Source organism: Hydra viridissima, unplaced genomic scaffold (genome assembly GCF_058129835.1).
Source record: "Hydra viridissima isolate aposymbiotic clone 2 unplaced genomic scaffold, HvirCarnegie_v1 scaffold_2, whole genome shotgun sequence".
Lineage (NCBI taxonomy): Eukaryota > Metazoa > Cnidaria > Hydrozoa > Anthoathecata > Hydridae > Hydra > Hydra viridissima.
In genome coordinates this window covers 18,582,501-18,641,065 of record NW_028324301.1, presented here as the reverse complement: position 1 = coordinate 18,641,065, position 58,565 = coordinate 18,582,501, and the positions used below count along the sequence as shown (strand labels likewise).

At 30.5% G+C, this 58,565-nt stretch overlaps 4 protein-coding genes and 1 long non-coding RNA gene across 8 annotated transcripts in view; 2 read left to right on the top strand and 3 right to left on the bottom strand.

The window, feature by feature from the left end:
• The first annotated feature begins 3,043 nt into the window (after positions 1–3,043).
• Positions 3,044–5,258, top strand: LOC149892310 (uncharacterized). The gene has a single exon (XM_090080363.1). It carries the CDS (start codon positions 3,524–3,526, stop codon positions 4,958–4,960), a length of 1,437 nt encoding a protein of 478 aa, XP_089936489.1. The 5' UTR covers positions 3,044–3,523; the 3' UTR covers positions 4,961–5,258.
• A 2,941-nt stretch (positions 5,259–8,199) lies between these two features.
• Positions 8,200–11,175, top strand: LOC145196175 (uncharacterized). Its single transcript, XM_090079650.1, has 3 exons — positions 8,200–8,391; positions 8,693–10,895; positions 10,980–11,175. Exons 2-3 carry the CDS (start codon positions 9,192–9,194, stop codon positions 11,100–11,102), a joined length of 1,827 nt encoding a protein of 608 aa, XP_089935776.1. The 5' UTR covers positions 8,200–8,391; positions 8,693–9,191; the 3' UTR covers positions 11,103–11,175.
• Positions 11,176–18,842: 7,667 nt separating this feature from the next.
• LOC149892309 (uncharacterized) lies at positions 18,843–20,688 on the bottom strand. 3 transcript variants are annotated; one of them, XR_016450336.1, is made up of 4 exons: positions 20,571–20,588; positions 19,880–20,063; positions 19,455–19,644; positions 18,843–19,115 (listed from the first exon to the last, which is right to left on the bottom strand). It is a non-coding gene; the product is annotated as an uncharacterized LOC149892309 (long non-coding RNA). The 3 variants fall into 3 exon arrangements; XR_016450335.1 differs by having other exon boundaries at positions 18,845–19,115; positions 20,576–20,688; XR_016450334.1 differs by lacking the exon at positions 20,571–20,588 and having other exon boundaries at positions 18,855–19,115; positions 19,880–20,426.
• Positions 20,689–42,421: 21,733 nt separating this feature from the next.
• LOC145191630 (uncharacterized) lies at positions 42,422–45,556 on the bottom strand. Its single transcript, XM_090079992.1, has 2 exons — positions 44,104–45,556; positions 42,422–43,058 (listed from the first exon to the last, which is right to left on the bottom strand). The coding sequence occupies exons 1-2, from the start codon at positions 45,241–45,243 to the stop codon at positions 42,672–42,674; spliced, it is 1,527 nt and encodes a 508-aa protein (XP_089936118.1). The 5' UTR covers positions 45,244–45,556; the 3' UTR covers positions 42,422–42,671.
• A 6,923-nt stretch (positions 45,557–52,479) lies between these two features.
• The window catches only part of LOC145190227 (protein BTG1-like), a 6,882-nt gene continuing 796 nt past the window's right edge, over positions 52,480–58,565 (bottom strand). For both annotated transcript variants that reach the window (XM_090079494.1, XM_090079493.1), the window contains 2 exons: positions 54,603–55,293; positions 52,480–53,544 (listed from right to left, as the gene is read on the bottom strand). In XM_090079494.1, coding sequence (XP_089935620.1) covers positions 52,908–53,429 — 522 coding nt within the window. In that variant the 5' untranslated portion in view covers positions 53,430–53,544; positions 54,603–55,293 and the 3' untranslated portion in view covers positions 52,480–52,907. The remainder of the gene's footprint in view (positions 53,545–54,602; positions 55,294–58,565) is intronic.

Genomic DNA, 58,565 nt, shown 5'->3' with positions numbered 1-58,565 from the left:
CATAAAATTAATCTGCTAAAAAGAGTTCAACATGATGATGCAGAAGCTAGCTGTTCTAATATCAATACCACAACTTCCGTTGATATTTTCCGTCGCTGGGATTCTTATTAATTGAAGGCTTAAGTCTTTTTACCAAACATTCTTTAAGATATATGTCTTGATTTATTGCTGGAGCATTAACAGATTGCACAAATACCTCATAAAGCCCCCTTTTAGATACCGCTATCCATACATGTGTATGCTTTGGATACTTCTCTATACCTTTGTATCTCACTTCATCTGGATACTTATCTATATTATGTGTGTAAAATCCATCATTACCGAGTATTCTATCACAATAGAATGTGAAATACTTTTCATCGTCTATAACAATCATATTATCTGACCCAAAAAGATCATTTACCAGTTTTCAACTTTTCGACTTTTGAGCTAAATGTTCATTGTATTTAGGTTTTTTCAACATGTTTTGTAAAGAACATCTACTTGAGCTGGTTGACGATGTTGACCTGCATCTCTTGATATTATTGTAACTAGTAGCTCTTGCGTGACCTTCTTGCATAAAATGATTTATCACAATAATTTTTACCATCTATAGTACGTGGATTTTTTACAAAAAAAAGATTTTGTTTTTTCTTAAAATGTTCCTTTCTTGAAAGTTAAGACACATTTTCATTTGAATTTTTTTAGATAATATTGCTAAGTCATTGATGCATAATTCAAATAATTACAAATAGTTCAACGTGATTTCAAAGCATGGCAAAAAAAACAATTTTTATCTCAACCCACCCGTTCCACCCATTATTCGAATGTTTTTCAAAATAGAATTAATACTAAAATCAAAAAAGTTTAAAGGAGTGAGATCCTCACTTTCTTTCCACACGCTAGACAACTTTTTCTTGAAAAATTTGAAGCCGCTTTCTAAATCCACTAAATCAAAGCAGCGAAATCTGTAACTAAATTGAAAAAACAGACAAAGCATGCTTCCTGTCTGTGTAAAATGTCTGAAAACAAAACTGAATGTGTTATGTGTGGAGAAAACTTTGATGAAGCCTTTGAAGAATTCAGTCTTTATCAAAATATTCTCCATACTTACAAATATTGAGCACACGTTTTCAATTAACAAGTGTCTAATCTATAGTTCTTAACGATGGAGGTTTGAAAAAAATCATTTTAATCCCTATCAAAATGGGTGCCAAATAATAATTGTATCCCCAAATAATGATAATTGCATCCCCAAATAGTATGCCAAACTCATATAACAGAGAACAGAGTGGGGATTTTTTTTTTTTTAAAAAAAAAGCAAAGATTAAAAATTCTCAATAAGAACAATGATAAGTTTTGGAACAATTTACGTTACATTTGACAAAGATTAAACATATGAAGTGACAAAGATTAAACGCATAGCTAATTTTATAGTCTCACAGCTCTGATCTGAAGGTAATCCTATAGTCCTAAGAGATTAGGCATACAGAAATTGTGTTGGGAAGAACCCTACCACAAGTTGTAGTAAATGAGATATCTGTGAAACTTAAATCATGGATAGAATAAGTGTCTATTGGTTAAAAAAAAATTGAATCAAAATTTAAATAATGATGTATAAAGTTTTTGTCCGGGGCTAATTAGATTAAACAAATTTTAAAGATTAGATAAATAATTATTTGCTTATTTAAATGCAAACTAAATTAATATTCCTAATTTGATTTAATCAAATTAAATTTTTCACGAAGTCTATGATCATAGGGGTTTTATTTCTGCTGTTTTATGGGATAAAAAAACACTTTCAAAGAAAAAGGGTAGTTACCCCACCCTTACTCCCTGTTTGGATTCCTTATTGATATAAAAAAGTAGTTGAATTTTCAATCAGTATATACTTTCAAGAGTAGTATAACTTTGTATCTGTTTGTTGTAAAGATATAAGGAATAACACTACAAATTAAGTAAGTACAAATTAATTAAGTAACACTGCTAAGAGTAAAAGCAATAATATTAGGCAACTATGATCTAAAGTTAGAAATGCAAAATTTGTGTTAATAAAAAAAGACTTTTTTATTTTTTTAAAATTCTAACATATTAAAAATATAAAAAAGCATAACAGAAAAAAAATTTTTCATATTATTTCGTTTACTTTACTCCACTGCACAGTCTGCTGCATCTTCTTAATTCTAAAAATTATTCTTTCGAATCTTTTAACAAACTTTGCGCTTTGAGCAAAGTTACTTGACAAGATAGAACGTATATTTTTAAGTCCCATCATATTTTCTTTATCTCTTTTCCAATCATCTTGAGGTAATAATCAAAATTTTCGATCATTTTTATTAATTAAATTTTAACAGAATTTAATTAATATTAATTAAAATTTCGATCATTTTTAATATTCAAAATTTTTGATCATTTTTACACATTTAACAGTTAAGTAAAAAAATAACAACTTTTCAAGTTTTGTATTGTAGTAAAAATAACAAAACGGATGAAAAACTCTTATTATATTTACAACAATTCTAAAGGCATTTTCAATCATCTGTTTTTCTCTAATTAACGCTTTTACAATTCTACATACTTGCTATCAATGGCACAAGTGCATTAGGAAAATTGCATTTAAATTCCAAAATCGTTTATTTTTTTCCTTAAACATTACTTTTGCTTATAAAACCTTTAAGGTCAAACACGTTTTCTATATAATTCCTCCAATTGCGAACGGAATTCCTCTGAAACTTTCTGCTTACATTAAATGGACCAAAAAGACTAAAAAGTTCTGTTAAAGTTTTCTAAAGAAATTATGATAAAATGCAGCAGTCATTTTGTTTTTGCTCAATTTTAGTTCAAATACTTTAAGTAGGTTTTTCAACTATTAATAATATGGAGGGGCGGATTAATGTTTACGGTGAATTCTAATTAGGCCTTGGGTCCACTGATCTCTATAATAACTGGATAGCGCATCTCAAATATCAAAATTCACGCCAAAATCGCCATATTGGAAAGCCCCAGAACAATGAAATCTGATATGTGTGATAAAGCGATAAAGCGATAAGCCGAAAAACAGAACTTAAAGCTTACGGGATTAAAATTTTTGGGGCTTTCCAATATGGCGATTTTGGCGTCAAAAAATAAGAAGTTTTGCTCGGAGTTGGGTCTGATAGTTAAAATCGTGTACCGTAAAGCGCATTGTAATTATTCCGTTTAAAAACAAAGTTTCCTAACCTTAGAATGTTTATGAAATTTTGAGTTCAAGTCTGACTTCAAGATACCAAAATATAAGTTTTAGAAGAATGAATAATATTTCACTTATATTCGAACTTTGTTTCAGCATTTTTTTACACTAACCGAAAACTCATTCCACACAAGTTTAAAACCTAGATCGTAATAGTCCTTCAGGGTCCCTTAATTGCTGTTTAATGTTTTTTCGGTCTTATGCAGAGGTTTAAATTTTATAGTAATTTGGGGCACCTTACTATTGGTATATAAAAAATTTTAGTCATATTACCTCGCCGCCTTTAAGTTAAAAGCGTCTAAAGTTATAGAAATTATGAGGCGCAATAGCATATATGATAGACCAGTATCATGTCTCTCAGAATCTCGAATGCTGTCAATGTCTGAAGTCATGCATGAAAAACTTAATTTGCACAAAGTCCATCCTTATGGTGTTTATTTTCACTCACTCACAATCACATCTAATGAAGAACTAAGCCAAGGGAGGGTTAAAAAAGCTTTTTATAATTTAACAAAGCTTCACAAACTTCTTAGATGTTGTTTATTCAAAGATTTAAATGGAGATTTGTGGTTCAAAGAAGTGTTTCATGATGCTGATGACTGGATAATATTTATGACATATGAGTTGCAGAATGAAAATGATTGGCTTCATGTAACTACTTCAAATCTTAATATCTTTTTTGATTCAGAGAAAGGTCCATTGTGGCGTGTATTATGGATGAGATGCCCAAATATTATTGTTAGCAGCCATTTTCAATATCAGTATGTTCTTGTTTTTGTAGCTATGCATTTATTATGTGATGCAAGATCAGTGTTTGATGTTTTAACAAATCAATTAATGCCACTTTTAGAAAACGATGACTGTTTACTTAAACCAATCTCATTTCCCAAATCATATGAAATGGTGTATGACAATAAAACTGATTTACAACTATGTCTATCTAGATGTACTATTCCCTTTTACATAAAATGGGTTTTAAATACTGCTCATTGGTTATATCACAGTTCATTTTCTAGAACAAAACTTGAGAGATTCAAGCAAGTAGACATAAAAAGAAATCCTAGCTCTCTTTCTTATAGTTTACACCAAGTTAACTCTGCTATAAGCACAGAGTTTGTTAACCTATGCAAACTGCACAAATGTTCAGTTCATTCTGCACTAATTATCTTTATAGCTCTAGCTGGTATAGAGTTAGCAAAAAATTCTGGTTTACCATCAGATACATTTAAAACTGTAAATTTTCCAATTGATATGAGGAAATTTAATAAAGAACTTAACACAAGTCCAATGCCTCTGGGGCAGTTTGTTGCGATGGGTAGAGTAACACCAGAAATCAGTCAGTCTTTTTCTAATAACAAGGATAAGTTTTATTGTCAAGCACAAATTGTAAGCAACATTATTAAAAAGCAAAACAAGCCAACAAGTTCTGGAATATATGGTTTGGTCATTGCTCACATGTTAAAAGAAAAAAGGGATTTGAGTTTATTAACTCGTTATTTTTTCAGTTACCCTCAAATATTCTTTAGTAATATAGGAAGCTGTGGCCATCACAAAAATATTGGTCAAATTCAAGTGGAATCTCAGTATTTCGGTGTTAATACAAAAGACAGTATTTTTATAACTCTAATGACATTTAATGATGCAATGAGATTTTGCATTTGTTATGATAATAGTTGGTTTTATTCAAAACATGTAGAACAGTTTGGTAAAGAAATATTAGATTTAATTAAAGACTTTGTGAGTAACACTTAAACATAATTAGATGTTTTTAAATATGATTGTTTAACTTTTATTAATATTATTTAATTTTGTATTGATACTGTTATTATTTGTGTTGCTTACATTTAGACATTTAGCATATAAATTTATATTTGTAAGAAAGAAAGATTTCATGAATAACACATCATTTTTTTTTTGTTACTGTAATATAATTACTAGTTGCAGTTTTTATTATTCTTAACTTTTTGAAATAGTAGTATTGTTATAATTCAATTCAATTGTAAGTTATTTAGGAGTAAACTTTTTATATAGCAGACATGTGTAAAAACTACATTTACATTTTTTATTGTTTCATATTATTCTTTCCTAAAAACAGAAAGCAAAAAAGAAAAAAAAAAAAAATTCTGTACTTCTGCTATAAAACAAAAAGATCTGCTCTTCAGAAAAACTTTTTACAGGAAAACACTATACAACAACAAACACACTGGATACGATTCGTATTTAACATTTACGACTTTTTTCTCGTATCTCATGAACAAAATTCACATTTTTTCACTTTGAAACTTTAGTTTCATTTTTATACAGCTGTGGCCAAAAATTAAAGACCCCTCATTTTTTAGTTGGTTTCTTAATCTTTAAATTAAAATGAAGAAGATTCTAATTGACATATTAAATTATTTTTTTAAATAAAAACATACGGATTAAAGTGGTATAATTTTTTTAATCTAATTCTAATTAAATAGCGTTAAACTTATCAAAAAACTGATGAGTACTTATAAATCTTCTTTAAATAAATTGGACAAAATTTAACGACCACTTTCAAATCTTTAATTTGCACTTATTAAAAATAATAATCCATTGGTTTTTTTAACTGTCTTAATTGCTTATTACGTTGGCTATAAATTAAAATGTTGAAACCTGAGTTTCGATATCAAATAAACATTTATTTTTTGAATTGCAATAAGGATATAAAAATATTGCAAAAATGCGTGCAAAGATCGAAGAAAAAGACAGATACTTGTATTAAAAGAAGAAGGCTATGGCATCAGACAAATAGCTCGGAAGGTCTCACTCTTGCATTATTAACATAATTCAATGATACAAAGAGACCCGGTCAATTAATGATCGTCATAGGACTGGACGCAATAAAATTTCAAATGACCGAGATGTTCGCTCGTTAGTGAGATTAATGAAAGAAAACAGACAAGCATCATCTACAGACTTGTCTACGAAATAAACACTGTCAAACGGTCTGAAAGCAAGCCCTAGAACTGTGCGAAGGGTCCTCCACAATTTAAATTATTTATGGCGTGCTGCTGCAAAAAAACCACGCTTAATTAAAAAACAAAAATTTGCCAGGAAAGAGTGGTGCAAACTACATAAAAATTGGTCAACAGATCAGTGGAGCCGTGTGGTCTTTAGTGATGAAATGAATGTTGAGGTAGACAACAGAAAAAGTCGCGTAATGTTACATAGACTTCCAAGCGAACGGTTCGATGAATCATGCATTTTGAAACGAACAAAACAAGGCAGTGGTTCAATAGGCATTTGGGCCTGTATGAGTGCCTGTGGAGTTGGCGTTTTTCATTTATTCGATGGTAGACTCAACAAAGAAAGGTAAATCGAAATTTTGGAAAACTCGCTTATTCCTAGCATTGATTTATGGCAGTTGCAAGATGGATTTATTTTCCAGCAAGATAATGCGTCGTGTCATAAAGCGCATGTTGTTAGCGATTGGTTCAGTTCTAATAAAATTCAAGTGCTTCCATGGCCTGCCAATAGTCCAGACTTGAATCCAACAGAGAATTTATGGTCGTGGCTTGATCAAAAGCTTGGTAAAGAACAACTTTACAATTTGGAAGATTTGAAATCTTCTACCTCTCATCATTTGAAAAATGTGCCTGATGAAGTAATCAAAACTTTAATGAATTCAATGCCAGAACGAGTACAAGAGTGCTTGAAAACAAATGGAGGAACAACACGTTTCTAAATTATTTTTTTATTGCTTTTTGTAATATTTTTGAAACTGGTCTTAAAATTTTGTCCAATTTTTTTTCCCATTTATATTTTTTACTAGTCAGTTTTTTAATTTTTTAACATTATTTTGTAAAAAAATTATAAATTCTTTTATAATAAATATAAAATACAATAAAAATTCTTTCTAAAAATGTTTTTCTTTTTTGATACCTTTTTCCAAAATAAAATTTTACTAAGGTTAAAAATAAATTTTGAAAAAAAAAGAGTGGTCTTTAATTTTTGGCCACCGCTGTATAAGTGCCTTCGGTAATACGTTGCAAATAGCATCAGCTCATCGTTAAATTTCTTACAGAAAGTTGTGTTTTTATCGACTAAATCGACTAGTCGAAAAATCATATAGTCGATTAAATCGACTATGAGTTTTCTACTAATCGACTAAAAGTCGATTTAGTCGGTTAATCATCCTAACATCTTTAGTTCTACTTTTTCACTTGATTTAATTTTATCAATCTTTAATATTGTTATGATGCTGACCAATTAGTAAAGAAATATCTTTATAAGTAGTTTATCTTGTAAATAAAAATTATTTATAAAGATTGAACCATGCCGCAGTAGGCTAGGGGTGAGCAACCCCCCCCCCTCCAAAAAAAAAACAAAACAAAACAAAAAAACAAACAAACCATCTTCTAAATTGGAGTAATTTCTTTTTTTAAATGAAATTTAGAGACCCCTCTAAAACTGATTTAATTTTCTCCCTACTATGATTTTTAAGCTCAATATACCAATTTTACCAAGAAAATGTCAATATGTTAATTTTCAAATACTGGATTAAAATGAAAAAATCTTATAGTAAAGAAAAATAAGGCCAGAATGACGATTTCAGAACATTTTAATACTATTAAGGGACATATTAGTCCATAGACACCATTTAATGAATAAGAAGAAGAAATATGAAAATTTTTTTTATAACTGCATTTTTTCAAAGCGTTTTTCAATAAAATCCATTAACATACCCAACCTTTTTTAACACTTAACTTAAAATAAGCAGAAAAACACTAGGGCGCACAAGGCTGCACAATAGGGCATCCCGTACTTTTCAAAAAACATATTTTTTCATTATAAAATCTTGGCCCCAAGTATTTTTTTGCCTGAACATATATATATTTTAGTTCAGTTTAAAAAAAGTTGATTTTAAAAAGTCTTCATTTGCAAAAATTGGTCTTTTGTTGACCAAAAATATAACTTAATACAAAAAGAGATTTTTTTGCGGAAACAACCAAAAGCCCGAGAAACTTCTTGATAAAATATCAAACACAAAGGAATGTTTCGGGAATATAAATTATTTTGAATATTTGTTTTAAAGCATTTTTCAATACTTTATTTTACTTTTCAGTCATATTGTCATATATTCGTGATATAAAATATATAAGCAATGAGTGGTATAAAAACAAGAAAAAAAGCAAGCACAGTAATGTCCGACTTAATAGGTAATAAAATTGTTGTGAATATAATATTTTCTATATATTATTAATATTATTTTAGTAATGTTACTAAAATAATATTTGTAATACAAAGATAATATTATATTCACGACAATTATATCATATAATGTTATTAATTTATTTTATTACTATTATCATTAGTATTGAATCATGAATACATTTCCTTCTATAAAGTTTTATCATCAACAACATTATGAACAGTAACCATTTTATCAACAATAATAATAAGAGTAATAATAATAATTAATTAAAAACTATATATAGTATGATAATATTTTATCTCCAGGAAAAGGAAGAGACTTTATTCCATCTGAGCTACCAACTCTTGGTGCTGTTCTTCGTAAAGCTATACTGCTTAAAGAGTTGTCAGAAAAGAAGATATATCCATTGGATGATTTGATTAGGGAGACAAGATTGGAAGTTGTTAATCAATGGAAAAAAGCAAATTCAGATTTTTCTTCTCCAGTAATATTTACAGATAAGTCCATTGACAGAAAGATCAAAAAAAGTTATTGTGATGTTCAGGATATTTGCCGAAAAAGATTAACCAAAAAGGAAAAAATTGACAACATAATGGATTCTATGTCACGACTGTTTGATATAACTAAATGTAAATGTGAAATTCTTTACTGTAATGAATCAAGTTGTCTGGGATGTAATGAATCAAGTTGTCTGAGAGAAAAGTTCATATTAACTGTAAATGTGAAAAATCAGCAAGGATTCCCTTGATAGAGTTAGAATTTATTCAATCACAAAGAAACAAAAAGGGGGACAAAGCTCAAGTTATGATAGGATCAAAAGATTATAAAGAGGTTAAAAGGAAGCGAAAAGCAATTGAGCGAAGCAGTAAAAAAGAACATAATCTGAAAAAGTTCAAAAAAAAGAAGATGGTAAATAGTTGCTATTTGAAAAAAACATATGATGAGTTTTTGGAAAATTTTACTGACGAAGAAGAGTGGTCAAACAGTGAGTTAGAGTGTTCTTATAACAAAGAAAGTTCTCATGTATTAGATAAAAGCGAGGATATTAAATTAAAGAAAAATTGTATGAAGATACAAAATACAGCTATTGCTGCAATTAGGTATGAAGTTTCAAACACTACTGCTGCTGCTATTGCTTCAGGATTTTTAAAAGATTTGGTGGAGGCAAAAATTGTCCCAGAATCAGCTATTTATTTGTTATTAGACAAAAACAAAGTGCATAGAGCCAAAGATAAAGTTATGTCAGAGTGTCAGAATATTGGAGAAAATAGATTTAGAAGTGAAGATATTTCTTGCATTCTTTTTGATGGAAGAAGTGACAAAACAAATGTATTGACATTTAATGATGAAACTAAAAAATTTTATCCTTCAGTTCAAAAGGAAGATCACTATACTTTAACTGATGAATATGGTAAATATCTTCATCATTTAACCAAAGAAGAAATACCCAAAAAATCAAAAATTAAACCTGCTGAACATATTGCAAATAAAATATTTCAGTGGTGTAATTTGCATGGGGTAAAAGATAGCTTAAAATTCATTGGTTGTGATAGCACGGCAACAAATACAGGTCATATTGGAGGTGTTATCCATTATTTAGAAACTAGATTAGAAAGAAAATTAGGATGGCTAATATGTTCTCTTCACACAAATGAACTTTGTGTTCGACATTTAATAGAAGAGCTTGATGGTAAGACAACCTCAAAGACAGGATTTTCTGGACCCATTGGGAAGTTGCTTACAAAGATTACTGAAATGGAAAGAAATTACAGTTTTAAGCCAATATCTATAGGTCCTGGTCTAATTGAACTTCCTGAAGAAATAGTAAAAGAGTTATCTTCAGATCAGAAATATGCCTATAAAATATGCCAGACAGTAATTAATGGAACTCTTACTGAAGATTTGGCTAACCAAAAGCCAGGTACTTTAGTCCATTCAAGGTGGCTCAATACAGGTTCTTCCTTGCTTTTATTGTGGGTAAGCAAGCATGGGTTAGAGGGGGATGACCTAAAAAATCTAGAGTTAATTGTTAAATTTCTTGTATCAGTTTACTTCCCTATGTGGTTCCAAATTAAAGTGAAACATAGTTGGATAGAAGGGCCACGACACATCTTGAACCAACTCACCCTAATAAAACTTCAAGATGAACTTGTACAAATGATTATTGAAAAGTGTGTGAGATCTTCTGCATGGAATTCTCATTCCGAAATTCTATTGCAAACATTACTCTGCAGCGAAAATAAAATTGAAAGAGAATTTGCTGTTAATAAAATTTTGGAAATTAGAAAAAATTTGGAAATGGGAAATCTAGCTACCAGAACATACAAGCTTCCTTATTTAAACTTGGATGCAACTATATTAACAGAGCTTATAACATGGGAAGAGGTTTATGAACCCATCTTAACCTGTAAAATGAACATAAGTGAGCTAGAAATGATTGTGGATTGTCCTATGGTAGTTCCGTATTTCCCTGTTCACACACAAGGAGTTGAGAGGGCAGTTAAAGAGGTAAAGGGTTTTTCCTTATACTTAATAATATGTTAATCAATAGAAACTTTCAAAAAATCTTCTTAAAATGTGTTTTTCTTTAAGGTAACTGCAGCTTCTGAAACAGTGTTTGGTTTTGAGAGGCGCGATGGATTTATTCGTGCTAGAGCAGAAAATAGAGCAATAATTCCTCGTTTTAACAGCAAGCAGGACCTCATTTTAGTTTAACTTATATTTTTTATCATTTTTAGTATCACTGATGTAATATATTAGAAAGATAGAGTTATGAGTTTCATTTCAACTTTAACTTGTGTTCATTTGTGTTTTTGCTTTTATGGTGTAAAACAAGCACTTAAGAAATTTTTTATAGGCAAAGGAGGGGGGGGGGCGTGTGCATTACTTCTAAATTTTAAAACTGTTCTCTATTTACTTTAATGAAAAAATGTTAAAACATAAAAAAAAAAATTTTCACCGTCTATATGGGATGTTCTTAGACATATGTGATTTTTGGTCCCCCTCCCCAGTTCAATCAAATTTTGAAAAATTAAGGCCTGTTTTTGCAAATGATGCATTTATTCTGGTAAAAAAAATTTTGTATTTTCTTAATGTGTGTACCTAATGGCAAAAAAATCCTTAGGGCCAACTTTTTTAACAAATGTTGAAAAGTACGGGATGCCCTACTGCACAAGGCTGCACATATAATCAACTTTAAATAATACTCCCATATATATATATATATATATATATATATATATATATATATATATATATATATATATATATATATATATATATATATATATATATATATTACAGGGCCGGCTCAACAGCGTGGCCACTTGGCCACAGGCGCCGCTTCAAAAGGGGGCGCTAAAAAAATATAAAATTCAAAAACAAAAAAAATTAAAAATAAATATAAATTCAAAACAAAATAGTTTTTAGATTAAGATTTCAATTTTATAAAAAATTTTTTTAAAGAAAATTTTCCATACAATAAATAAAATTGTGGGAACTCTAAAAAACCAGTTTATACAGTACTACTGGTATAATCCACATTTAACAAGTTTTTGCTCATGAAGCTAACTCAATTCAATGCATGTTACATTTTTTACTCTTTACAAATTTAAGTGAACAAAAAAATGTTTCAAAAGAGGATATAAAAAAACCCATCATGTTTGGAAAGAAAAAATTATCAGGAGCTCAAAACTTAAAAAGAAAACAAGAAAAAGTTGTTTCCCACTCATTGATTCCTCAAGTGAAGTAGACAATTTTAAGATTAACTTCTTCAACAGCATTTTAGATTACGCTATTGGATCTTTGCAGGATTGGTTCTAAATGCTTATGCAGCATAATAATCAGTTAAACTTTCTTTACAGTTTAAATGCCAAGGACATTACTGAAGATGAATTACTAAAAAGATGCATGGATTTTGAAAAACTATTATCTTGCAATTAGTTGAAAGATGTTTCTGGAACTGACTTGTTTGAAGAGGTGAAATATTTGCAAAATCATTATAAGGGAAACTACTCTCCAAGAAATATTTTAGACTTTATTTGTTCAAACAATTTAAATGCAGCTTTGGGAAACTTATTTGTCTCTCTCAGAATACTTTTAACTCTACCTGTGTCTGTTGCAACAGCATATATAATGATATGCCGGTTCTGACTCATGAACACTTTTCCATACTTAAGGATGCTAACGTTGATGAGTTAACTTTTCTTCAAAAAATATGTTATCTTGAGGGATGATGTACCCCTAAAGATCTTATCAAAAAATTTCTTACTTTTTTTCATGTTACCTAAACTTAATGCCTTTTTCAAACCTCAGCGATAGGTCGTGTTTTGTAGTGACCGATGGCAAGTGTGTGAATTCCGTCATCTAAGATAATTCTTTTGTCGTCGTTAGCGCTGAGTGCGACTTTGTTAATTTCTTCAGTGTAGACGTCATGAAGATGAGATCGGAAAACGTTCATGGTTGCAAGTTGTTCTGTCTTGTTCATTAAGCAGTCTACCACAAGGTGTTAATAATGCTTTGAAAGTCAACCCCTTCCTGTAATTTTTTCAAGACGTAAAGACACAAGTGACCACAATAAGAAGTGTCACCAAACTGAACCCTTTCACTGTTATAATAAACCGGGCTTTTCAAGTAGTCGACCAGCTCAACAAGAGGAGGCTGAGCATAAGATCGAAGCTGTATTTTTTGTCAGCGTCTTTATACCAGCACACCCAATGAAACCCTACAGTGCTCGAATCCCCAGTGTTGATAATACCACATTCTTTTCTTCTCGGTTTTTTCAGTAACTCGTCTCTTACAAGAACTCCTCGAAAGTTTTTCAATTTTAACTGTTTAGCAGCCTTTATCAATTGAATTTTAGTTAAAGCTTCATTAGGTAAAACAATTCCTTTTACGTCAATCCATTGAAGGTCAATCATTTTTTTAATTTCTTAAAAAGTTTATCCGAATTTTTTTAACAAGCGATTTTTCATAGAATAGCACCTAAAAAGGGTATGCTTGAGAAGGGTGAGTTTGGTCCGAGCAATAATCCAGATCCAATAGATTGATAGCCTTTTCCATTTTTAACAAAGAGTCCATCACCGTGAACATTTTTAGTCCATGGGGTAATAAACAATCCTTCTCCACCTAAAGTTTTTATCTTCATTCCTTTTCCATTTTTGCTCATGTAAAAAAGACCTCGCCCAGCAATTTTATCAACCATAGCAGAGCCGGCAGAGGCTCCAACACCTGAAAGCAAACCAGTGGCAAGAGCAGGAACAACCTTTGTGGCTAGAGTTCCTAATAACGGCAAAAGAGCTCCAATGAAGCCTCCTTCTATTTTCGAGTTGTATGCAATTTGTCTTTTGCTCAATTTAAGAATGACTCCTTTACCAGCTTCATACGCTTTTCTAATTTTGTTCAATTGCGCATTAGTGATAGCGAGAACATGTTTACCGTTCAAGTCTTGATGAGAAAGCTTAATGCTAGTATCGGTTTTATCATGCATAGCTTTTTTAATTTTATCAGATTGGCTCTGCGAGATATTAATTTTGATATTTTGATAATTGCTCATTTTTTATGTATTAAAAAATTATTTATTTCACTTCTCGAATGTGATAACGGATTGTAATATCCTCTCCACGAAAATCAACCAAATCTCCATTCTGATCAATGATGCGAGTAACCATTGTTGAAATTTCAAACAGTTTAACAGGAAGATAAATCAAATGCATTGGTCTCTCGATGATTTTATAGCCAGGACTAACATTTGGATAAAAGGAGTAAATGCAATTGAGTTGGGTTCCATTAATATAGGATGATCCGATAACGTTGTTAACGATTCTGATGGTGTTAATGCTTGAAATTCTAACAATATGATCCGACTCGTATTCGGAATTGGAATTTAATTTTCTTTTAGTAAACCCTAAAACTTAAGAGATGCTATTCTCCACATTAAAGTCAATCAAATAATTCAAGCCAAGTTTAATGGTTGATTTTAAAGTATTAAGATTGATTCCAATTTGAAGGTTGTTTGGAGAGTAATTAATTTTATTTGCAATAATATAACTTCCACGTTGAGCTGTTTTTATTGTGTTTAAAATAGACTTTTGCAAATACTCATTGATGTCTTTAATGTCATAGCTTCCTGATGGAAAGATAATGTTCTCCCAATTAGCTCCATTGTTCATGCTGTATTTGAAAGAATTGTTTTTACTGTTTACATTTGGAATGCTGTTGTAAGTCTCAAGACCGAGAAAAGCCATTTCATAACTTTTTCCTTCGTCAAAAACGATTTTATCCAAAAAATCAGTGGTGATAACACTTGATTTTCCATCTACATCGATGATTATACCTGACATTTTTTAAATAATAATTATTTTTTTTTAAATTGTTTTAGAAAAATAAAAAATCATCAAACCCGCTTCGGTACTTTCCATCGTTCTTTTTAGAAGAGAGATCGATGACGGCAAATCCGTGAGGTTCATTCCAGCAATGATTGCAAAAGGCTTTAAATTCTTCTATTTTCATATCGCAGGAAACGTGATCTTGATAAATGTGATTAACGCTTTTTTGGTCTTGTTTAAAGAGGCAAATAAAGTTAGCATTTTCTCTGATGGTATGTCTTGGAATCTCGAAATAGTTTTGAGCGAGGTAAAAGCAGTCGACGTTAGAGTGTCTTCCTCGGATATAGTATTTTTCGCACTTGTTTTGATTGGTTAATTGCAAATCGTCAAAGATCATCAAATTGTTTTTGGTCGAGTCTAAGGATTCAGGTTCAGGTACATCATCAGCCGTTTCAAAGAATTGACACTCCATATCATCATTGTCGGAATATTTTTTTGAAATTTCCTCAATAACATCTTCAGGGTTTAAATTCAATTTTTCCATTTCGTCTTGTACATCATCCGTTAACAAATCAACAATATCCTTTTTAGGAAGTTTATTTTCGAATGATCTTTTGAGTATTTTGTATTCAGGTTGAAATAGTGATTTGCCAAAGACTTGCAAGCGGCTCTAGCCAGCCAGGTCTTAAAAGTAAATTGAGTAGTAACGTTGTTTTTCCGCAACCAGACTTTCCAACGATGATTCCTCGTATACTTCTAGGTAAAAGCGCGCTGTTGTTTCTTTTGGTTTTCCCAATTTTACATGACAATTTCATCACTTCCATTTTTTATATTTAAAAAGTTTTTATATATGTTAAAAATGTATTGCGTTAAGTGTAGAAGAGAGACTGAAACCATTCACTTGAAAAACGAGATCACAAAAAACAACAGACCTATGTTGAAAGGAATATGCAACTCTTGTGGGATAAGCAAATGTAAGTTTGTTTCATCGCATGGATCACCTTCAGCAACAAAAGGATTTGGTGTGAGCGATTTGAAATGGACGGATCAGCTTGCAGAGGAGCTTCATAAACCGGTGATTCATCATTTTAAAAGAAGAAGGGTGATTGTGAATGACATTGATGAAATATGGGCTGCTGATTTGGTGGACATGCAATCGTTTTCAAAATTCAACAACGGTGTAGAATATTTGCTCATGGTGATCGACGTGTTTTCAAAGTATGGATGGATCGTTCCGTTAAAAAGCAAAACAGGTCTTGAAGTGGCTGAAGCGTTGAAAAAGATTTTCACAGAAAGAAAATGCATTAAATTGTGGGTGGATAAAGGAAAAGAATTTTACAACAGGCATGTGAGAGCTTTGGGTGTGCAATTGTATTCTACTGAAAACGAGGAAAAAAGTTGTGTTGTCGAGCGATGGAATATAACAATGAAAGAGAGAATGTTTAAATATTTTTCAGCCAACAATACCAATAAATACATTGACGTATTGGATGAGATGGTGAAAAATTACAACAACACAAAGCATTCTTCCATCAAAATGACACCAGTGGAAGCTAGAGATGAAAAGAATAAATATAGGGTATGGTGGAATCTGTATGGAAAGGATCAAACATTACCAGCAAAACCAAAATTTTCCATGGGTGATCAAGTGCGGATTGCAAAAAAGAAGTCTCATTTTGAAAAGGGGTATACACCTAGATGGACTGAGGAGGTTTTTACAGTGTCAAAAGTTCAGTATACGAATCCGCCTACGTATAAAATCTCTGACGCTAACGGTGAAGAAATTCAAGGCACCTTTTACGAGCAGGAGATGCAAAAGACGCATCAAGACATATTCAGAATTGAAAAAATCATTCGCAAAACCAAGAGCAAGTCGTTAGTCAAATGGTTGGGATATCCAGACTCGTTTAATTCATGGGTAGATAATAATGAATTGTTAAGTTTGCAAAAATGATCTAAAAATTTATTTTTAATATGTAAAATGCATGCTCCTCACAAGTTTTTTAGAAATGTTACCTCAGCAGAAGTCCACAGTTTGGATTTGCAATTAAAAATTTTGGAAGAGAGGGTTAGAGAGTTGGAGGAAAGAAGACCAAACAACATTATTGTGTCTACGAAAACGTTAGATCATCCACCTTATTTCAACGTTAACGAACAATATGAGATTTTTGCCCAGAAAGACATTAAATTTGCTGCTCTCTCACATACAATGATAGCTTTATCCATTGGGCTGAATTTGGAGAAAGGTGTTGCAGTGATAACATTAATGAATAAAATTACTGATCAATTGAATTATAGAAAAAACGAAGTTATTATTTCAGAGTCTGTAGATGATGTTATTATGGATGTGAATAGTAACAGCAAACAGGACGTGATTGTTAAAAAAGGAGAAAAACTTTGTAAGATTAATTACATTGATTTAAAATAGTTTTTTCTTAATAAAAAATGGAAATATTGAATGAAAAACTTTATCCAGTTCTTCCAACAGCTCCTGCAGATGAAGGAGGACATGTTTATAGGCTTCAGAAAATAAGCGAGATTCAGAAAGAGATAGAGAGTGAAAAAGCAAAGCGAGTTCATCTAAGCAAAAAGTATCATCGCGTGTTTAGAATCATTTCGAATGTGGACAATGTGATGCAAGGATTATGTATAGCATTGGGTGCGACTGGAATAGGGGTTTTGTCTACGATTATTGCGAGTCCAGTAGCGATTGCGTGTGAAGGTGTGGCTATTGGCATGGGGTTTTTATCGATTGTTGGAGGTCAAGTGAATAAAAAGATGGTATTAAAAGCGGAAAAGCATGAGAAGATCAAAGTGTTGGCTGAGTCGAAATTGGACACCATCAGCGAGCACATTTCCAAAGCGTTGATGGATGGAAAAATAAGCGATTCAGAGTTTCAATTGATTCTTGGGGAGCTTCAAAAATTTAAATCATTGATGGAGGAAATACGAAGCAAAACCAAAAAGGGAATAGATGAAGTTATTAAAGAAAACTTTATCCAAAAAGGACGAGAAGACGCGATTCAAACGTTCAATAACATGTTTAAGAAAGGATCAACGTAGTCGTAAAAACCAATTTATGTTTTTTTCTACGTATTTTAAAAAGATGTTTTTCTTTAAAATACAAGACCAGAATAAAAGGGATGAAATTGTGAAAAAAGTTAATGACAGACGAAAGAGGATTTATCAGAACAGCGTGAATGACAACATTTCAGATACGAATTTTCAAGCTGATGTGAGCAAGCTATTTAAACCTATCATCGAGAGCAATGAAAAGATGATCAAAAGCCTGTCAGTCGATCAAAAAAAGAAAAGGCCTTTCGAAGTGAACAAAGTTGGAGATAAAATGTATATTGGAAAAATGGAGGTTGAAATAGATGGAGATGATATCATTGTCAGTGGTGAAAGGTATGAAGGAACAAAAGGTCTTTGGGAACTGATGACTGAATTAACAATACCAAAGAGCTATACCAATGAAGATTTGCAAAATTATGAAAAAAATTTAATGGATACCCAGTAAACATCGAACAGTTGGTAAGTAGTTGGCCCGATCCTAATAACCAACTATTAGCTACAGTTGGGCCAACAGTCGGCTATTTAGTTGGTACCGTGAAAAAAACGTAACGCTTTTACCAACACTTAGCCAACTGTTTTTAAACAATTGTTTGCCATTAACGGCCCAACAGTAATAAAACAGTTGGCTAACAGTTGGTACCATTACCGGCCCAACTATATGATTTTTTTTCGCGATTTCTTAAATTCACTTTTGCGCTTAAATTGAAAGTGCAAAAGTTATAAATCATGTTTTGAATATTGCTTAATAACAAAGTATAACTTTGCTTTTTCATATTTAATTTTCTATCTAATAGTGATTGTTTGTATATCAGACTTTACCAAACAGTACTACTGTCGACACAAAATATTGTATTATTTATAGATAACTTAGTTGAATACAAAAAAAAGAACAAATTTTTTATCATTACACTTTTATTTCCAGACCATTAAAGAAAAATATTTACAAATAAAGAACTAAAAATATTCTATTATTGTAGTTAATATTATTAAAGGTTTGAAACTAATATTGGCAACTTTAATTAAAAACAATATTGTAAAACGCTAATATTTAAAAACGTGGCGATTTATTAGATAATTATTAATAATAATTAAGAAAAATTAGATTTATAAATAAAATCAAGAAAAATAAGCTTTTATAAATTTTCAAAAGAAAATAATAACTAAATATTCTTTTCATTGATTAACTGCAACTGATTTTTTATAACCTTGCTTTTCGCCTGTCTATTTATTCGCCCATCTCCTTGATCATTTGCGCCCTGAAACCATCTTGAAACCATCGGGTAAATATCTTTATCCTTGGAATTAAGATACTGAATTCTTACTGCTGCTAAAAGAATAAAATGAAAATAAATTTAAAAACTCAATTTATTTTTTGTTTAAATATAAATTATTTTTAAGTTATTTTTAAGCTCTTATACGTATACTTTGCAAATCAAGAATTACATTAACTGGTTAGCAGTTTTAAAAATATGTGCATATGATAATAAGTTCAAGTCACCAAGGGAGAATATAATATCTTACAAATTTACAACTAATGACAACACTGGTAATTGTCATAAGTACTAACATATTATATTCTTTCTTAGTGTTGTAAACATATTTTTATAAATATAAAAATACAGTTGACTTTAATAGACTAAAAATTTACATAACTAGTAATACTTACATAGTAAGCACTTTAACACAAAATGATAACATCGCAACTTAACCTTGCCCATTCCAGTAGCTATCATCTTACTTGAAGATCCGTTTAGATTACATAAAACGCTAAAATTTTTGGAAAACATGGCTCCCAACACACATCATATGTATTTTGGACGTTCAACTTTACCGCCAATAGAACGCAGATATTCGACCTAAAAACAAATAATGCTACATATTACAACTTTTTTATTTAAACTATTTTTTCAAAGGTAAATGAAAATGTAATGCGGTATAATATAACTAAGGTATTATTAAATTACCTTTGATAAATTACAATTATAAGACTTATAAAAAAACTTATCTTTGATCTTATAAAATAATAGTTACTAGTTTAAACGCAACCTGAAGACTGCTAGAAACATTATAATACAAAAAATAATTTCAAACTTTATAGAGAGCCATCTCAGATTTCATCTGTATCATAAGGTTAAGCCTCTCCAAATCTTCCTTACTTTCCATTGGAAGGCCAGGGGAACAACAATATCTTCATTATCCAAAAAACTTTGAACTTCTAAAAACTTATTTTTTTGCTCCAGTTCTGTTAATCTTAACTCCAAAGCTGCTAACTTCTCTATAAACATACATAAATAATTAAATAATATTTGATTGCATTTGAATCTTATTGGAAAACTGGTTTCAAAAACACAATCTAGTTTTTAAATTGAAGACATACATGGATAAAGGTGTTATGGAACTCAAATATTTGGAGTTAAAATTTTAAACATTCATGTTATTTATCCCTGTAGGTGAATTGATTGCTGTAAAAATGGTATTCTAGCACATTTTTGTGCTGTGTTATTAAGGCCATGGAAAAGAGCGTTATTTAAAACCTTTATCTGCATAAAAAAGTAGAAATGTGTATTTTTGTAACATGAAATATGTATTTTTTTAAAGCCTTCATCCATTTATGACTTATATTAAAACACAAATTAATTTTTTTTACAAAAAATATAAATAGTTTTCTTTTGTCAATACATGTCAGCATCATAATCAATGTATGTATGTGTAACACATATACAATGTATAACAAGTAGTAAAACAAAAAAAAAAACAAAAAAACAAATAGTTTATCCAAAACCTTACTTTCCTGATCCCCAAAATTTTGAACAGTTTTCTCATAGTTTTCAGAAGTCAAAGTCCCTTTTAATAAAATGCTATAATTATATGCATTATATGAATATATATATATATATATATATATATATATATATATATATATATATATATATATATATATATATATATATATATATATATATATATATATATATATATATAATAATAATAATAATAATATAATATAATATAATATAAATGTTATATATGCTTAATATGAAATGTATATGTCATATTGTATATACAATTGCATATACCATTTATTTATATACTGCATATATTATGTCAATATTGTATATGGCATATATTATATGCAATATATACAAAATACATAGGGATGTCTGCCAATATTTTTAGGTGGATTTCTCTGACTTTTCCCTGATACTTTCCTGATCTTCTACCTGTTTTCCTTGATTTAATTTAAAGTTACCCAAATTCAACTTCACAAAAATTGATCTAGATTCGTTTAGAAAAATGCTCTTCAACTGCAAAAATGTAAACAATAATACAACCCACACTAAATGTATCAAGTATTGATACATTTAATATGGGTTGTATAATTGTTTACATTTTTGCAAGTGAAGATTCAAGATTCGCTTGATGCAAGTGAAGTTCATAAAACTATCTGCCAAATAAACTTTTATATTACATGTACTATGTACAACTTATTTACGTTATGTAAGTTTGATGAAGAGCCATTTTCCCTGATTTCTCCCTGATTTTTTTAAAATTCAACCTAATTTCCTGGATTATCCTAGATTTTTTGCAGATATCTGATTTCCCTGACTTTTCCCTGAATTCCCCTGATCTGGCAGACACTCTGTATATGTATATATATATATATATATATATATATATATATATATATATATATATATATATATATATATATATATATATATATATATATATAAATATACATACAAACATACATACATATACATACAGAAATACACACATAAACATACTACTATACACGCACATATACATTTTAGCTGTATTTAAACTTTTGATAATAGTTAAAATAGAGCTAAAATGTCTTATACAAATGCAACAATGGTGTCATCATAAAAATAAATTAAAAACTCAACCAATGTCAAAAATTATATCTGAATGTGTCACTAATGGATAAATGTAAAATATTTCTACTTACCAGCGTAACGGTTATATTAAGAGGTGTACGAGAGTTTGAGTTTAAAAGTTTAATTAAAGGGTAGAAAAAGCGTTTGAAAGAAAAAAAAATGATAAAAAGCTTCAAACTAAACTAACTCTATTGAATAGTTTTAATCATTGAATGAATCTATTTGAATAATTTTGATAATTAGTCGCATGGTCTAAGTGAATATATTTATAATATACATTTACAAACTTACGGGAAACTTACGATTCAAAAACACGCCGGTATACAGTCGGTTAATGGTTGGCAAGAAATGCCAACAGTTAGCCAACTGTAGCCAATACTGGCCCGTCAGTTGGACCAACTAAAGCGTGTTTACTGGGTAGTGATGCTATAAGATCTGATTCGCAACCGCATAAACCGAAATCATCAAGAAGACCAAAGTATCAGCAACTTATTGCTCCTATTTGGGAAAAAATGATGCGTATTGAAAAGGGTAAAAAAGGTCGTGGTGTCATTATTCTTCCATGCGATCCTAATGCGTTGGTGGAAAAGCTTGAATTGAGTATAGCTGCATGGCATGCTGGGAATAAAGAGTCAAGAAATGTGGCTGTTGCTATTTGCGATGAGCTGTTGAGACAGGGGGAGATTAATAAAGAGGAATATAAATCGTTAATGAGGACTATTGATAAAATTATTTAAAAAATTGTTTTATTTAAAAAAATGCTCATTGTGAACAAAAGAAGATATGTGAAAAAGAACGTTGTTGGTGGAGGTGGTATTGTAGACATGATTAAAAATTTCATAAAAATAGCAGCTGCGTCAAGTATGTCAAAAGCAACAGTGAATTTGCTTAAAAATGCTGCTACAAGTAAAATTGGACAAGAAGCGATTACAGCTGCAAAATCTGCTGGTACAGAGTTAGCCCTTTCAGCCATTTCCACTGCTAGAGATGTAGCTATTGATAAAGGTAAAAAGACCATTGAGAAATTAAAGACTGGTTCATCTATTCAAATTAAGAAAATGTCTAAAAAGAACGCGATTCGAATCCAAGACCTGGTGAAAATGGGGCAGGGCATGAAAATAGTATGAAGATAGCATTCTATTGCGATGACTTGTTATAAACTTGCAATGTCTTGCAATGAGAGACATTTAAATGAATTAAATAATTTTTTTATTATATAAAAAATGATAAGTACTGAGCGATTAAGAGTTACTGAGAACCCAGAGTATGATATTGGTATTGAAAAAGTTGATTTTTTTGAGTACCTTCCAACCAATCTCGATTTAAATTCTTCAGGCACGATTACTTTTGAGATTGACTGTCAATCGATTCAAACAGTACCATCAGAGGCTTACATTCTTATTGAAGGAGTGTTGAAAAAGAGCGATGGAACCTTTTACGATGCTAAAGACAACATTGCACTGGTGAACAACGCTTTGATGTATTTGTTTAATGATGTGACTTATGACTTGTCGGGAGAGCAAGTGGAAAGAGTGATGTATCCAGGTCCAGCCACCACCATACTTGGATTGATGAAATATCCTTATGGATTTCAGTTTGCTGATGGATTAAAACAGATGTGGTATATGGATACGTCAAATCTTGTTGGAAATTCAGGATTCAATGTTAGACGAGACCACTTGTTTGCAGACACTACATCCGTTGGAGCTTTTTTGTTTAAAATTCCGTTGAAGCACATTTTTGGATTTTGCGAAACCTATGACAAAGTTGTTTATGGGTTTAGACATACCATCACCTTTACAAAGAAAGAATGCGATGATGCAATTTATAGAGCGGAAAGTGTTAGTGCAGGAATGATCAACCTTAAAAAATTCAGACTTTATATGCCTCGCGTTGAATTGGATATTTCGAAAAAGACTGATTTCATGAATTTAATGGCTCAAAAAATCCCCATTCAAGTGGCTTATAAATCAAACAAATGTGAAAGACAGCTTATTCCAGCCGGTCAAACAGAATTTACCTGGTCGCTTGGAAGAGTCACTGACAAAAGCATTCCAAGATTTATCTTGTTCGGACTTCAGACAAACAGAAATTCCAGTCAAACAGTTAATCCATCGCTATTTGACCATTGTGATGTTAGCAATTTTTACGTGACTGTTAATGGAATAAAGTATCCAAATTACAATTACGACTTGAATTTTGGAGAAAAGAGAGTGGTCATGGCTTATTCAGATGCGTTCTCTTTTGATGAAAAATATTACGGCACAAATGATCTTGTTTGTCAATCAGGGTTAACCTTGCTTGAATATATAAAATTATATCCGTTGTTCTTTGTGGATATCAGCAAGCAAAAAGAAAGAGTGGCGTCGGAAACAGCTGAATTAGTGGTAAACCTTAAATTTCGAACTTCAACTATTGCAAATACCGTTATTTTTGCAGTGGTGATCTCTGATAAATTGCTTAAATTTGTTTCAGACGGAACCAACATGACCGCTGTTTATTAAGTTTATTAAGATGTCTTTTCAGGAAAAATTGAATTGACTTAAAAAAAATCTTGGTATAATAAAATGAGATATACAACATCGTATTTGAAAAATTTGTTGAATGAAAACGGCGTTAGTAAAACAGCAGATGATTTAATAACGTTGATTATGCTTGCGGTTGAAAATAATTTGATCAGTAAAGATGAGATTTTAGAAAGAGCAAAAGAAAAAAAAGTAAAGCCTCCTCCAAAAGAAAAAAAACCTGTTGATCCAAAATGGGAATGGCTTAGTTTAGTTAAGAAAAAGCCCATCACTGTGAGAATAACCAACATTGAAACGGGTGAGGTGACTGAATACAAGTCTCTTTACAAAGCGATGGCAGGAACTGGACGTGGATGGAGATATTTAGAGCGTCGAGATGGAAAGGTGGATAATGGAATCAAGATTGAATTTTTAAATTCTGAAAAGCTTGAAAAACGTAAAAAGCAGCAAAATTGATTTTTTAACTTTTAACATGTTAAAAAATTGACTTAAATAAAATTCTTGGCATAAATAAAAAGATGGAAAGCATGCAAAAGGATGATCTTTTAAATGCTCTTGATGATAGCTTTGAGCCAACTTCTGATACGGCTAAATCAAAAAGTTTGCTTAAATTTCTAAAAAACATAAGAAAACTTCCAAAGGAACATCGAATCATTTTCAAAGAAATGGTTGAAGTAGCACCTTTTGAAGAAGTGATCAGAAATATAAAAGAAGACATTGATCTGCGTAATAAATTCCTGATCGGAACAAATTGGAAACTAAATGCTAGCGGACGTAATATATGTCGTAAAATCACTGAACATATTAGAGAGATTAAAAATATGTATTCACGTCTTTCTAAATAATTTTTTAATTCTTTTCACGGGAGAATTAAAAAAAAACGGTAAAAACTTTTCGAAGAAGAAAATATGCTGAAAGTGTGCCAAGATTTAAAAAAATTGAATTGACTTAAAGAAAATCTTAGTATAATAAAAATGGAAAGTAAAACTGTTAAAGATCGAAAAGTATCAATGGCATCATTAAGAAGGGATGCTAAAGAAAGAGCTATAAAAGACTATAGCAGAATGACTAGGGAAGAGCTTGTTGAGGCTATTAAAACAACAAGACCTGTCATTGGTGCTAAAGAGCCTGTTAATGATCGAAAAGATCGAAACTATTCAAAAATGACTGTGAAAGAATTAAGAGAGATGGCTAAAGGTCGTGGTGATATCAAAGGTATCTATAAAATGAAAAAAGCTGATCTCATTGCAGCTTTAAATATTACCATCATTGAACCTGCTCCTCGTAGACGAACGACTGAGGCAAGACCGTTGCCTGTTAATGAAAGACCTACCGTGATTAGGTTTGTTCGACCACCTGTAAAAGTTTCTGTAAAACCGACAAAAGTAAGGTTTGTTCAACCACCTGTAAAAGTTTCTGTAAAACCGACAAAAGTTTCAATAAAGCCGGCAAAAGTAAGGTTTGCTGTTGGTTCTGAAAGACCTGTGCCTGCTCCTCGTCCTGCGGTTCAAAGACCTGTTCCAGCTCCAAGACTAAGGTCTAGCGACTTGATTTCATTCGAAGCTTCTACTCTCTTGCAAAATCAGGTGACAAGAGATGAACCCTCTATTCTTAACACACCGGTTAACGATTCAACAAACGTTATTACACCTAGACCGGTTCCAGCACCAAGACCTTTAATTTCAAGTCTGACGAGAGTTGCAAAAAGTGTGACGTCATATGTTGCAAATAAGTTTAATGATATTAAAGAATGGATAGAACCCTACGTTCCTGATGTAGTCAAGAAGAAGGTAAGCGAATCAGTAGAACAAATCGATGAAAAGATAAAGTCTATCAAATCACTTGTATTAAAAACAGTGTATAAGCAGCCTGTGTCAAAACCATTTACAGTAAAGTTTAATATGACTAAGCATTCAGCAGAGCGCTCCACCAGACTGTTTTCATACGAGCCATCTTCTCGATACCAAGACATTGTTTCTTTTTTAAACTTGGTAAGGGAGTCTGCCATTCAAACCATGGAAGGAGAAAGAAACACAAAGGTAAGAATTTCTTTAGTCTGTGAAATGATTCGCGTAAGCATCTTGACTGGTGGGGAAACTAATCAGACGGCTAACTTTTCATCTAATGCGAAAAGATTATTAGAGGGTGATGATGTGAGAGCGCTCATGACTGAAATGGAAGAAAAAATCTTGGAAAGTAGTGCTAATTACAACAAGATGGGATCCAATTGCGTCTTGTCAAAGATTTTAAGAATGGATATTAACTTTGCTGATTATGAACCTTTCAGAGGCTCTTCCTACATGAAGCTGTCTCCCGAGTTGGAAAGTAAAAAAGCCATCATCAACATGGTAAACAACGACAATGAATGCTTCAAGTGGTGCGTCACCAGAGCTCTTAACATGAAAAATAAAAACAACGAAAGAATTGATAATGAGTTGATTGAAAAATCTTAAGAGCTTAATTGGAATGGAATGGAATTTCCTGTAAAGACAACTCAAATCGAAAAGTTTGAAGTGAATAATCCTGACATCAGCGTGAACGTCTTTCACTATGAAATGAATAAGCCTCAACCTATGCAAATATCCAAATTTCATGATCGAAAACACTGTGTTGATTTGCTGCTCATTTCAAACAAAGACAACAGCCATTATTGTCTTATTAAAAATTTCAGTCGGTTTGCCGGCTCCTCAACAACAAAACATCAACATAAACAATACTTTTGCAGAAATTGTATGCAAGGTTTCAACCAAGAAGAAAAGCTTCAAATCCATCAAGAATACTGCTATGATAACGCTCCAATGAGAATCGATCTTCCTGAAAAAGGAGCAACTGTTCAGTTTAAAAACTATAACAAGACCATGAGAGTTCCGTTTGTGGTAACTGCTGACTTTGAAAGTTTCATCAAACCCGTCAACACTTGCACTCCTGACTTAAAACAGTCATACACCAAACAATACCAAAAGCATGTTCCATGCTCGTTCAGCTATCATATCAAATGCTTTGACGAAACCATTTATAAAGAAAAACCCGTTTTATACACAGCAGAAAGCGAAGAGGATGATGTGGCTCGAAAGTTTATCACCAGTCTTGAAGAAGACTCTAAAAAGATTTTCGATAAGATTGATTCACTGCAAAAAGAATGGAAGAATAAGCCAATAAAGACTGATGTGGATAAAAAGAAGTTTGAAGCTGAAACCGAATGTCACATTTGCAAAAAGGATCTTAACGGTGACAAAGTGTGGGATCACTGTCATTTGACTGGAAAGTACCGTGGTGCTGCTCATGATGCTTGCAATAAAAAATATCGAATTCCAAAATTTATTCCCGTATTTATACATTGCTTGTCTGCCTATGACAGCCATTTGTTTATTAAAAAATTAGGTGGAAAGCTCAATTGCATACCAAACAATGATGAGAAATATATTAGCTTCTCTAAAAAAATCAAACTGAGAGACACTGTCGATAAGAAAGGTGAACCAAAAGAAGTATTAAGAGAACTGAGGTTTCTTGACAGCTATAGGTTCATGTCTGACACTTTAGACAAACTCTCTAAAAATCTAACCGATGAACAATGCATAAACGCTAGGGAATATTATCCTGAAAAGGAAAAGTTCGACTTGATAAGAAAAAAAGGTATTTTCCCTTACGAATGGATGGACTCGATTGAAAAATTAACTGAAACGCAATTGCCTCCAAAAGAAGACTTTTATTCCAGACTAGACGATAAAGACATCACTGATGAAGAATACACGCATGCGAAAAACGTTTGGAAAGTATTTGGATGTAAAACATTTAGAGATTACCTAGAAATTTATAACGTGTCTGATGTCTTAATTCTAGAAGACGCTATTGAAAATTTTAGAGACGCCTGCATGAAAAGTTACGATCTTGATCCTGCTCAGTTTTACACCTCTCCTGGACTCGGTATGGAAGCCTGTTATAAAAGTACTAAAGCTGAAATTGAACTTTTAAGCGATCCTGATATGCTCAACATGGTTAAAAAAGGAATACGCGGCGGAATTAGCATGATCTCCAACCGACTTGGAACTGCTAATAACAAATACATGCCAGACTACGACCCTTCAAAACCCTCAAAATTCCTCATGTATTTAGACGCTAACAATCTTTACGGATGGGCTATGAGTCAACCTCTTCCTGTTGGAGGATTCAAATGGATGACTGAAGATGAGCTTGAAAATTGGCGCAGCATGCCATGCATTCTTGAAGTCGATTTAGATTACCCTGAAGAGCTTCACGATTTACACAACGACTACCCTTTGGCTCCTGAAAGATTAACCATTGGAAAAGTAGCCAAACTCGTTCCAAATTTAAACAATAAAGAAAAATACGTCGTCCATCGCACAAATCTTAAACTCTATGAACGAATGGGATTAGTCATCACCAAAATTCGTCGTGGCATCACCTTTAGAGAAGAACCTTGGATGAAATCGTACATCGATGGCAACACCCAAAAGAGAGCAGAACCAGGTCGAAACGAATCTGAAAAAGAATTTTTTAAATTGATGAACAATGCCGTCTTTGGGAAAACTATGGAAAACATCGAAAAACATGTTGATATTAAACTTGTCACTACAAGAAAAGAAGTCCTAAAATTAACTAAACAAACTCGATATAAACGACACGTCATTTTTGATGAAAACCTCACTGCCATTCACATGAAGAAAACACAAGTCACTTATGACAAACCCGTTTTTTTAGGAATGTGCATCCTCGACATCAGCAAAACTCTCATGTATGAATTCTATTACGACTACATCAAGCCTAAATATGGCGATAAAGCCAAGCTGCTCATGACCGACACTGACTCGCTCTTTTTTGAAATTGAAACAGAAGATTTTTACAAAGACATTGCCGATGATGTTGAAGCCAAATTTGACACAAGCGACTTTCCTAAAGACCATCCCGCCATTCAAAACGTTGGTTTCAAAGTAGGTAAAAATAAAAAGATCATTGGCATGTTCAAAGATGAGGCTGCTGGTAAACAAATTAAAGAGTTTGTAGGCCTTCGACCCAAGCTCTACTCTTACTACATACCTAAAGATAAAGAGCACAAAAAATGCAAAGGGGTCAAAAAGAAAGTCGTTGAAAAGAAAATAAGGCATCAACATTTTAAAGACTGCTTAATGAACAAGACAGAACAACTTGCAACCATGAACGTTTTCCGATCTCATCTTCATGACGTCTACACTGAAGAAATTAACAAAGTCGCACTCAGCGCTAACGACGACAAAAGAATTATCTTAGATGACGGAATTCACACACTTGCCATCGGTCACTACAAAACACGACCTATCGCTGAGGTTTGAAAAAGGCATTAAGTTTAGGTAACATGAAAAAAAGTAAGAAATTTTTTGATAAGATCTTTAGGGGTACATCATCCCTCAAGATAACATATTTTTTGAAGAAAAGTTAACTCATCAACGTTAGCATCCTTAAGTATGGAAAAGTGTTCATGAGTCAGAACCGGCATATCATTATATATAACAGCAGAGAGAAGCTTTTCTAAGATGAAGTTAATCAAAACGTATATTAATTTAACACTAAATTTTCTGAGCGCAATAGGTGCTAAGCCTTTTATTATAAATGATACTAATCATAAATTTTGGCATAAAAAAATTTAAGAAGACGCATAGAGAACGTTTTTAGACTTATTGATCACCTAAATCTCGTTAAATGTGGGGAATTATTACAGCTTTCCCAGAGACACTCTTGTTAAATGTGGGGAATTATTATAGCTTTCCCAGAGACACTAAGGAATTCACTGTTTTTAAGAACTTGTCATTATCATATTACCATCTGACTACGAATAAAATTATTTACAATACCAACCCCTTTTATATATTATTTACAGCTGCGAAATATTATTAGTGCCTTTAAATAGATCCAATGAGTAAATTCCCATAACCATTAAAGACCACATAAAGTTGTTATTATTTTAAATGCACCCGGTAATTGCTTTCAGGCATTTCAGAAGACGTCATTCACAGCATAAAAACTATTTTAAATTGCACCTTGCACGCAACTTAACTTTAATGTAGGCCGTCTAAGTAACATTTCTTTCTAAAATGCCGTTTTCTCTTAGAAAGTTGTACTTTAAATGGGTAAAATGTTTTTTGTTTGATTATGTAGAAAATAATCTTTTCATAGACCTTAATAAGTACTTAATGTTTTACAGGTAAAAACGTGGTAAAAATTTGGGACAAAAATGCGTTAAGTTTTATGTACATCTACACTTTTCTCTAGTGTTTTATATAAAGAACAATATTATTACGGATCGTATTTTCCAAGCTTACAACACGACACCAAGGGTATCCAGTTAAATACCTTGTTGCTGGAGGACATCGAATCTGGGCAAGGTTTGACTGAAGAGGTTCAATCGTCGCTGAACCAAATCTGGTAGGAAGAGGGAGAAGTTTTTTATGGATAATTCGTACTGATTGTTGAAAGAGCTGGAGACAGAGGAGAAAATGGAAGTTAATGAAGGAGGCAAATCAAATATAATATAGTTATAATTTGTTTTTAAAGTGACTAATATATAGCGGAGAGAAGAAATTTCTCCAACAAATTAGTTAAACTATTAATTTGACAAATCATTTAAGGTGATGATGGTATTAGTAAGGGAGGAAGACCGAGAAGGTCATTTGAAGAGGCAACATCCTGGGCCAATAAGAGGAGTGCAGAGGAGGAAAACGCAGAAAAAACTCTGGAATAGCTCCTCATGGCCTGCTACTACAAATTAAAGGAGGGGGGAGCAGATTTGAAGATCTAATTATGATTTCTAAAGAAGGATATGATAGTTGCACCGGACAGTCTGTTTATAAACAGATGGTATCTGAGGATGTTGAGCTAAAGAGTCCTTATTCTTCACCTGCCTGGTTTCCCTACAGATCCAGAGCAAGGAGACAGATGAGGTTGTCTGGACAAACCCAAATCCCTCCTCATTACTCAATTGTAGGCCAATCAGGTTTCAATACATAAAGGAGAGCAAAAATGTCGTGGTGGAGGTGTAACATTTTTAAGGAGTTCCAGGCTCTCCCTTCAAGGTTGGATGGATTCATGATCTACCACGAGCTGGAGGAGACCCTGGTTGATGGAAAATTTCCATCTTTCTTAGTGAAGTGACTGACGTAACTACTAGTTGTAGCATCTGCGGCCTGAGCAGCTCCAACCTGAATGACCTGGAGAAAGTTTATAGAGTTGCGGCAGATCTTCCAGATATAAGATTTAAACATGGCCTGTCCACCCTTCATTTGTGGATAAGAAGCACATAGTCAACAGGCTGGATTTTAAGAAGTGGTAGTTTAGGGGAGGAAATAAGGAGCTACTAAAGTGCAAAAAAAAACAGATTCAGTTTGTGCTGAGGGTTAGTCTGTTTATATGTTCCAAAGTCAGGAGGATCTGGAAACTCCAATCATACTAATACTGCAAGGAGGTTTTTTAGGGGGTACCAAAAGTCAGTAGAAATTCTAGGTACTGATAAAGAGCTGGTGAAGAGGTTTTACATAACTCTCTGTATCTTTTCCAGTAATGAGGAAATGGACCCTAACAAGCTGCATCACTATAACCTGGAGACTGCACAACTGTACACCAGCTTGTACAACTGGTATCATATGCCCCAGTTGTACAGGCTGGTGTACAGTATTCGTACAAAGAATACACCGTCTTGACAACTCTTGACCACCTGTGTGGTCTCGACCACTCCTAGAAACAAAATAAGCCCAAATTTCAATACCCGACCTCATTTACCTATATTTAAACATTCAAAATGTCACTTTTTTTTATTATAAAACTGTCAAGACATCCCATGACCCTCCCTCTTCCCCCCTCCCCCCCTAAAATAACCACCTGTGCGGTAATGGCCACTCCTAGATTTGAATTCCTCGACCTTAATTACCAATACTTAGACATATAGCATGTTCCATCTAATTGAAAAACCATCGGGAAATAACATGACCACCCTTGACCACCCCTAATCTGATCACCTGTGTATTCATGACCACTCGAAACTTGAAAATAAGCCTGGAAATGAATTCCTTGGCCCCAAAAACCCCTGAAAACATGTATCATATGTCTATATTCAACCTATAAATAGTTTTGGAATTTTTGGACAACTCTGGCCCACTGTGTATGAGTAAGAACATCATTCATGGGGGTTTTATTAATTCAACCAAAATATCTGAGCATTAAACCTAATATGCTGTATCACATACTTAGCCTACTGTATATAGCACCACTTCATTTATATGTTTCCTTTTTTTCATTATAGCAACCAGTTGATGCTTTTAAAACAAAACGTTAAGTAATGTGTTATGGTATTCAATTAAGGATGCAAAAACGTTTTATAAATCTGCCACCCCAAAAAAGTTTAGCCGCCCCATCTGCCCCGACCTATCTACACCACTGTAATTCATTAATAAAATTTTTTATTAATTTTTTTGCTTTAATTGTTGTGAAAAATGATATAAAATGTCCATCTGTGTTTTTTTTTACTTTGTGATTGTAATTTTCGTTTTATTTTGTTTGTTTATTCGATTTTAATTCATAGATTAGATGAATTAAAATCGAACAAAGAAAACGCTCTTGATACAACAACAACATCTGCTATTATAACAGTATTACATACTAAGGGTCTGCGTCTCGGAATCGTATTCTTGAAATGAACCGGAAAAGCGTAACAAGACGAGAAGTTTCCTAGAAAAAAATAACGAGACAAAGGAAACGATTGTCCCGGAGTAAAGTTATAAATCGGGGCATAAATTTTTTCTTGGACTTTAAAAACTGTGTCCCGGATAATTACAAAGCGTTACGAGACAGATCAATTATATTAACTAGATATCTAACTCGCGCTTTCGCAGTGAAGAAAATTTTTTGTCAACCAAGTTTGTTTTGCCAGCCAGAAATGACGCACAGTGACTCAAAACAACAAAAAATATGGCACTAAACCCCTCACAATTTTTGGTAAATATAGTGCCCTTTTTTAAATAATATTAAATTAGAATGATCATTTATTTAAAAAGTAAAAACTGTTTTTTCATAAAACTTTTATTTTACATTTTATGGTTAAAAGAAGTTAAAAATTTTAATATTATTTTCAAAAAATGAGAGATTTTTATTTAGTAAAAATGGAGAACTTTTAATCTAAATTAAAGTCTATATTTACTTTTAAGATAATCTTTTAACTTTATATATTTTTTGAAGAAATACAAATGTCAATGAACCCATAAAAACCTTGTCTTCCGCCATTTTTTAACAGTGGTTTAATATATCAAAATAAATGAAAATGGCGGAAAACAAGGTTTTTATGGACTCATTGACATTTGTATTGAAAAAAATTAATATTGCTTCCCAGTGTCAGAACATTTTCCCGTAGTTGGATTTCTGTCAAAAATCCCTCAAATCCCCAACCTGTCATATTTCGTAAGCGAATATTACAGAAGTAAGACTTTACAATACAGGAACGTATTAATAGTATATGATTGGTATCTTCTGTTTCAATTGTGATTACTTTAAAACTGAATAACCTTTACTAAAGTAATTTCGACTTTTAGTCGATTTAGTCGATTTGAAAAATGTTTAAGTCGATTTTAGTCGACTTCAAAAAATACATTAATCGATTTAGTCGACAGTTGTAACAACACTAATAAAAAAAAACAACGTGCCAAATAGCTTACTCTCAAACTGATGTCTGACTTTAACTTTTCTTATCGTAATCTATTGAACAACTTAAAACAATTTTCATTGAACAATTAATTTCACAACCTAATATTTATTAGTACAGCTACAACAAGTGATACAGCATACCAATCATATACTATTAATACGTTCCTGTATTGTAAAGTCTTACTTCTGTAATATTCGCTTACGAAATATGACAGGTTGGGGATTTGAGTGATTTTTGACAGAAATCCAACTACGGGAAAATGTTCTGACACTGAGAAGCAATTGCAAAAATAATGAGAATAAAATTCGGAAAATTTTTTCTTAACTTACCAAAATCTAATTTGAAGTTTTACAATTTTAGTTTCATGAAGCAACCAAGATAATTAGTAGTTTTTATAGATCTGTAATTTAATTTTATGATATAAATTAGAGCGATTGCTTACACACATAACTTCTTTTAAATTGTACAGACCAGAAATAGGCTGTTTTAAATGTTTGTATTACCGTGGTGTGACCTAACAAAGTCCTATGCTTTAAGAAAGTCCTAATTTAAGAAATGACAATTTTTGTATATACAAAAGAAACATTTGCAGAAAATAACTTTGTTGTTTTAACTAGATATCTAGTTAGATAAAATAACTAAATTTTGTTCTCTAAATGTTTATTTTATGTATGCGAAATTTGTCATTTCTTAAATTAGGACTTTCTTAAAGCATAGGACTTTGTTATAAGCATCGGCGTTACCGCACCGTCGGTAAAAATGCGTAAAAATGCGTAAATTTGCGTAAAATGCGTAAAAATGCGTAAATTTGCGTAAAATGCGTAAATTTGCGTAAAAATGCGTAAATCTGCGTAAAAAGCGTAAAAATGCGTAAAAATGCGTAATTACCGCGGTAATTTTGCGTAAAAATGCGTAATACGCAATTTTACCGCATTTATCACTTTTTACCGCATTTATCACTTTTTACCGTTTTTATCACTTTTTACCGCTTTTTATCACGATTTACCGCATTTTATCACAAATTACCTCTTTTTTTGCTGATTACCGAAAAACTAAAAAAAGATACTTTAAATTGCTTTTTGTATTTCTATTAGTAAATATTACATTTACAGTTTTAAACAAACAAGTTATTGATAAAAAATTAATCATCAGATATATCATCATCTGTCTCTAATAAAATGTTTGCAAGCTCAGATGCTCTGTACTTTTTTTTCTCATTCCCCTTCTAATTCGACTTCATTATATTACCTAATTTTGCTTTTTTGATTCTACTTTGATTGTGCTGGAGTGTCATTGGAATAAACAAAGAGACACTTTGAGTTTGGTCTTTACCTTGAGTCACTTCATACCCTTCTTGTTGAGCTAGAGTCCTTTGACTCTCTTGAGTATCTAACTGTAGCTGTTGTTGCTTATTAGGTTCAGGACCAGTTTGAGTATCTGATAAAGTTGGAGAAGCCTTTTCAAGTGCACCTCTTTTTTTAGTTTCAGTTTGACTATGTGATTTTCCCTGTTGGTGAGTCTTCTTAGTTGGTGGTGTGACATGTGGTAATTCATACGGCTCTTCTTCGCAAGTTTTTTCCCAATCGTTGAGGTTAGAAGGAACCCTTGCGTAATTTTGACTCACAAAAACTAACATGCTAGTGTTTTCTGGTTTTACATTATGTCTAAAATCAGTAACTGTCCTACCTCCTACTGAAAACATTCTTTCTGATGAAGCAGAAGTCACAGGTATAGCCAAGTAACTTCTAGCCAGACCAGCTAGCAAAGGTAACTCATTTTTATTTTGCTTCCACCATTCTAAAGCATCCACATCCCTTTCAGGTAAGGCCATAGTCTGATACTTTTCAAATTCAAGCATCAAGGGTGGCTTGAGCTTTGATTGGCTAGGCTGTGAAGTCCCAGGGCGATGCGCTGAAACCTGCCTCCTGTCTTTCAAAAACTCAAGGTCCACTGGATCCATTGTTTCGTCAAGATCTGATGTTTCTAGCGAAGTATGATCATCAACCAATGACTCGCAGAACTGGATTGTGGTTGGGTGATTGTCAACCAATTCCTTGATGGCGGCTTCCCTCCCTTCCTCACTGTTTGCAATATTTTTGAGTGTATATCCTCTATAATATGGGTGCAGAAGTGAACCCACATTATAGTATTTGACTCCAACGCCATAATTAGGTAAACCCTTCTCAAATTCTTTCATGAAGTTGTGTAGGCACTCTGCAACTTGAGGGTCACGCTCTTCAATGTCATTTATGGTTCTTTTGCAAAGCAAGTGGAGATTTAATATGTCTTTTTGAACTTTATGCATAGTCACTAGATTTTCAGAAGACCAGGAATCAGAGCATCGCTTACATTCTGCCAGAAATGGTAAAATGTTGTAAATACTAATAAACTCTAACTCATCCGGAATCAAACTTTGAAGATCTGGTTTGTTTAGAGTTTCTAGAGCAACCAGTAAACCAGCCTTCAATCTGAGGATTGACTTAAGCATCATAAAGTTAGAATTCCATCTTGTTACAATTGGCTGAATGATCTTTACTGGTTCTATATTTGCTTCCACGCACGCTTTCTTGATGTCCTGCCAGTCTAATGAACTTTGGTGGGTCCTTTGAGCAAGTCCTTTACATTTCTTAATTATACCATTGATTCCTTCTGATTTTTCTACAGCCTTTGTTAAACAAGTGTTGAGCAGATGATCGGCACAGGTTAGATGATCACTGATCTCTTTGCTTTCCGTGATTGCTTTCTTCATGTTGGCTGCAGCATCAGTAACACCCACTTTGTAAAGGTCTTCCCTCTGAAGACCAGGAAATTGAGAAATCATGTGGTCTATTCCTTGTGCAAGCAAAACCCCTGTATGTCTCCCAATAAAGTTTTGGCAATCCAAAGATAAGTTTTTGAGTTCAAAGTCTTTGGTAACATAATGCAATGTAAGGGAGACGAAGGGATCACCATTTCTTGCAGTCCATCCATCTGTAGTGAAAGCTGCCATTTCGCAATGCGGGATGTCTCTCTCAATTTGCATTTTTACATCACGTCTTAGATTGCGATAAATCATTGGTAGCTTGAATTTGGATAAGGTGGTTGGACTTTTTAGGTTGGCTTGTGGACAAAGATAATTCAGCAGCATTTTGAAGCCAGCAGTTTCAATAACGTGAAACGGGAGGTTAGAGAGAACTAGTGAAAGGGTTAGGATGGTATCAAATTCCAACTGTTGAGCACTTTGTGAAGGCCACTTTATTGTTTCAGTAAAGTCGTCCATTTTTGTTTGGTGACTTGATGATGCATCATGTGGGAGGTTATCAAGCCTTTTGTTTTTATTAATAGGACCAAAATATCTTCTTATGGTACTGGACTTATCAGCCTCTGCCTGAGCATTCCTCTTTTCTTGAAATTTCTTCTCTTTATTTTCGTTATCGACTTTTTGCATCTGGTAAAAAGATAGCGGATTGCAGGATCTGAAATAAAATAGTGGAATTATATATGTTTAAAAGGATGCGAATTACAATGTTTCAGTAGTAGATAGTTCATAAAAAATAAATACATGAACCACAAGACACGTTAGTGTTTTTTTAAAAATTCTAAATAATTTTTTTTTTATCATGTTGCATTTTACCATGGACATATAAGAAATGGACGTGCAACCTATTGTTTTTTTTGCGAACCATGCTCGTTGCGCATAGTTAGAAATCTTTTGTTTTAAGCAATAGAAATTAAATTATATTAAAGTCTGTCGGATTTAACGAAAATTTTTGGACTCGTCTAACCAGTCATTTCAACTTCCTCTCATTTATTAAAGATAACAGCAAAAGAACCAAGTTTTAAGCTTAATTTTATATAGATAGACATTCTTAATAGCTTAAGAAATAACGCGGACAATGAAAAGAAATTGAGATCATTTGCTTGACTACCTTAGTACATGTATAACTTGAGATAAAATAAATAATACAAAAATCAAATTGTTTTGTAGCTACCTAGAGCACAATGGTTTCATGTCTAGGGAATTACTCCATCTATTATATTGCTGTAGACATCCAGTTTATGAATATTATAGAATTTTCTATTTTTATGTTTAACAACAGAAATATATACAGTAAAGGATAAATAACTTATACATAAAATGAATGTAAATACAATAAAGAAAAAAATAATTTGTCACAGTTTTAAAGAATTTAGCAAAGTCAATTTATGGCAAACCGCAAGAATAACTAAGTATTTAATATTAACATAAAATGATTTACCAGCTATATATAAACTAATTTTTATTTGACAAAAACAAATGGGTTATTATGAGCTTATTATGACAATTGAAATAATATATGAAATATGAAAAGCGAAAACATGAAATATCTGACCGCATTTTGCAAGATAATTATAAATTTGAATAACTTTTTAAAAGGTTATGCTTTATCAAATGAATTATAAAAAAGTCTATAAGAAAATACACCTACTAAAAAAATAATGCATTAAGGAATATAAATTATGGAGCTTATAAAGTAGCCGAGGCAAAAAATGGCGACATGTCGGAAAAAATACTAAAAAAATACACAAAATTAAGGCTGGTGAATGAAGGACCAAGGAGTTGAATGAAACCAGATCTTAATAAAAAATTTAATTTAAGCTTTTTTATACTTCGCTATACTTTTTTTAGTCATTTTAAAATTATCCATACAGATCTATTTTATCATTGACAGACTTTGTTTACACGAAAAAAGTTCCCAAATTTACAAATATTTATCTTGAAAAAATGATGAAAATCTGTTCGTGCCGACAACTAATTTCCTTTACCTTGGTGTAATTTGTTTAGTAATTTGTCAACGCGTGAAGTAGTTACTTTATCCTGAAGTACAGTCTTATTAAACAAATGCTATAAAAGTTTAAACTAATACCACGTGATCAGAGGTTCTGTTTTTAAACTGTGGGCAGCCATTTTAATAGATTTTTTTGTTGACTGGTGAAAATTTAGAGTTAGGGCCTCTTTATATGGAAAGCGGGCTGGCTCGGCAAACGAGCCAGCCCGTTTACCGAGATCTCGACGTTGTCCTTATTTCAACTTAATTTTATTTTGCGTTTATATGAATAAACAAACTAGCCCGGATCGCTATCCGGGCCAGCTCGTTTATTCATATAAACGCAAAATTTTTCGAAGCCAGTTTTGGCCTCTCAAGAAGGCGGCGGATACAACGAACGGCTATATGATAATCAAATTTTATATCTTAAGCTCAAATATTGATAAGTTTCAAATAAAAATCTATTTTTTTGTTTAGCATAAGACTTTTTCATAAAAATAACGGAATATTACATAATTACATAAACTTCAAGTATAAATATTTTTTTATTTAACAAAACATATTCTTACAATAGCTTGTTGTATGTTAACTTTCTGCTTTTCGTTTTTTAGAATAAATATGAGCCCATAATTATGAAAATGGTCTAAGTCATATTTCTTATTTCGAGATATTTAATGATTCGCATTTGAATAAATTAAAAATTCCGTATAACGTTGTAATTACAACTACTTTTTAAAGGTTCATTTTTGACGATATCGTAAAAATTACATTGAATATATTTAGTTTAAAATCATGTCGTGTGAAATAAGTGATAAATTCATTTTTTTTTTTAATTTTGACTTAGACCACTTTCATAATTATGGGCACATATGATAAAACACAGATTCTCAGTAAAACTAAGTAGGAGTTTTAATTTTAGTTTGTTTCAATTTAGTTTGTTTAATAGTAGTGAAGAAAAAGTATTTGTTTACTTGTGCAGAAATCTCAAATTTAAAATAATTAGCATTTGCAATATAACTTACGTACCTTTTAGTTCTTAACTACCCAATGCTTGTGCTAGAAGCAGGGGCCTGTACAGGAATTTTTTTGGATAAGTCGCAATTTTAACCCCTTCCCAAAAATGTTAAATTTTAGCATCCCCCCCCCCCTTCCTCATTGAGAAACGCATATATGAGGTAAGACGGCTTAGTGTATGTACAAACGTAAGTCCGAATTTAATTTTTAGTGTTTAAAACCCTTACTTTCTTTTTATATTGTTCAAAATGCAAGTAATTAAAAAGATACACAGCTTTGTATAAAACAATTGGGGATGTCCATTGATATATTTTAATATATGCTTGTTGTTAACTGTAGTCTTCTTCTCCTGATGATAAATATCAAAAGAATTTGACTAAAACTTTACTAAGGGTTTAATTGAAATGGAAGTCCGGAATTTGTTCTCAAAGAAATAGTAACTTTTATTTTTTTTAAATTAACAAAAGAAAATATTTAAAAAATGAAGTACTTTATAACTTAATAAAAAAGGTATGTCCATTCAAGTTTTTTATTAATTTGTTTAAGTCAAAAATTAAAACAACCTCCGTTTAATATATAAATCATTTTTTAATAAACTTTAGACCGTTCTCGATTTGAAAAGCGCTATAATAAAATACCAAATCGTAAATCTAACTGTTATCCCAGATTAATAACTTCTTACCATCCGTTCGAACAATTAACCTTGTATAGTTTGCTTAATTATTGCTTTAGTTTGCTATAATTATTCGCTCTGTTTGCTTTTATCTACCGACGCATCATATTTATTCAAAATATTGAAGTTGTGAAAAAATATATAAAGATACATATTTTGGGTATGTCCAGCGACGTAGCAGACATCCCCTAGACACGCCCTGAGAAGGTTAGTAGCACAACTGCATGTTGCGTTATTGAAAATATAAAATTTGTCAAAATTGTAGGTAGACACCACTGCCGCTTACCATTCAGTTGTGTTATCAACCTTCTAGCACACTGTATTGGGTAACTAAGAACTAAAAGGTACATAAGTTATACATAAATATTAATTTAATCGTAAATTGCACATAAAAAAATTATATCGAATATTTTGAACTTTAACATTTAAATTAACAATTTCTTTAATTGTCTAATTTTTTTAAAATCATTTCATTTCTATAAACTTTTTAAAAATTTGTTTCATTGTCTTGTTTTTCTTTCAAAACTGTTTAATTATTTTCTTTCATATTACAATAGTCTTATTAGATGTACATCGGTTCACCGCTAAGAGCTCTGATCGCCACCATCTTGGAAGGCCAATTTTTGCTTCAATATTTTTTCGAAAACAACAATAGAATACGCTATCTAGTTATATTTTGAGATCAGTGGTTTAAAATATACTAAATTATAGTAAGAGTAAAACACTTACTTTAAATGAGCTTTAACTCCACTGGTGCTACCTTGAGACAGCTTAATCACTTTTTTGCACTTATTGCACTCAGCAAATCCTGATTTTCTGCCAGAGCCAGAGATGTTATCCTCTTCTCTGTCTAGCTTGGTAAAATAATTCCAAAGAGACATTGTTTCTTGAAAATGGTTTGATTCGGTAGTGATTTTGGTATACTAATCAGATCACTGAAGAACTTTGAGGTTGTTAGTCTTTCTTGACTTTTGTCAAGCTTATATAGGAGACTAATTTAATTTTAGAGGGTAATTAATTATTTAACAACTATCTGACTTGATAAAAACAAAGTAATTTTTTACCATAATAATTACCGCTTATACAAACTTTTATCACAATTTACCGAAATTACCGATTTTTACCGCTTTTACGCAGTTTTACCGTATTTACGCAATTTTACCGTTTTTACGCATTTTACGCATTTTTACCGATTTTACGCATTTTTACGCAATTTTACCGTCTTCTGTTACAAGAAAGCGTAAAAATGCGTATTACGCATTTTTACGCTTTCTTGTAACAGATGATTACGCTTTCTTGTAACAGAACGCTTTCTTGTAAAAATGCGTATTACGCATTTTTACCGCATACGGTAAAAGTGCGTAATACGCATTTTTACCGCACTGCGGTAAAAATGGGTATTACGCATTTTACCGCATTTTACCGAAATTTTTTTACCACCGGTGCGGTAACGCCGATGCTTACTTTGTTAGCTCACACCACGGTATTTAGAAAAGAAAGAATGACCACCGTTTTTTTTAAAAAAAAGTAGTTTACCGAAACTTGCTCTTGTGATTCGCTGAGCGAAACAGGCGATTGAAATGCTTCTAAAGTTTTAGAGTTTGAGGGTATAACATTTTAGTAAATGTAATCGTGTAATAATTTCTTATTTTTGTCCCTCTATTTTTTTCTGAAACTAAAGTCAATTATGGGCTAACAAAATAGGCACTGCAGGCCAGCATTTTCAAACCCCTTGCTTTAATTATCTCGCAATTTGAAGACAGCGTTTTCCTGTCCCTACCGTTTCAATTGTGATTACTTTAAAACTGAATAACCTTTACTAAAGTAATTTCGTTTAAAACATTTTTCTTTTCGTGATGTAAAAATCATTAAGTTGAACTTTCAATTGTGAAACGCATATGAATTGAAGATGATCATTCATCTTCAATCTATTGACCATTCGTGACATGGTTATAAAAGATCGTCTTTAACGTTTTTATTGCTTAAAAATTATTTTTTTTATTATTGAAAAATTTATTAAATTGTATTACCGAAAAAAAAAAACAATCAATTTTGCAAACATTTTTACTAAGCAATTTTTCACACACAAAAAAATCTTTTGTGTCCAAGTTACAAAAATAGTTTCAAAATTACGTAAAAAACCAAGATTTAATATTATAGTTCATTAAGGTACTCTGTTATTTAAAAAAAAATATATCAAAAATTTTGAACATATATTAAAAGATAAAATATAACTATCAAATAATGATTTATTTGTTTTCAACCACTCAATACTTGTTGTTGTGACTACCAAAAACATTTTATTTCTCACATTTGTTTGGAGAACTCAGAGAAGATGGCATTTGATAGAGAAAATGGTCAGCTATATCTTTCAAACTTTTATTGTTAAACTCAGGCGTACCTTTGCGCTCATTATGCATACTTGAATTAGAGTTGTGCCTAACACTTGGCATTGAATTATGATGGTTCTTTATTTCCAATGCAGGGAAATTTTGATTTGGTAAAGTAGAAATATAAATCTGATTGCGAAACTCATATGTTTCTTCAAAAGATTTTGAAAGTAAATTACAATCTTTGAATGGTGCAGAATCTTTATCTGAAAAAGGAAGTGGTGATTCGTCTCTCAAAGGTAAACAATGGTGAGGAAAATCAAAAGTTTTGTCAGGAGAGTGCATACATGGAGAATTCTAAATTTAATTCAAAACTTTTAAATATAAATGAATAATTTGCTATTGAAAAACAGCAATTATAACTTACAACAAAAATCAAGAGTTATTAGTAAAAAATAGTTGTAATTAAAAAAAAATAGAACTACTTAATCACAAGATTTAAAAACATATCTTAATGTTTGAATCTTTTAGTTTACTTTATAACATTCAGAAACATATTTTCAAAACCATAATGCTATGAGGACATTTTTAAAATAATGATTAAAAAGTTTGCATTATTTTTAATCTCTGTTATTTCATTTTTTAAGCAAATCTTTCTTTCAAGTCAGTAAGCAAGAGTTCAATCAATTGACTATATTTTAAAATAAAAATCATTTGTTTTAAACCCAGTTGGCATAAAATTGAGCAGTTAGTTTATCTAAGAAATGTAATACATACATTTCTTAAATAAACTAACTGCTCAGATATGTTAGTAATCTAAAAAATTACAATCGATCTTTACTTCTAACTTTGAAAAAAGACAATTTTATTAAAGTGTTGAATTTGTCTTGCTCAATTTTAAATAAATTTAGTTTGATACTTTACCTCAACTTAAACTGATTTAGCAGAGTTTTTTTTGTATTAGTTGTAAAATTTTCCTTTCATACATGTTTATCATCGAAAAATGCTTGAAACTGTATATAGTTTGTTATCTAAAAAAACTTTACACTTTACTATTTTAAAGTGCAAGTTTGATACGTTCTTACAAAAATGTTTTAGTATTAACTTCCTATTTTTTGGAAGTTTTACACACTAATAAAGAAAAAGTGTCATTTAAAATATTGTAAAATATTATTTTAATTTATCTTAAAACAATCAACCTTACTTGTTAAGCAAGAGGTCAATCAATTGACTATATCAATTGATTGAACTCTTGCTTAACAAATAAGAGTTCAATCAATTGATATAGTCAATATATTGATATAGTCAAACTTAAAAACTTGAAACACAAGAAATTTAGAACTGTCTATACAATAAAATGAAAAAACATGAACTGTCTATACAATAAAATTTTTACACTTACAAATCCAGATTCAGCATGAACTAACATGTCATAAGATCCTATACTGACTCCAGTTGGGGTTAATTGACTAATATGATCATAGCAATTTTTTAATTCAGAAGATTTTTTTCTTCCCTCATTACTCAGATGATCATAACATCCATCAACAAATAACTCCTGAGGTGATTCTGCACCTGCTTCAGAAGAATTACTGTGTAATCTTTTAGATTCATTATTATTAAATAAGAAATCATAATCAGGAGGCTTGTACATAGATACAGAACTTGAACTAGTTGTTGGGGTTAGGTTTAAATGTTTTGAAATTGTATGTGAATATCCAGTGTTACCTTGAGCATTCTCAATAGGAGGGCTTAAATTAAGCCCTAATGCAGCTGAATGAAGCTTATCATAAGTCTGTGAAATTTCATCATCTTTTAAAATCTCTAGTTTTTTTTCTGAATTTATAATTGCTTTTTTATTTAAGGTTGCGTTAACAAATTCATCAATTACATTAAACATTTCTACATCCTGCCCAATATTGGTATAAAATACAAATAACCCTTCTCCCATAGGAGCTTTACGACCTGCTTCTATTGAAAACTGACATTTTCCTGAGCATTCATAGTTTCGAATGGTAGTCAAAGGCCACATTGATAAAATAGCTCTTGAATCTTGTAAGGCTAAAGTTACCCCCCATTGAGTAAAGTGCAATAAACATCTTTGTTGTGCTGCACCAATTTGTTGCATTTGTTTATTAATAACTCCAGACACCTGAAATATACGTCCAGATATAAATCGACTTAGTTTTGTTTGCATTTGTATTTGAATTGCCCAAAGATCAATAATTTTAGCATTCTCAATAGATAAAAACCACTGCTCTTCAAAATTATTTACTTCCAGTGCATATTCTTTCGCCTTAAAGTTATGAAGTTTAGCTATTCTATATTTTGGAAATAGCTTTAGAATATTTTTAGGAGTGAAATTTCTCCAATGCTCTTCTTTTTTAAAACATGCTAACAAAACTTTATTAGAATCTTCGAGTTCTCTGTAAAGTACAAAATATCTGTATTTCCATTGTTTTCTTGATTTTAACTTCAAAGCAGGTTTGGAAGAATCAATGTTTACATACAACCATCCTTGATGAATAACTTCATAATCCATTATCAAAAATTTTTTAAATTGTCTGACGGACTAAAATATTCGAGAAAAGAAATTTATTGTGCGATGTCTGATGACCAATTACCATCTAAATAATAGACGGGTTACAATATCAGAAAACAGATCAAAACCTGGAGCTGAACTACTTAAAAAACTCCTTATAGTTAATTAAACTTCATCTATATGTGTACACTTTTTTATGTTAAAAATATACTTGTTACTAAGTGTGTTTGTAGACGAACATTGTATAGTTTACATTTTTCTATATTTTACTTTTTTTACTACTACGTCAACGCAGTCAGAAAGGTGAGAAAACGGCAAAAATTAAATGACCATCAATTATAAACATTTGAAACATCAACACAGGCGTTTTTGAATCAGAAAATTTAAAATTATTAGAAATAAACTTTACGCGTACTTAAAACGCGTATTATGTGATATTTACGCGTGCAAAAAATGATTTAATTTAAAAACTTGGATTCATTGATCTCAAATACCATATGATAGAATACCAGGTATTTTTTAAATAAATTTTACATGTACTTATTGCGTATACTACACACGCGTTTGCGTGCCGGAGTCTTACGCGCACAAAGATTTATTAAAATAAAATTAATTTAAATAAAAAGATTTGGGTTCCTCAAACCAAAACAAGCACATATACTAATTAAAATAAAAAACTTGGATTAAAAAAACCAAAATGCTATATTATCTTAACATACTTCTCTATGACCAAAACAAAAAAAGAAAAAACTATTATCAGAAAAACAGCTTTGTTTTGTTATTACGTCATAAACAAAGACAAACATCAGGGGAAAATGTTTTTCCACTACTCCTGTTATATCCGCAAAGATCTCAGCATTTTCAAATGCCCTTCTGGCATTATTTGGGCATATCAACTGTAAGGCTCAGCTCTTTTCTAAACCTCTGTTGAATATTCTTCTATTTTTTACTGACGCTTTTTCAGACGAGGATTTGACAAATTATGTTTTAGCATCAATCTTGTATCTCAAATGTAAAATATGCTCAAATGATCTGAGCCAGCAATTCAGAGTAGAACGCCCAAAGATAAAGCCTTTTCATTGGCTGGTTTAAATCTGATCGATGCTGGATTATCTATTATTAGAGCTTAGCTCTACAAGCATTGCATGGATTGGAAGGATAGAGTGTAAGAATGAGAGTATTTCCCAGCAAGCACACAACGTTGAAACATTGCGTGCTTGCTGGGTTACCACATTACCATCAATGTAAATCTAGTTTGAACTGAAAAGTGATGGTTGTATTAAATTTGCATTCTGCTACTTCTAACTTTACCTCAAACTCGACCAGTCAATTCATTTCAGCTTTAAGATGTTCATCTTCATTTCTGATCAACTCTTTCGTTTCCTTTTGATATTGAAGATGTAGGGTCTACAATAATGTGTACTATGAGGGCTTCTTATTCAACCATACTGTTTTCTTCATGATGGTTAATTTAAGTGGAACAATGGCTAACTTTGCTCGTTAACTTGGACCTCGCTAATATTTGTATCAGTATATTTTTGATGACATTTCGATAAAAAAAATTTTGATTTATCATGATACACGTGTAAACAGCAATATAAATAACCCTTTGTAACAGTATTCATTACAGGACTAAGAACTAACTTAATGTATTATGACGAATGTTTTCTGTTTCAGATATTAACATACTGCTACTATTCACTGTTAGAGACTCTTTTATATAATGAGTTGTATCATACGGTCATGTAAAATTCATTCTGATATTTTCTGCTATACTTTATTGATTTATTTACAATTTTATTACAACGAAGGTACGCTACAAGAAATCTATGTAAATCATAAACAAACACTCGATCATTTGCTATCTTTATGAAAGGATAAATCGGAACTTCTTGCTTCTCAATTGAAGAATAATTTTTGATAGCAAACCTCAAATCTTTTATAAATTTCTTTATAAAATATTTAAGGTTTGCTATCATAAAATGTTCTTCAACTTTATAATTTAAATTGCATTTATTAAAAATGCATCTGTTCCAGTAGCACACACATCAAGGAAACAATGTTAATGGTGCTATTTAATTAGGTTGTAAATGGGTATGTATAATGGATTTACAAAGCACTGCTGCTTCCTCTCTTTTTGTAATAGTCATTTTGGTGACGATCATTACGTGACTCGTGAGGCATTTAAAGGCAATCTATGAATTTGAAAGAAGCAGAATTAAAGCAGAAAGAAAAAAAAATCAGTTGCCCGAACTTGCACAAAGTCAATATACAACCTTATAAAAAAATTCATATGTGAAGTTTCGTTTTAACAACTTTTCACACATTTTTCAGACTACATTAACATTATAGAGGTTATTTGTCGTTACTCAAAATCCAACACTCAAACACTCAAACAAATAGTGCTAATTTTCAAACTTCATAAACTAAAAATGAATGATTTGATGGCCTACTGTCTGAATTAAACGTTTGAAAATAAAACTTGCGTAAAAAATAACGAACAATAGTTGATTGCTTATATTCATGATGAAAAGAATTTAGTTCCTACCATTCAAGAGTTGGGAATTAATCATGGTAGCTTACTTGAGGCCCTTCTACTTGAGTTTAGTAGGTTGGAGGGTCTATATCATGAAAATATCAATGAACTAGAAATGATAAATCTCAAGAAAGCTCTCAATATTTAAAAGTAAATTTAAATTAAAATTGATGAAACATTCAGAAATCTTCTTAAAACATCTGGAACATGAGCGAACTTGGTTGGATCAAAAATTAACAGTTAACAGAAAAGACATTTCATCAGGTGCAAGTAGAAAGAACAAGGACTGGGAAGATCTATGTAAGAGAAGCAATGGTAGCAACAAATCAATTGAATTCAAACCAATTCAAAAAGTTGCTTACTCATTTAAATAATAAATATTATCTTGTTTAAGGTTGCCAAGTTGACTGAACATCCTGCTAAAGCATTTGCATTAGCTTCAATAAAAAAAGCCTCTGGAAATCCTAACAAAAAAGATTTTTTTATTGTCATGAAAAATGCAACAAATCCTGGCAAAGTTAAAACCATCCAGGTTGGCTTTCCGATAAAAACGAAGACTAAAAATGCCTTAAGCTTAAAATTTTCTGATAAACAGTATCAAATTATCAGAAATTTATTCATAATACAGAATGCAGATATTTATCCATCACTTCATGAAATATTATCCTAGGGTGTAGTTGTTACAGAAATATATGTTTCAACTTCTCAGCAGAGTATGTTGAAACATACTCTGCTGTACATATAATTATATTAAATAGCACCATCAATATTATAATTATTTTAAATAGCACCGTCAATATTGTTTCCTTGATGTGTGTGCTACTGGAACAGATGCATTTTTAATAAATGCAATTTAAATTATAAAGTTGAAGAACATTTTATGATAGCAAACCTTAAATATTTTATAAAGAAATTTATAAAAGATTTGAGGTTTGCTATCAAAAATTATTCTTCAATTGAGAAGCAAGAAGTTCCGATTTATCCTTTCATAAAGATAGCAAATGATCGAGTGTTTGTTTATGATTTACATAGATTTCTTGTAGCGTACCTTCGTTGTAATAAAATTGTAAATAAATCAATAAAGTATAGCAGAAAATATCAGAATGAATTTTACATGACCGTATGATACAACTCATTATATAAAAGAGTCTCTAACAGTGAATAGTAGCAGTATGTTAATATCTGAAACAGAAAACATTCGTCATAATACATTAAGTTAGTTCTTAGTCCTAAATTCAATCTAATGGCAAACCAATGAATCAAATTCTTGTATTGATGGTCTGCGGGTTATTAACAAAATGGAAACACCAATTGCTTATTTTTATTGCAATAATTCCATGTGTTCAACCAATTTAGCTAGGGTAGTACAAATAATTAGTAATCAGGTTGCTACTGCTTTGAATATATATGCTTCTGTCAAACTATTGCCTGAAAATGTTTTGGCAATAGCCTTTTTCATTGAAAATGTGGATATTTGTTTGACATACTGAATTCCAAAAGCAGATAAACCAACACGTTCTGCTTTAACTCTAAATAATAAGTTTATACAACAACTCGAGAAATTTGAGAGTTTGGATTAAGAAGTGGCATTTTTGTGGTGCTCACAGTCAAAAAGGTATATCCAGCCATTGGGGTTTAGATGTCACTATTTCAAATATTATTTATCTCACAAACGAATAGCTTTATGAGGATTTCTTTTATGTTTGCACAGCTCAATTTAATCAGAACTGTGGTAGAGAATTTTTTTTGCATTAATACGAAGTAAAGGAGTTTGGAATGACAGACTATCAGCAATACTATTCAAATCAGCAAATCAAAATGTGTAAGTACTCCTTTCAATAGAACAATCTAATTCTAACTGTAATAGTCTCCTAGAGTCAGTCTTCTCTGTTGCAGTTACAATTGACTTAATTACAAACATAGTACTTGAGAAGCAAATCTCTACAAAAGAACAACTGATTTTCAAAAAGTGATTTAGTTTTCTCACACTCAGTTAAAGATTTTGAAATCAATTGCTGATTATTTGATAAAGAAAGTTCGAATTTGTCAAAAATGTATTTAAATTCTTTCAAGTTTGACAACAAGTGAAAATAATTTTTTTAATACTGATTCTTTTTTACAAAACATGCTTCATAAAATGGAAACTGTTTTTTTAATTCAAATGAAAATTAAAACTAAAAGAAATATCATACAACCTATTGAAATAATAAAAAATGATTGGAATTTTACATATCTTTATAATGAACATGTTGATCATGACTTTTAGTTAAAAGAAAGTCTAATTAGAAACTTTGTTCATATGAAAATATTGTTGGTGAATAAAAAAAAGTGTTCATATCTCGATTATAAAAACCTTATTTTATAAAGTTTTATAATCGAGATATGGCACTACGAAAGAAGACTTACAAAAAAAAAAAGTTGGATCGTATTATCGATACTTAATTTTATTTTTAAGTTATTTTTCAAAAAAACGTATTTCTTAAAAGTTTGTTTTTTTTTCTCAGTATCATTATCTATTTATTTACTATCTAAATACGGAATATATATTTAAACAAATAAGAAACGAATAAAGTGATAATATGTGATTACAAAGATTTATGCAAAAGCTCATTTACAAATATATCTATTTATATCATTACAAAAGTATATCAAATTATGATTAATGCAAAAGTTGATATATTTCATTAAGTTACGTTTAAGATTATTTGCTCCCGCAAGACATCCCATAATGCTTTGCGCCTAAAATTACACTAATTTATCGGGAGTTGGCAGGTATTGGTATATGCTAAAAATCATATTTTTTTATTATATTTGGAATTTTAACTTGTGTAGATTAATTTACATTATAACGCTGTAAAGAAAAGAAGAATCGAAAAATTGCTACGTAGATATCATCCAAATTACATATAATTTGTAAGGTAAGTATATACCAATTTATGATTTTAAAGCGGTCCCCAAGAAAGCGGACAGAATTTAGTAGCAAATAGACTTTGATTTGATTTTTTCACAATGACTTCATACATTTACTGTGAAGACACACGAATATTTTTATCAAATACCTGTCTCTGTTTCCCAAATAAGAGCAAATTATTTGTGAGCCAATATCTTAAAACATACACTGGTCCGTTTAAAAAAAAAAAATTGGCAAAAATGTACATTATATGCATGTCTTCCATTTGAGAGAAAATTATATATTTTACTAATAAAATTAAGAAGTTATGCATAGAAGCAAATTCGTGCACCATTCAATTGATTTGAGTTAAATGAGCTTGAAAAACATGAGAAGTAACAACAATCAAAAGAGAAAAATGGAAAATCATCCGGTAATTCAATTGATTAGCGACTAATGATTACATCAATGTCTGATGATTAATCTTCAAAATTCGTTTAAATATTTATAACAATTACTTATTAAAAAATCCAATCTTAAAAATTTTTATTCATTTTACTAAATTGTATTCATTCAAGACGCAGCGTTTTAAATGAATACAATTTAGTAAGACCAATCATGTTCTTTAAATAAATTTAGTAAGACCAATCATGTTCTTTAAATAAATTTAGGATTTCTTTTTGTTTTTCGCATAGGTTCTATTTAAATACTTTTCTCTTATAATAATATCAAATTAAATTTTTTAACAAAGGTTCTCAACGTTGTGCTTTATTAAAAATTTAAGGTTTGCTTACAAAAAATTTCTTGAGAGGACCATTGTTTGAAAATGATTTTAAAAGTTACATTTTCTTGTTAAAAATGTTGTACAACAACCTCTGGTTTTGCTTCCTGCCCATTCTCCGAAAGCATTTTGCTTTGGTTGATTTGTGGAACTTATGCGCATAAAGAATAAAATTAACTTGGCGCAAAAGAGATATTTTTGCCAAAGTGCTGTTTTTTAAAGTACAAAATAAATAAGAATCATTCTTTTGATCATGAGATTTTATTTTTTGATCATGAGATTTTATTTTTTGATCATGAGATTTTATTTTCAAACAAGTTGTGTCATAAAGCAATCTATCATTAAGTATGGACTTGCACCTTATTTTGTTTGACATTAATCATAAAGAACACGACTTATTTCTGATCTTATTGTTCCGTAAGATTCTGAATTAAATATAAAATCTATGACAACACCTATTGTACCAAGGACTTTAGTAATACGGAAAAGGTTGATTTTATGACATGCTGCTACTGAGATAAATATCCAGCTTTTCTGCTTTTTTCGTTTTGCTGTTAATTTAAATATAATTGTATAATAAAACTGCAGTTAACTACAATTTACGATATAACGATACAATTTAATGATAAGTACGCTTTTAATCTCAACTTAAATTTTTTTTTTTCAAACTCTATAGTTTATAATAAAAATGAATAAAAATCAGAAAAGAATATATACTTATAATCCATTTTTATAACCGTTTTATATTATCTGAAATGGTATGACTGGTAATATTCTGTTATAAGACACCATTATCACCAAAGAAATTAAAATTTTCTACGATTCTCCTTATCTAGATTAAGTTTGTAATTTTTCTTTTATAAATGTTCAGAAAATCTCAAACCGAGGCATCTTTTGAGGCGAATAAAGCATTCTGAAATATTTTTTAAAATCAATTTTGGAATTTTAAAAATACTTTGAACAATGAAACCAATTAATTCATTAAGAACTATTTTGTTCATAACGCTGGCAAAAAAATAACAAATACAATTTAAATTATCTTGAATTATCTTAAAATTGACAAAACTCGATTGCTCTGTCCGTATTTTTGTATATATGTACAAATATATTTATACACGAGTATACATCTTCCATCCATATTTACAAAGCAGTGAAAAAGATTCAATATTATTTACAGGAAAAATGCTACTTACTCCTAAAATCCTAGAAAAATAAAACAAATTTCAAAGGATAGTGCTTCAAATAAAATATAAAAGACTGGTCCGGCAAAAGTTGCTTTGATATTTTAGTATTAAACAAGCGTGGCACGTGACCTTTAAGAAGAATAGAAAGAAATTTCTCTTTATAAGCTCAAAGTTTTAGTTTTTGTTAAAAATATTAAAAAAAAAAAGAAAAGAAAAAAAGATAAGAAATCACTAGGTTACTTAGGAAACTCGCATTAAAATGATTCGAAGCAGCTAATTGGCATTAACAGCTCTCCTTAAATGATGTATATTGCTAAAGTGAACGCATATGGATCCTTCCTCCCCAATTCTATAAGACACTTCACCCGGATCAATCCATATAGTAAACTCTCTAGGAAGACATTCTAACACCCACGTTAATCCTGATGATTTGGCGGTCTTTTCGATTAAAGACTCTCCACCCTTTTGATTAACTCGTAGACAACGAAATGCACTACCTTTTTCCGGATAGTCAGGATACCAATGCCCCGTATATTCTGTTCGCAAACATTCTAAAAGGTTGACTTGAAAGTCCTCTAAACTTTGCTTATTAGGTATTTGAGATTTTTGAATAAATCTTGTAATTATGTTGACTCCGGCTTCAATTTCTTGCTCCATTGGCTGGTAGAATTTTTCTACATTTTCTTTGTCACTAGAAGAAGAGGAACGCGTTATTTTACAGTTCGTTCTCTTCTTAGTTTTTAAGGGCGGCGTTATAACGATAGCTTTCCGCGTAGTTTGAATGTTTGGAGTCATTTTTTATTAGTTATTAACATGTGCGTTTATCTATTTCCTCTCAGCCAGATATTGTCAACAGCCAAAAATTATACCACAAAATTGTTGAATACTTTTAAATATATCTTTTATGTCTCTGCAAACAAAGTAATAAATTGAATACATACAAACATGCATGCATGCATGCATGCATACATACATACATACATACATACATACATACATACATACATACATACATACATACATACATACATACATACATACATATCTGTGTGTATACAAGCATACATATTCAATAATATTTAATCATTTTAAAAAGTTTTTTTTTAATTCTTAAAAAATTTATACGAAACATATTTTTATTCTCAAAACTTAATAATGAGCGGCATACATTTTTTTTTCTATTTTTTTTTTTCCTTCTGAGCCGCACGAACTTGCCCGATTATAATCGTGCAACAAGATAACACTATTTAAATTTTAAATGGACCACTCTATTCAAAGTTTATGACAAAAAAGTTATGTTTTCACCCTCCACAAACAAATTATTGAGTCATTTATGAAATAATCCGTTCAGTCATTTATTGTTTAAGTCTCTGAGAAGAAGAGCAATTTGAATCCGAGCACTATTTTAAAAAGATATTTATAGCTTATAAAGTTTGTTTACCAAAAAAAAAAGCAATATATATTTTTTCACATAAACAAAAAAAACTCTCCTCCTTATGAATTTTGCGATAAATTCTTCTGCGATATAAAATTTTTTTTTTTTCATCTTCTTGTCTTAATAATAATGAATTTCATAATCAGTATGTTATGGTTGAACTTCGTATTTATAACAAAATATTCAGGCGAACCTCTACATACTTCATTATAAAAAGTGGTAGATATTTAGGAATTCTTTTAGATCAGAGATCAATGCACTTATCCCTCGTATTTGGAAACGAAAAATAAGAATATAAAGTGGTAAAAAGCGTACAAATATGCCTAAAACTAAAAAATCGGTTGAAATTCATAACTTTAAAATTGTCCTAATTCTGAATAACTTTCACATCCGTTTAGCTTTCTATAATTCAAGACGAATATGTTTAGAAAATATAAGAACGACAAACTCCCTTAAATGAATTTTTATTACAAATTTTCATGCATTTCTTAAAAATATCACAAATACCAATTCATTTAACTAAACTAACTTACTAGAAACGACATCGAGATTTTTTTTGCCAAAAAAAACTTTCAACGCAAAAATCTACAAGACAGGTGAGTTTTTGCATACGAATCAAAAATGACGTACATAATTATCGCGAAGCGAAAACTTCTTTATGAATTATAGGATTTCCGTATCATTCAAAAAAGCATATTCATTTGCTCGCACAAGTTCCCTTCAGCAAATAACACAAAGAATTATATTTATGCAACAACAATGTATATTGAATAATTTAAGAAACGAAAGCTGTCGTTAAGAAAATCAAATAACTTTACCTGCAGTTGCTGAAAGAAATGTTAATCAATTTTCTTTAATTTTTTGTAACAAGTGTTTCAAATTTCAAATTAGCGTTAAGATTGGAAAATTATTGCATTATAACTTTGTTAGTGCAAACAAAAAAACAATAAAAAAAAAAAAAAAAAAAAAAAATTATATGTATATAAAATGTAAAAACCCCATATAGAATGAAAACTAGCAAATGAAAATTGAAAACCATCACATCTAGATTTCACTTCAAAGCTCAGATATGTAGAACTAAAATGTTTTAGCCGATGTAATTAGCTCAGGTCGAAAAATAAATTTGTTTTCAAATCAAGTCTTCTTTTGCGCACGGCTGGTGGTTTATGCTCAAAGCATTTTCACACATTTCTTTGCGCTGTGAGAACTCTTCGTAACATCGACCTAAGATAGGTAAACTCAATGATGACGATAATAACAATCATAAAAATAATATGAAAATGATAATCATATTGATAATAATAATGATAATAAAAAAATTATAACAATAATTAAAATAATTAAATAATGATAATAATAATACTAATAATAATAATAACAATAATAATAATAATAATAATAATAATAATAATAATAATAATAATAATAATAATAATAATAATGATAATAATAATAATAATAATAATAATAATAATAATAATAATAATAATAATAACAATAATAATAGTAATAATAATAATAATAATAATAATAATAATAATAATAATAATAACAATAATAATAATAATAGTAATAATAATAATAATAATAATAATAATAATAATAATAATAATAATAATAATAATAATAATAATAATAATAATAATAGTAATAATAATAGTAATAATAATAATAATAATAATAATAATAATAATAATAATAATAATAATAATAATAATAATAATAATAATAATAATAATAATGATAATAATAATAATAATAATAATAATAATAATAATAATAATAATAATAATAATAATAATAATAATAATAATGATAATAATAATATCACCAACAATAAAACAAAAATTATTTAATAGGAAATTCAATAACAATAGTATGTATATGATAAATATATCTTCCATCTTCAAAATAACTGTTTTAAAATGTGGTTACAGAAAATTTTTTTACTGAATTGCCAAAACAAAAAAAAAGATTTTAAGGTATTTATAAATTATGAAGGCAGCTAATTGAAGCATTCACAGTCTAAATTTAAAAATTGCGCTTTTAAAAATTTTTAAACTTTAGTATTTAGGCACTTGCTTGCGTTCTTACTTTTAATACCCATAATAAACTTCCCTGACAGTATGCATTAACAGTTTTTTTTTTTTTTTTAAATTTATATTTTTATAAACGATTTTATTAAACGATCGATTTCATCACACTTCTTCGCTTTCTGTTTTATTCTATTAAATTTGGATAATGAGCGGCTCAAATCCTACTTTTTGTTATAATAAGTTTATTTTGTGTGTCATCAAAATAATTGCCTATCAGCTTTACGCTGTTTGGTTTTTACATCATATTTCAACTGCCCAATGACTCTTATGCTACATATATGTACAAATTTTTAACTTAACCGTTTGACTTGAAAACTCATTAAAGCGAGAATAGTCGATTGTTAATAAACGTTATGCATTATTTCTTTTATTGAATTGTACGGAAAAAGAATTATATAAACTTTGTTATAAAAAGTTTTAGAGTTGTTCGGATTAAATATTCGCCTAATTAAAAATAGTTTTTACTGAATCAAACTTTTGCCAATACATAAAAACGAAGGATGTTTTTAAAATGAATTAGTAGGGATTTAGATAATAAATAATTTAAAGGAAAAAAACACCATTCTCAAACTCTATTGCAACCATTCGAAAATGAAGTTTTTCAATTGCTAAAATCCGAAAGAAAACTTTGAAGAATTTAAATGAAAGAATGTTAAAGATTAATGTTTTTTTTCTAACATCTTCTAACTGCCAGAAAGCAAAGTGACCATCAGGTTACTCTCGGCGATATTAGATAAAAGATGGTTAACTGAGGTTTATTTAAAAATCAAAGCAAAGTTATTTTGTGAATTCTGATTGAAAATTTAACTGTTTAGAAAAAATTGTTTAAGAAAGTAAATTAAGAAAAAATTACCTACATCAATCCTTTAAATTATATTCAAACCAAATTTTAAGTTTCGTTGCTTTGAAAAGTTTAATCTTAAATAGAAATTAACTTTAGAAAAATAATAATTTATTAAAGACAACCATTAAAGATCAGCAACAATTAAAAATCAAACCGTATGATTATTGCGTGCTTAATTTTTTTTTTTTTAAAAAAATCCTATTCCAAAGCAATTTTAATTCATTATTAGCTTAAAGTACGTGAAATATTTTAATAAAATAAAAGTAATAATAAGTTAAAGATTAGACAGACTAAATTTTTGATGATAGTTTTCGATGAGCAAGACTTATTTTATTTTTACTTCTTGATATTAAAATTATTTTTTGAAATCTTATTTTATATATTTCTAATTTAATGTTTTGTTTTTTTTTAAATATAACCTTTTGTTTTCGAAAATCCTTTTCATTTAATAAGGTTTTTTCCTAATAGTTTTTGCATTGTTTACAAACAGTTCTGGCAGGCAGATGAAGTTGTTTTTGTAGGTGCCAAAATGAAAACAGTGATGATAAAACTATTGTTATTCTCAAATATTATTTTGAATTTATCTTATAGTAAGAAATATTGTTAAATATTGGCAAATATTTAACAGTTAATTATAAAACAAATTATAGCACCTGGTGTTTGTCCCAAGAGCTTCTATTGCTCGATAGTTAAAACTTAATTTAAATAATAAACATTATAAATAAGTTGTTAGCCGCAGTCAATGCAAAACATGAAATAGAATATATAATTCGACTGCTTTGGGCAATAAAAATATTTCGTTAATGACATTTTTATTTTTTTCCCCTACAGAAAAAAAAAAAAAAAAAAAAAAGATGTCATAGATGTGATAAAAAGAAAATAAAAGCAGTTTGGAAGTTTCTCAGAAAAAAACTTTTGCTGTCTAAAAAAAGTTTCTTAGCCAAAAAAAAACATCAAAATTTTCCGAAGAAATTCGCAGCTTTTTGACAGCACTTTTTATCCGTAGAATATTTATTAATAGACATAGCTAAAACTTCTTCAAAAGTGTTTATTTCAAGAATAAATGCTACTTTCGAAGTAATCTGACAGCAAAAAATGCAAAGTGTAGTCTGAACTATGATATATTTTTAAACATTGTTATTGTAAATATGCGGAAGTTAATTGTTTTATCCCTTGATTGCCTCATACCTTTTTTTATATTTCAAGAAATGAAAACATTTAAGCAAAGCAAACTGTTTAAATAACTTTTACATTTAGAACTTGTTCTAATTGCTATGGATGAAAAAGTTTACCCATAGTTTTTGTGTATTTTTAATAACTTCGTTTTCGATAACTTTCGATACTTTGCGTTTTGGTCTTATCTCGGAATTGTCATATAACTGAAAAATTTCTATAATTTAAATTATAAATATCTCGACTTTTTTTAAAATTTTCAGCAATAAATTTATGAATTTCTTTAAAATTCCCCGTCATTACGACAAATTTTTATTGTTGTAATGAAAAATTTTAAAAATAAAAACAACAAAATTCATACATCCGACAACTACGATGCATAT

What these genes read in the sequence shown, in the direction of transcription:
- LOC149892310 (XM_090080363.1), top strand. Translation starts at nt 3,524, where the DNA reads ATGAGGCGCAATAGCATATATGATAGACCAGTATCATGTCTCTCAGAA.
- LOC145196175 (XM_090079650.1), top strand. Translation starts at nt 9,192, where the DNA reads ATGATAGGATCAAAAGATTATAAAGAGGTTAAAAGGAAGCGAAAAGCA. An exon ending in TTGAGAGGGCAGTTAAAGAG is followed by an intron (nt 10,896 to 10,979) that starts GTAAAGGGTTTT and finishes TTTTTCTTTAAG; the next exon opens with GTAACTGCAGCTTCTGAAAC.
- LOC145191630 (XM_090079992.1), bottom strand. Translation starts at nt 45,243, where the DNA reads ATGGATTATGAAGTTATTCATCAAGGATGGTTGTATGTAAACATTGAT. An exon ending in TTCATGCTGAATCTGGATTT is followed by an intron (nt 43,059 to 44,103) that starts GTAAGTGTAAAA and finishes AATTAAATTTAG; the next exon opens with AATTCTCCATGTATGCACTC.